The 58377-nt window shown below is 55.4% G+C and overlaps 4 protein-coding genes across 8 annotated transcripts; 1 reads left to right on the top strand and 3 right to left on the bottom strand.

Annotated features, from left to right (window-relative positions):
• Positions 1–635: 635 nt before the first annotated feature.
• On the bottom strand, positions 636–12161 carry SNRNP40 (small nuclear ribonucleoprotein U5 subunit 40). Its single transcript, XM_074162020.1, has 11 exons — positions 12138–12161; positions 11922–12041; positions 11487–11616; positions 10847–10940; positions 10054–10219; positions 9435–9557; positions 8349–8469; positions 6922–7004; positions 6436–6497; positions 3154–3257; positions 636–1261 (listed from the first exon to the last, which is right to left on the bottom strand). The coding sequence occupies exons 1-11, from the start codon at positions 12159–12161 to the stop codon at positions 1212–1214; spliced, it is 1077 nt and encodes a 358-aa protein (XP_074018121.1). The 3' UTR covers positions 636–1211.
• A 295-nt stretch (positions 12162–12456) lies between these two features.
• Positions 12457–32228, top strand: ZCCHC17 (zinc finger CCHC-type containing 17). 4 transcript variants are annotated; one of them, XM_074162213.1, is made up of 8 exons: positions 12457–12684; positions 12838–12989; positions 13509–13566; positions 14997–15097; positions 16684–16775; positions 17870–17970; positions 19954–20105; positions 31393–32216. In XM_074162213.1, exons 2-8 carry the CDS (start codon positions 12948–12950, stop codon positions 31570–31572), a joined length of 726 nt encoding a protein of 241 aa, XP_074018314.1. In that variant the 5' UTR covers positions 12457–12684; positions 12838–12947; the 3' UTR covers positions 31573–32216. The 4 variants fall into 4 exon arrangements, with proteins under 4 accessions (XP_074018314.1, XP_074018313.1, XP_074018316.1 ...); XM_074162212.1 differs by having other exon boundaries at positions 12464–12662; positions 31393–32228; XM_074162215.1 differs by lacking the exon at positions 31393–32216 and adding an exon at positions 29843–29953 and having other exon boundaries at positions 12464–12662.
• Positions 32229–33165: 937 nt separating this feature from the next.
• FABP3 (fatty acid binding protein 3) lies at positions 33166–36859 on the bottom strand. 2 transcript variants are annotated; one of them, XM_074162211.1, is made up of 4 exons: positions 36637–36859; positions 35752–35924; positions 33590–33691; positions 33166–33477 (listed from the first exon to the last, which is right to left on the bottom strand). In XM_074162211.1, the coding sequence occupies exons 1-4, from the start codon at positions 36707–36709 to the stop codon at positions 33424–33426; spliced, it is 402 nt and encodes a 133-aa protein (XP_074018312.1). In that variant the 5' UTR covers positions 36710–36859; the 3' UTR covers positions 33166–33423. The 2 variants fall into 2 exon arrangements, with proteins under 2 accessions (XP_074018312.1, XP_074018311.1); XM_074162210.1 differs by having other exon boundaries at positions 33175–33477; positions 35752–35950; positions 36633–36709.
• A 4270-nt stretch (positions 36860–41129) lies between these two features.
• LOC141474292 (cAMP-dependent protein kinase inhibitor alpha-like) lies at positions 41130–41444 on the bottom strand. The gene is made up of 2 exons (XM_074162123.1): positions 41300–41444; positions 41130–41212 (listed from the first exon to the last, which is right to left on the bottom strand). Exons 1-2 carry the CDS (start codon positions 41442–41444, stop codon positions 41130–41132), a joined length of 228 nt encoding a protein of 75 aa, XP_074018224.1.
• Between the last annotated feature and the right edge of the window lie 16933 nt (positions 41445–58377).

Raw genomic sequence — 58377 nt, 5'->3', positions numbered from 1 at the left:
GGGCAGAAAGGCAGCGAGAGGTGAGAAACGCCCGATACAACCTGAGCCAAGGCAGCAAATCGAGGGGGGAAAAAAAAAAGGATGAAATAGCTGAGGTGGACACGTTCAGAAGAGAGATGCAGCACGTACTGTTGATAGCAAGTTAATTAACGTCAGACAACGAGCTGTGGTGTGGGGAAGGCCCCTGGAGTGTTCTCACAAAGACCAACAGAGGCTCAGCCCCGAGTCAAAGGGCTCGAGGGCGGTTTCAGCCTTGACTTAAAAAAAGTCAGGGCAGAGCATCCCCTTCTGGCCCAAACCCCAGGTCGCAGAGGCAGCAACCCAGGGGGGGCAGGGCTGTAGGGCAAGGTCTGGTAGCAGCAGCCCCCAAAATTCCCCCCCCCCCCAAAGCTGAGACACCCTCTTGTTGGCCCAGCAGTCGGCCATCAGTCTATAGGTACGGATCTAACCCGCTCCAGGACCTGCCACCACCTCCTGCCACCCTGCAGGGGACAGGCAGCCCCGCCGGCCCCCCCCTCTGCCGAGCACTGGATACACCGCTCCCCTCACAGAAACCTCGCTCCCTTTGCATTTATTTATAGCAGGAGGCTGGATTTTACTCAAAACATGAAAACAGGATTCAGCGGCAGCCCAATAATTATTTCAAGTGTGGTCATTTTTATTGCCATGAATAAAAAATAAAGCTGCTCTTCTGAAGTGAGCGTCTACAGTTTCCCCGGGTTCTATACGAGTGAGGGCCTTGATTTAGGATTGTACAATAGAAAAGTAAACCAGAACAATAAATCCCATCCACACAGTTCTTGTAAAAAGCTATCTATTTCAGTTTTGACCGTATAAAAAAAAAACACAAATCCAACAACAAGAGAAACTCGACAGGGAATATACAAGCTATGTGTGGAATTTAAACAAATTTTACCAATTTCAAGTGATCTGGGTAAGGGTTTAATAGTCGGCAGTACAGCCAAAATTCAAATCTTTCCAATGCCAAATTTTCCTTCCTCCCCAAAGAAGAGGGGCAGGGGGGGCGGCGGAAAAAAGCTGTAGAGCGAGACGGCGCAGCCGTTGCAGCCTGCGAGAGGGCGGCTCGGCTTGTCAAGCTGCTTCAACGCTTTCCCACTGCGGGGCTGGCACCGGTGAAAAGAAAGTCAGTACGACTTCTGTAAACCAAGGATTTTTGCCAGGGCACGAATCCCACCGTCTCCTCGTCGGCTTCACTGGATCTCCCCCATGTACAGTCTTTTGTCACTGGATGCGGAGAGTACTGCGGGAGAGAGGGGGAACAGGGAGGGGTATGAAAATGAACAGTTTGAGACCTCCACTAACGACCCAGCGTTTGAATTGAACCGCTCATTTCGCTTGCTGTAAGTGATCTAGAAAGCCAAATTTCATTTTGCTCCCCCCCCCCCCAAAAAAAAAACACTTCACGGAACGACTGCTCTGACACTTAATTGCGCGCTGTGCGTCGTGGCTGCCATTCTCCCGTCCCAAGGCGGGCATAATGGCGTGCTGCCTGCCAGGGCTCAGCACGTCAACGGTAGAGAGAGGCGTATAAACAGGCTGTTAACGCTCTCAAGCATCCTGAAGCGTTATTTTCATGGCAAGGAGCGTTCAGATGGCTGCCGCCGGGACTGCACGCCGCTAGAGGGCACAGGCTGGCCAGGAAAACCTCGCTGGGATCGTATTATTTTATCAGAACAGGCAAAATGCAGCTGGCACCCACCTACAACGAGCCAGTGAGCCACCGTCGCTCAGAAAAGGCTCTTGAGGGGATTTAAGACACAAGTGCCACAAGAATGACCCAGAAGCGCTGCTCTTGACACTGCCAATGGTGTCATTTGAGTCCAGGGGAGATTCGGGGGATTTCTAAGTGAACTCGCAGCCTGGTGTCTGTCACCTCACTGCGTTTGGGCTCCCCAAGCACCCTCCCGAGCAGATGAGCATCGCGGAGCGGGTGCAGCCATTTACAAGATTAACGTTGCCAGAAATCAATTGCATAACTCGCGTGCAACGCCTGGATGGGTTTTTAATTTTTATTTTAAGCCAAGTGATTGATTCACAAAGAGGAGCTCAGCAGAACACAATTGCAACCGATCCGCTCCAAGCCAGGGAGGAGACCAGAGACCGTTCTGCTCGCCCAGCACAGGCTCCGGTCTGAAGATAGGGCCATGAATAACCAAGGAACAAACCCATAACTCTGTGCCCTGCAGCAGAGACTGTCACCCGCGGCACAACCCAGCTCTTGGCTTCACTTTGGGGTTGACTCTGTCAATTTTTGGCTGGAGCGAGGCAGCGACCGGGCTGATGGTGCACGTGTTTCCATAGAAACAAAGAGCACCCCACGGTGCTGCCTGGGCCACACACTGCGCCAAGAAACCAACAGGAAATCTGTTCTCGGCTGATGCACGGTGGTTACAATCATTCTGAAAAAGCCACCACGAGCATCGTCTCACCCAGCGCTGATACGCTGGATGCCATATGCCGGACACCAATGGGGACAAAACCTGCTGCACAACGAGCTGCCTTTCCTTCCTATTTTGGGTAAGTGAGGAGATCCCAGGCTGGGGACACTCCCAGGTGGGCACTGTCCCCCTCTGATCCCCAAATCATAGAATCATAGAGTGGTTCGGGTTGGAAGGGACCTTAAAGACTATCCAGTGCCACCCCCTGCCCTGGGCAGGGACATCTCCCAACAGACCAGGTTGCTCCAAGCCCCCTCCAACCTGGCCTTGAACCCCTACTGGGATGGGTATTATCCCTGGTGTCCAAACCAAGGCACCCCAAAACCTTTTTGCATGGCCCTGGGGACATCTGGACAAGCCCTCGGCAGCAGCAGCAAAGCCACGGCTCGCAGCCACCCACAGGTGACCACTAGCCCGGACCTATAGCCACCCTGCTGCTATCCGGGTGTCCCCCCAGGTCTCCACCTGGGCAGGACACAGCAGAGCCCCCACACTCAGCCCAGCACCCCAGGGCACCCCTAGCCCAACTCCCCTCTGTGGCAGAGCAGCAGGCAGGAGTCTGCTGCCCCTAAATTTGTCTCTGATACTCGGAGCTCTGGGCCACAGGGAATTTTGGGGCTGTTTCCCAGAGGATCAGCCGTTCGGCCAGCCCTGAAACTATTGCCCTGGCTGACTTGAGGTGGGGGGGACTTACTGATGGGTTCCTCGGGATGGAAAGCCAGTTCGTTCACCGACCCAGCGTGGCCTGGCAGCTTGTACAAAATCCTCCTGGATGTGGTGTCCCACACGTAGACAAACCTACAAGAGAGTCATTATGAGCACGGGCGTTTGAGAAGGGAAAGCAGCTGCCCCGCCCCCCCCCCCGCCCAATGGCCGATTCCTGCAGCGGTTCAACACCCGGGCCGAAACAGATGCTGCTTTTAGTGAGGATAAACAAGGAGCTTCTCAGGAGCAAAATGCTGCACTGCCCGATCCAGAAGAGCAGTCTGAGCAGGTAGGACCAACATGTCAAAAGCCCCACAGCACAGCAGCCCCACTTCACCTCTCATGAAATGGGATTTGGAGATGGATTTAAAAGCCTGCGGCCGTGGAGACCCTCAATACAGCAGCAACACAGCGGGCTAAGGGAGAAAATTAGTGTTGGGAGTGGGGTTCTCACCCACACAAATACCTGCCTGCAAGCCCGGTGGCCACCCTTGTTTTGGGCTGGCAGACAGTGAGGAGGAGCCCAGGTGCTCGCCCAGCCCCTGTGACAGTGTAATCCCTCACAGCCAACAGCTTTATATATGGATTTCTTCCTGCTGTGCCACTGAAGTCATAATCCACCTCCCAGCATTAATTAGAGGGCCGATCAGATTGCACTGAGCCCTTTGATGAACCTCTGCAGGCCTCACCGCGGGCTCTCACCGCTGCCGGGTCCTGCCTGGGCACCGCACCTCGGCTGAAGGGCCAGAAGCCACCGGCAACCTTCAGGCAGGAGGTCAGAAAGAAACTGCCGGCACCAGGCACGGACCAGCTTTCAGATTACTCTTATAAATGGTCACAGAGAGTGGGGGAAACGCTGCCTCGCTATAAATCACCCAAGATCACTGCTCATCCCCCATGGGCGTCGATCACTACCTGCATGGAGGGGTGGCTGCACACAAGCTCCACCAGGAAGCAGAACGATGCTTTGACCTGGGTTATGGCGAGCACCCGAACGACTGGGTGGGATTTTTTTTAATATATCAAAAAATGAGAAGACCCCTGAGCAATATCCTATAACCCAGGCAAGGCGATGCTGCCCCCCACCTGCGCAGGAACGCTGCATCCCTCCCTTCCAAACGCACGAAATGGCACGTTGCAAGGTTCACAGCTCTGCAAAACCAATTGGTGGCTCGGTTCTGGACTACGCTCACTCTGCCTTCAGTCTTTAGGAGGTGACTGGCAGCTAAAATGAAATCTGCCGGGGCAGAAAAAGGAAGCAGCAGGGCAGGAATGGGCTGGGTTTGGCGTGAAGGGCAGCTCTGCTGCCCACATGCCCCAGGGGCATCGCTATGGCTATTTACAGGGGACTGCAGAGGGTGAGGGCACGGGGGACAGCCCATAAAACACACGTAAAATCAATTTACTGCACTCCAGCCCTCCAAAGGAAGGTTGCTGCAAATGCCACTGTGCATCCCCATGTTCTCGCCCACACAAACTCAAACATGCTGGGGGTCCAGCAGCCCCACACACAGCCCAAGCGCTGAACACCAAGGCTGGACCGTCTCAGGTTTACGCAACGCTACCAACAATGGGGTCCTCAGCTTCTCCTCTTCCTTTCCGTTTGCCAGGGCTTTGCAGACTGGACGAAGAACAACATTTGCTTCTACAATTAGCCTGTATTTCAGTTGAAATAGAACTGAGCTTCTTTTCCCCCCAAAAAAGCACTGAATTATTTATACCGCTTGCTCACAATCCAGGACACTGGATACCAACCCGGGGCAGACCCGCTTTGTTAGGACCGTTCATTTTCAGGCTGGTGCTATCCTTCGGCTTATTTTCTTTAAACACATAAGTGGGAAAAATTCAAACCTGCAACTTAAGTCATGAATGTTACTTAAAGCAGTATTTCTTCAAGCACAACTGCTTATCTAGCAGGCAAGAACTGTATCGAATGCTTTCTCAAAGGACTCTGCTGTTCTGTTTTTAATTTGGTATTTCAAAGCAGGTGAGCACTTGAAGTAGTTGATTTTACTATAACCTGAAAGGCTTGACAGCAAAAAAAATACTCGGGTAATTGCTCCTCCAACATATACACACACTCCACATAATGCAGAGAGTAATCATTGGGGAACTGTTTTGTACTCAGACAAATGAAACATTTGTTTAATCAAAAAAAATTAAATAATAATTTAAACGCTCAAAAGCTTTGAGCGGCTTTGTCTAACCTGCCCCGGGGTCTGGCTGCGTGCCCTTCCCCACCAGTGTCACACCAAAGCTGCTGTCAGAGCACAGAGCTGTATCAGCACCTGCAGAACCAACCTAATGGCCTGGCCAAGACGGGCCTGAAACTGGCCCGAGACTTCCAGCCACACTTCGCCACCGAGGGGACCAGCCACAGCCTTGGCGTTCCCCCAGTGCCGGTACCGCCCTGTAGGACTGGAAAGGAGAGTCACGTCTCAGACACTGGCTGGGACAGCTGGCCCCACTATATCTGGACAGCGAGAGCTAAAGTTCTCCCTATCCTCTATCAGAAACTCATTAATTTGCTGATTACTACTGCTGCACGCCCTGGACTCTGGCCTGCAGGAATTCCTGTCTCGATGTCACTGAGAGTGCGTCTGGATTTGCTCCAGCGGAGGTCGGTATCTTTCACGGTGACCTTCAGGGTCTGGCACAGACCCTCTGCTGGCTTCCTCCCTCTGCTCGTTCTACTCCTCAGTTGTCTTAGTTTATAGAATATCTCATTTAGAAGTCCAATATGTGCTAATTTAGTCAGCTCTTCACTTCTTCTTACTCATTAATTACAGTAAGACTCAAGAATGATCCTCGGTACACCACTGGTGTCTCCTACAAGCCACCACACAGCAATTTAAGTGGTATTTGTGGTCTTTACCAGTATAACCCCCCACCACACACACACCCCCAGATCCCCTGCTTCTCGAGGACTCTCACCAGCATCTGCTGATGTGACTGCAGGGACCGAGCCCACGGCAGCCACTCTCTTGTCATCTGCTGGTCCTAGTGTGGGAGCCGGTGGTTGAACATAAGCTATAATGCATATCTATAGACAGCCTTTGACAATAATAATATGATTTTACAAGTATATGGTGCTCCTCCACTGACACATCGTAAAGGCAGAGAGCGAAGGGGTTTATTTGGGTCTTTACACCTCCCCGCACAACTCTGGAGTCTTCGTCTTCATTTTAGACGTGATCAAGCTCATTTCAGGAGTAAACAGTCCCCAAACCATTTGGGATTGATTGAACAGAGAAATGCAGTGAGAACTCACCTGTCGGCCGATCCCCCCGCGATTTTACTCCCATCTGGGGACCAAGAGCACCTCAGAAGATTCTAAAATAAAAGAAAGTGCACAGATCCATTTCCAAGGAAAGATTGAGTTTTTCCCTTCCACTTGAATTAAAATCACCATGAGACTTTAAATATCATGAGCACCGCTTTAATGATCTCCCTTCAGAAGTGGAGATGGTAATTACAGATTTTATTTCATTGCTGGAAACATCCAGTGCCTTGTTATTGTACACAAAGTAGATAGTAAATGTAGAAAATACTTAATTTACAGCTAATTATAGCTGAACCGAGCAAAGAAATCTTGTTACTGCGGCTTTAATTGGAATCCCACTTTGTGCATTAATCTTTCTTTGAATTCTTATTAAAGCCTTTCTGGTTTAAACTTGAACTTAAAAAACAATTTACAGAAAAGTTAATAGCAGCAGCATTTTACAAACAATCATGTTTTAGTCTGCAGCACGCTCACCTTTTCAAAATTATGGACGTTCCCCTGGAAAATCTTTACACATCTCTCTTTAGGGGCAAACGGTCGCACATCCCAGATGCGAACTGCAAGAGAGAGCTCACAGTAATTAGCTGGAGACGGCAGAGGCAGGGGGGGCAAGGTCAGCTTCTGGCAACGTTTCCTTTCCTGAGACATGCTGCTAACGAGCAAAGACCCGGTCATGCTCCTTCTTCTCTTTATGCTTAGCTTTCCTCAGAAGCAGAAGGAAACCAGCAGCTTTCCCCTGCAGAAAGCTTTGATGTCAAAGGTCAAATGCAGAAATTTATAATTACACCAAGACCACTGCCAACAGGAGGGGAAAAATCCCAAACAACTGTTACACAAACGAGCCACCATCTCCTTACACGAGCATTTGCTTTATTCTAACACACTCCCTGATCACGCTCCCAATCAGACCAGCTTTGCCAAGCACCCCCAGGCGGGAGACGGGCGGTTTGGAAACCGGGCTGTCACTCCCCACCCGCAGGGAAACGGCCCAACCGCCCCGACGAGAGCCAGGCCGCGACGGCACTCAACTGTGCACGTAATGCGTGCCATCGCTCCTGTCCTCGCTGCCCTTCGGGAGACGTGACAAACCCTTCCAATGCAGCTGCTCCCTCCCTGCAAAGGACGTGACTGTCACCGGCATAACAAGAATTCAAGCTTTATCTCTGGAGCCAACGTCCCTTCAGCCGATCCCCACGTCTGGCTCTTGTTTTCCTACGTCAAACAATTTGGGCTGTTCCTTCCTAAACATCACGCCAAGGTGGCGTGAGAGAGTGGCTCCCCGCAGCATTGGGTAGGACGTACCCATCCTGGGCTGCACAGGGAAGAGTGTGGCCAGTAGGTCGAGGGAGGTCATTCTCCCCCTCTCCTCTGTGCTGGTGAGGCCACAACTGGAATACTGCATCCAGTTCTGGGCTCCCCAATTCAAGAGGGATAGGGTACTGCTGGAGAGAGTCCAGCATCGGGCAACAAAGATGATGGAGGGATTGGAGCATCTCCCTTATAAGGAAAGGCTCAAAGAGCTGGGACTCTTTAGCCTGGAGAAGAGAAGGCTGAGGGGAGACCTTATTAATGCCTACAAGTATCTAAAGGGTGGGTTGAAGGAGGATGGAGCCAGACCCTTTTCAGTGGTTCCCAGTAACAGGACGAGGGGCAACGGGCACAAGCTGGAACACGGGAAGTTCCATTCAAATATGAGGAAAAACTTCTTTTGGGTGAGGGTGCCAGAGCCCTGGAACAGGTTGCCCAGGGAGGGTGTGGAGTCCCCTTCCCTGGAGATCTTCAAGCCCCTCCTGGATGCCGTCCGGAGTGATGTGCTCTGGGCAACCCTGCTTTAGCAGGGGAGTTGGACTAGATGATCTCTAGAGGTCCCTTCCAGCTCTGACAATTCCATGATTCCGTACCTGTGTTGTCCATCGCGTTGGAGAGCAGGTAGGAGCCTTCCGAGCTGAGGCTGAGGCCCGTCACTGAGTCCGCGTGGCCTCGCATGGTGTAAGTGAGCTTGTTCTGGCGCAGGTCCCACACCTTTCAGACACAACAGTGTGGTTTAACAAAAAGGCAGCCAAGACTGTTGGAACTGCTGCTTCCAACGCGATCAGTCATCTGATGACAGTGGCTTTCAATTTCTGTTGGTGGGGTCTGAACAGCTAAAATACAAGTCTAGAATTTTATTTACTTTGTAGGAAAAATGGAATTAGCCTCTTAGAAGATTTCTTACCACAGGCATCCAACCACCAAGGAGCGAAATATCAGCAGCCTCACGGATGCAGGAATCCCTCTCTACCCATCTATAGCTCCCCCGGCTCCCAAATTCCACTGACTGACAGCACAGGGCCAAAATCCCCAAATTTCACACTGTTCTCTCCCGAAGAGGGGCAGTGGGAACAGATCTCATGTGAGCGCTACGCTTAGCGATGGCTCTCTGGCAAGCACGTGCTCCCCACGCCTGAGAGTAATGCTGGAGCCCGAGGTTAAAGGACAGTAAGAGAGACTGAATCATACGGCTCTCAGGAGAATCTCAGTTACCAGCTGAATGAAACGCTGAGCTCGCTCTCAAATAAGAACTTTCCACACTAGCAGGTGACAAAATAAGTTGCAAACTGGAGCAGAGGGCAGAGAACGTGGATGTGTCGCCACATTCTCTTTAGTTTACCTCATATATGGCTCTAGAGCCTGCGCGAGAGGCACAGGCTGCCAGGAGAGGCAGCATTCCATATAGGCTCCAGCGGGTGACAGCAGCGCTGGGATGCCTGGCCAGGAATGCCAGGGCTGCCCAGGCTGTCACATGGCAAACAGCCCTGGACCACCTCCCACAGAGTTTATTGGCCCTGTATCAACAGCGAGGTCGGGCACGGCCGGTCCGCGTGGCTCTTGTGACTGTAAAATTAACAAACGGGCTTCCACATTTGTCCTTGACCAACGTGAGGTGTGACGGGATGGAAAAGGTGCGCAGAGTCGGAAAGGCACGCGGGGACATACGGGCATCCTACCTTAATGTCGTTGTCGATGCCTCCGGAGATGATCTGATCACTGGTGTCATTGAAAGTCACAGCCAAGACCTGGTACGTGTTCTGGAAGGTCTGGACGGCAGCTTTTTTCCTGATATCCCACAGCTGAAAGGACACGGCAGTTGTAAAAGTTGCACAAAGATACGCAACGATAAAGCTACAGGAGGCTGCACAGATGTTTGGCAGAGACTCAGAACACGCTCCTGAAATCCCCTCTTTTAGATCTCAGGAGATCTCTATAAAAAACATAATAAAAGCCTGGTGTGGTCGGAGGATGGGAGTGAGAGGGAGGGAAGAAGGGGCTGGTATGTGAGATTTCATTAACGGCTTGCCTTTCTCATGCTTTCTTAATGCAGTTCAGTGGGAAAAATACAACTGAGCAGTCGAATCTTCTTCATTCCCCCAAAGAATTACAGAAAAATAGAAGCAGTCAAATTTTATTTAAAATTTTTGATTTCTGAAATCAAAGTTATTAGATAATGAAATTAGAAGAGCAATGAAAGGCTGAATTTAGCCCACTTAAATGGGAAGACTCAAAAAATTCTTTCAAAGATCCCATCTTACTTTCGTCCCAGACTATCTCCTTACACAACATACTGACCTTCACGGTCCCATCATCGCTACCGGTACAGACCAGCTGGGGCCCTCGCCTCGCTGGGTAACAGGAGTTAACGAAGGAGGTATGGCCCTTCAGCCTCTTCACTCTCTCTCCAGTCTCACTATCCCACACGGCCACGGTTTTGTCTGTGGACGCGGAGAAGAGCATGCTGCGGAGAAGAAGCGCCGTGAGGTTCTGCATTTCCAAAACATTTCTCCCCTCCCACCTGTTTTACTCTCAAGTTCTGGGATCAAAGCTGGAAATATTCAGCAGGAACACGCCACGGAGAAGGACCTCCCCCATATACCAAGACAAAGGCAGCGTTTCAGAGCGGGCTGACTGGCAGTGGGGCAGCTGCTCTGGAGGCACTCCCATTAACACCCATTTCTAGCTACATATAAATTGGTTTTCTGCCTCCTCAAACACTATCTGGGATGAACCCAGGAAAGAAAGCTCAGTGGCAATAGCTCAAGGGCAATAGTAGAATTGCCTTTTAAATTAAGAAATATCTCATTTGCTTTCTTTCGCTCCCCAGCGTCTCCCAGATGACTGAGACTAACTTTCCACTGTTCCTCAACATTGAAATCAAGGGCGCTGGTGGGTCATGGGTGAGTCCAGATCCTTTTTCTTAATCTCAAGTAGGCACCAATCCTTACCCGTGAAAGCCACACTACAAGCATTCGCTGCACGTGGACTGAGCACGGGCACCGAGGTGCTCTGAGGGACTCGGGCCAGCACAAAGCACCTTCCTCAGAAAGAGCTGGGTCCGAAGCCGAAAGCCTCACACAGCCCTTACCTGCCATCGGTGTTATAGTGCAGCTCCATAACCGCCCCGCTGTGTCCCTTCAGGGTGGCATAGTTATCGCAGTCCCCGTAGACGTTCCACAGCACTGGGGGAAAGGAAGGGAGAGGTAAGTCCAGGAAACACAGAAACACCTCCCTGCTGTGGATGAGGCAACGCTCTGGGAATTCAATAAAACGAACTATGTCCCATCGCCACTGTCACCTCCAGTCTGGGATGACGTGTAACAATAAAGAAGTATCATGTGAGTCCCAGAAGGACAGACAGCTTTTACGCTTTCAGATCAAGCTAAATTTTTAATGAAAAGTAATGATCTTCACTTCAGCAAGTCAAAACATTACAAATTATATTTCTGCAGATTGCTGCAGTCCAACACAGACCGATGGTAACCTGCGTGAGGGATCTGGGAACACAGGGCTATGACCAGCAAGGTGCATTACCAGTCCCGTCTGAGGACCAGCAGGACAGTGACCTGCCAGAGGAGCTGGAAGAAGATTCTTCCTCCCCAATTTGTGAAGTGCCTCATGCTCAGGACCCAGCAAGGTGCGGGCCGAGACAAAACCCCATCACTGCACAATGGCCTGAAACTGTACGAGCCCCAGCCCTGGCTGGGCCAGTGGTGCCTGGTACTCACGGATGAGCCTGTCAAAGCCAGCAGAGGCGAGGGTGTTGCCGTTGGGGTGGAACTTGCAACAGTACACCTCTCCCTCGTGCCCCGAGAGTAGCATGATGGGGGCCTGCAGGGAGGAGCAGCGCGGTGGGCCCTGCGGGAGGCAACAAGAGCTGGGTGAGTGGATGCCATGGAGGGGAACAAAGGGCACAGCCAGCGTGACCCGCCCCCCCCCCCCCCCATCTCACAGGCCTTTTCCCCTCACCCTTTTACCCCCCTGGGGCTTCTTCCCCCCTCTAATCCCCTCATGGGCCTTCCCTCTGCCCCAAGCCCCGGCACCCCCTCACAGGCCTTCTCCCCTCACCCCACCGGCCTTCCCGCTCCCGCCACCTCCTCACGGGACTTCCGCCTCCACTCCAAACCACCCCATCCCTTCACGGGCCCTCCCCCGCGCCATACCGCCTGCAGCAGGGTCCCGGGGGGGGGCTGCCCCCCGCCGCCACCGCCGGCGCCCGGCGCCCCAGGCAGCTCATGGCGGGGCCGTTTGGCCGCTACGGGGACGAGCGGGAGGTCGGGGGCGGGGGCGGCCCCCGGGGCGGGGGCGGGCGCGGGGCCGGGGCCAGGGCCGGGGGCCGGACCGGGGCCGCCGCCGGGGCCGGGGCCGCCGCCGGGGACCTTCCGCTTGTGCTGCTCGATCATCGCCGCCGGCCGCGCGCGCCCGCCCGCTCCGCCCCGCCCTCCCGCTCCGCCATTGGCCAGCGGTCCCACCTCCCGCCGCGCTGACTGGTGGAGCGCGGCCGGATGGCCCGCCTTTCGCCGTCGTATTTCCGGCGCGCGAGTGACGCACGCTAGGCGCCGGGTGCCGGCGCGCTTTGTGCACATGGATTGGCTCACGGCGTCTGGAGGGCGGGCTTCGTCTAGCACGAATAGCACCGATTGGCTAGAGTCTGCCACTTGCCATCATTGAGCTTGGCGATTGGTGGAGTAAAGAGGTGCTGCAAGGTGAAGGGGGTGTGTAGAGGGAGCAAAATGGCGGCGGCCGGAGGGGGCGAGTGATGGCGGCAGTTGAGGACCCTCGTGCTGGGCGCTGACGGGCCCCGGCTTCCCCATGACCACTGGGCCGGGGCCTTCTGGCCTCGCTTCCCCGTGTCAGGCCTGCACCGGGCACCGCGGCTTCCGGCCCCGCCGCCCCCTGAGCCGGTGAGAGTCGCTGGATCCCGCGGTGAGAGGGCAGGGAGCGTCGGGGCGTCTGTGACCCGCGCTGGGGGGTCGGTGCCGGGCTGTAACCTAGGTCCAGATTAACTCCTCGCAGTTGGCTGCTCATCGGCGCAGCCGCAGACGGTTTCCTGTGTTAATTTGGGTCTTTCTTTCCAAGGTATTGCTCTGCTCTCGGGTGGCCGGTGTGCGGTAGTCTGGGGTGAATTCCGCTGGCGTCGGCTGGACCGTGGGAACATCTCTCGCCGGGAGCCGGCGGGGGCTGCGGGGATGGAGCCGCTGCCCGAGCTCTATGCCATCTTCCAGGGAGAGGTGTGTGAGGCTGCTGCCCGTGGCCTGCCCCGGGAGGCGTCACAGCCTGTGGTGTGCTGCTTTGCTTCTTTATTTTGTTGTTTTAGGCTCGGCTTAGTTCAGTGGCAGTTTGTGTAACTGACAGTCCTGTTCCACGTATATACACTCATATATACCTGTATCTATGTGTTTCTGTACATACATATGAATATAAGTTGCTTATCTGACTAGCGTAGGAGCAATTGGCTGACCACCCCAGAGATATTAAGCAATGCACTGTCTGACCTGCCTTGAAGTTTAAAACTGAATGAAAGCACAACTGCATAGTCTTTTTGTAGTTCCACCCCATCCCTGGAGAGGTTCAAGGCCAGGTTGGAGGGGGCTTGGAGCAACCTCCTCTGGTGGGAGGTGTCCCTGCCCAGGGCAGGGAGTTGGAATGAGGTGACCTTCAAGGTCCCTTCCAACCCAAACCATTCTATGGTTCCAACCTGTGTTTTGTGAAGGGCTTTGCCTCACGTGTTGTATTGATTTTCTTCACAGGTTGCCACAGTGACGGAATATGGGGCATTTATAAAAATTCCAGGCTGCAGGAAGCAAGGTTTGTTTCTCTCATTTTGTTCAGACGTTGCTTCATGTTGACACGCTCAAGCCAAGCAGTCATCCTCAGATTTAAGGGCTTGCTAGCTTCTAGAAAAAGCTCAGAAAAAGATATTTTTTTTTCCTGAATTATGAATAAATTGAGGTTCTCAGAAAATATTTAGAATATGATGGTATGCTTGCAGGAATACTAAAAAGACTGAGAGGGCTGCAGGATATTTTAGAGAATCATTTTAAGGTATTGGAAGAACTACAGAAACTTTCTACAGTTAGATAATTTGTCCAACCTACTGCTTTTGTGACTGATACAAGTGAAGCTCAAATAAAAAAACCAGAAAAGCTGACTCAAAGCTCTGTCTACATTTGTGGGAAACCTGCAGCTGAACAAACTCATTTTACAGAAGCAGCAGCACAGGGTGGCTGTTCTGCCAGATGCTGGTAGCCCCACAAATAACCCCTTTTCCGCTCTCCTCTTGAAGTTCCTCGTCACTCTAGTGCCAGGTCTAATAAAAATTTGTGGACAGAGGTGTGGCTGCTGGAGGGAAGTCACTTTGAGACGCAAACGGGCCCTGAAATATGAGCTTGAACAACAAGGTGTGATTCCGTGTTTATCCTCCCTTGTGTAGCCCCGTCACCCAGGTGTCACTCATGCAAATTAAAAATACAGTCTTGGGGCTGTGTCACCTTGTGATTACAGGAGATCAGGGCAGCCTTGACGTTTCATGCTTTCGACTTTGCCAACAAGGTATTGTGCTGCTGATGCGTGAAATGGGCTCTTCATTCTCTAGTGCTTGGGGTGGCCTCACAGCACAGGCAGGAAGGGAGAGGTGTTAGTGCCTGCTACGGTTTTTCCATATGGGTGTCTTATATTTTGGGTAAAAAGATACTGCTTTGGGGGCCCGCTTCTCTGAATTAATTTGGAGCAGATCGTGATATGTTTGATTGATGTAACTAGTTGATTCTCACCAGCATAATGTACTGGAGGAAAGAAACGGTTAGTTTTGCTAAAGGCAACTCCTGAATGTGTTCCCTGTCCCCCAGAGCAGTGGTCTCCAAACGTTTTTGATTGTGCATGGGCAATTAAAATCAGTTAACCCTATCAGTTAAAAAATTTTTTGAGCACACACTCCTCAATGTGTGTATATTTATTTATAAATTTATATAATATATACTACTGTCCTAATGTTGTGTACCATATAAACACACTCAAAAATAGAAATTAAAGAAGATGACTAAAGATGAAATAAACACTATTAATTTTTTCAAACCTTTTATTTATTAATAGTACAAAAATAATCTCTTTCCACTATCCACCCCAAAGGATGGTCTCGCATCCCCACTTTGGGGACTGCTGTCCTAAGGGCAAAACTGACATTCAGTGGAGATTTATCTTTACATTTTCCCTTTCTTCTCTTCCAAACCCATGACCAGGCCTTGTCCATAGGACTCACATGTCCTCCTGCCGCGTGGACAAACCCTCTGAGATAGTAGATGTTGGAGACAAAGTATGGGTGAAGCTTATTGGAAAAGAGGTAATGTTAATTCTTCTTTTAGTGCTGTGTAGATAAAATATACTGCAAAACCCCTGAGAGCTGCTGCGCACAGAGGCTGTGTGTTCCTGCCGCTTTGTTGGGGTTTGGTGGGGGAATTCTCTTTACCCCCAGATGTGACTTTGGGCTCATGGCTTCTGTGACTTGCAACAAGGCAGTTCAGAAAAAGGGAATTACTAAAAGCTTTTAGCTTCAAAGCAAAACACTTCCCTTTCTTCCCCTGCGCATCCCTCACGGGGATCACCTTCACTGTGGGATTTGGTGGCTAAATGAGCGATGTGAGAGGATCCCGAGATAAGAGCTGATATAAACACAGTTCACTAACTGTTTTGAGAGACAGGTGTGTTCTTAGAAGCTGAGAATTATGTTTACTTGTTTTCAAGAAAGTACCAGTGGCAGTGAATTGAATAGAAAATACAGAGGCTTTTTGTTTCTTTGTTTTGATGTAAGAGCATGATGGATTTCCCTCCCCCGCTCCAAACGACATTGCCTTTTCTTCTGCAGAAAGAGCATATCGTCTGTACGTAAAGATCACTTGGAACAAAAACTAAAGACTCTTGCTTTGGTGAAGCCATGGAAACAAAGCAAGCTGACTGCATTTTGTTGGGATCAAGGTAGAAGCGTTCACAGGATTTGGCTGTAAATGCTTTGCATTTTTTTTGGAAGAAGATAATGGAGTTAGTTTACAAAACAAGGATTCATTTTGTGTGAGATAAGGGAAATGGATTGAGAAACTTTATCTTATTTACAAAGTGCAGAAAAACTGTATGAAAGACTTTACAGCTTCTTTTTAGCCATCTGTGATGTGTTTTTTTTTAAATTTTGGGGGTTTTTTATATAAATTTTTATTAAGCCACTGTTTTCTTTGTCTGGAACACAGTTGTTGGGTTCCTGGCTTCCTTGCTGTAGAGGCAAGGGGCAGAAGACTTTTGGAGAGGTGGACAGCGGAATACTTCATAAAGAGACAAAATAGAAACATCTTCAATAGCAGTATGGGTGAAAATGCAGAAAGTTGCAAGAAAGGCTTTAAAAAAGCTCCCAAACATTCAACATTTGCTCTTGTTTCTAACGTGATAATGTGGCAATCAAGGACTTAGGGGCTTACTCTTTTCTGAATCCTACTAATAGAGGTACTTAAAGAGTCTCCTAAGGTGATCAAAATGGGGAAAAAAGGATTTAAAGTTTCATTTCTCAGGGTGCAAGTTGGCCAAAGTACTGGTCCAGGGGAACTGCCATGGGGGTGGATGATTTGAGAATTACAGCAAAGCTTCCAAACGTGCACTTGGGTTTGGTCATACCGAAAGCAGGATATTAGCCTGAATCGACCTATAGTTTGATCTTGTCTTGTTATTGAGAGAACTGCTCAATGGAAGCTCTTTTATTAGCTAGGATACTCTAAAATGTAAATGCAGCTGTGAAATAATAGAAGAAAAGCACCTTCATGTAGTGTTTTTTGTAGTGCTGCTCTTTGCTGGCCGACAATTTCTTTCTCTGTAGGTCTCCAGATACGGTGAATTGATGAACATCATAGTCATTTATTCTTCTCATTCCATCTCTTTCTCTTTCAGATGAAAGATGACAAACTGAAGCTTTCCCTCTCCATGAAGGTCGTTAACCAAGGCACAGGAAAAGATCTGGATCCCAACAACGTTTCTCTTGAGTAGGTAAATCTCCCGAGCGGAGTATAACAGAGCAGACAGGTTGATACTGCCCGCTTTGCCCTGCCCTGCATTCCTAGCTTTCCTGCCATGCTTTTCCAGGTGCCCCCTCCTTTGGAGGGTGAGGGAGGCTCAGAAAGCCCCCCCAGTGATGCTCTGGCTGGTTGGAGGGCCGATTGAAGGCACTGCTGTGGTTACACTCCCCAGAGGCAGGCAGGAGCCGGTGGGGGGGCTGCAGGGAGCTCCAGCCCTTCACACCGCGGCGTGATTCTCATTCCTGTGTTGCGATGGCCCAGTGCTTGTGCTGGGAGAACTCTTCAGGATCTTAAAGGAACCTATAGGAGAGCTGGGGAGGTTCAGGGAGGGGAGCTGTAGGATGAGGGGTAACCGTTTTAAATTGAAAAAGGGGAGATTTAGATTAGATTCTAGAAAGAAATTCTTTGCTGTGAGGGTGGTGAGAGCCTGGCCCAGGTTGCCCCGAGAAGCTGTGGCTGCCCCACCCCTGGAGGGGTTCAAGGCCAGGTTGGATGGGGCTTGGAGCAACCTGGTGTGGTGGGAGGTGTCCCTGCCCAGGGCAGGGGCATTGGAACTCAACGATCTTTAAGGTCCCTTCCAACTCTAACCATTCTATGATTCATTCCAGCTGGGATTTGTCTCACTCCCACATGCTATAAAATCAAATCTTAACTGCTTGGATGTTTCAGAACTTCCTCGTCTGCCTTTTTGTTTGGTGATATCTCTTGCAGGTCAAATAAAATTGCTTTGTTTTCATCCTGGGGAAGTGTATGTATGTGTGTGTAATCGCACACAAAATGCAGACATTAGTATAAAGGACATAAGTGTAGCTCTCTGCATCTGTCTGCTTTGTGTAGAGAGTGCTCGGTTAATTTCAAAAGTAGAAATGACAGCTAATACGCTGTTAACGATGTGGTTTATCCTAATGAGCAGTCGGTTACCTCCGTTCATTGTTTTAGCTGATTAAGTGGTGTTTTTAGAGCAACATTTGAAAAAAACTTGCATTTAGGTTGTGCCTATATAAATATACAGGGTTAAAGATGCGAGTGGATTGAAAATGGAGCTGTCCTTCTCTTTCCAGTCAGGATGAGAGGAAAAGGCGCATGTTCAGAGACTACACTAGTCAGAAGATCACGCTGGAAGCTGTTTTGAACACTGTGTGCAAGAAATGTGGCTGCAAAGGTACGTTCAGGCAGCGGTGTCCTGTTCTTCTGATGCAGCCTTCTTCTAACCAGGTGCTGACCTGTAGTACTGTGGCTGTGCGTAAGGACTGAATTTTGCTTCCACGTGTCTCTTTTAGAGGAGAACTACATTTTCTGTCACTTGTTACAAAAAGAAAAGGCTTAGCCGATCTCCTTTTATAAAGGTTTGTTTCTTAAAATCCCATCCCTTTGAGCTTCCTGTGAAGAACCTTCCTGCTGAGCACAGTCCAGGTTCCCCTCCTGCAGTATTGGTGTTAATGAGTCTTGTAGCTGAGGTCTTGTTCCAGTTTTGCATTTTAAGATATAAAAAGACTTGAGATGCCCAGAACATACCAAATGAATTTGTATTTGTGCCTTGATGTTCTCACTAGTGATGAGTCCGTTCCCTGTACTCTCAGTGTCAGGAAAGCTGCATAAAGGAAGCAGCTCTTTCTGGGCTATTTCCAGGCTCACTTTCTCTCCTTGGACACACCACGTAGAATAACCTCCAAAAATAAAGAATATTCACCATAAACAACGTAATGTTCAGCTCCTGTGGGAAGGTGCATGTTCAACTTGACCTTGCAGTAAACGCGCCTATAATAGGAAACACAGTAGGAATAAGTATGTGCCTTCACCAGATCTTTTCATTCTGAAGAGCGATCAGTGGAAAATTACTTTATGGAACGCGGTGTTGGATTGTGAGCAGCGTCTTACAGCTGAAAACAAGCGTTTGTGTGTTGGGTTTTTTTAACCTGGGGAAAAGTTTGTGTTTTGCCCAGTCCAGCAATAGGAAGTTGGCTTATGCGATGCCTTCTCAGTAGGTTTTTGCAAGTTGCTGAGGCATAAAGTAGTTTTTCTGTACATGGAGTTTTTCCTGCACCGTATTTGTCTTATGTTACTTAGCCATAGAGTGAACAGTTACGCTGGAGTTCATGCTATTCGGGAGAAGGTTGGAAAACAAATCCTATGAAGAGCGGTTGAAGGAGCTGGGACTGTTTAGTTTGAGGAAGAGGAGGCTGAGGGGAGACCTCATCACTCTCTACGACTACTTGAGAGGACACTGTAGAGAGGTTGGTGCTGGTCTCTTCGCACAGGAATTAATGACAGAACGAGAGGGAACGGCTTCAAGCTCCAGCAGGGTAGGTTTAGACTGAACATTAGGAAAGAATTTTTCACAGAACGAGTGGTCGGGCATTGGAATAGGCTGCCCAGGGAGGGGGTTGAGTCACCATCCCTGGATGTGTTTAAGATCCGTTTAGATGTGGTGTTGGGGGATATGATATAGGGGAGAACTTTTTAGAGTAGGGTAGATGGTTGGACTCGATGATCCCAAGGGTCTCTTCCAACCTGGACGATTCTATGATTCTATAAGGTTGATAACGGCTATGGTTCTCTGTAGTGATAGATAACTGTCTTTAAAATACCATTTTAAACAACCCCAAGAGCTTTAAGCTGGATTCTGCATATTTCCAGTCTGCTTTTTACTGATGATGTCTACTCGGATAGATCTGCTTGCCTGATAGAGCTGCCGTTCCCACTATAACTGTTAGAAGGACAACTTTGATGTCTCCAGAGTAGAAGATGTAGAACCAGAGCGAGCTGATTTCCTTTATGTTTGTGGGTTTGGTCTCATTTACCAGATGCCTGTCAAACCAACTTACTCCCTTTCCATACACTTTTCCATGCTGTTTAAGCCCTTGTGCAGACACGTTTCTACCACTTGCCCTTGTTCAGACAGAGTGTTTTAGTTTTAATCTGACTAATCTTTCCAGAACGCCCTGGGTTGCGTCTGCTCCTGTTTAATCAGGGCACGTTAAACGAGCTGAAATGAAAGGTCAAAAAAAATATACAGTGTAGATTCTCTTATTGTAACTAATAAAACGATCATTGGGGCACTTTAGGTGTCTGAAATACAGTTGCTTAAATAAAATAAAAAAAGGGGGTGGTGATGTGGGTTGTTCCTTCGAACACTGTTTTACAGGTCATTTTGCCAAGGAGTGTTTCATGCAGCCTGGAGGGACCAAATACAGCCTCATTCCAGAGGAGGAGGAGGAAGAGGAGGTGGCAGCAGCAGGATGTGAAAGGGATAAAAAGACCAGCCTGGCTGAGGATTCTTCAAAAAAAAGGAAAAAGGTAGGAGGTGCCCCACTGCTGGCCTGGAAAAGTGAGCCAGATATAGTTACGTCTGTGATTCACTGCAGCGCTGTGGTTGTGAGTAGCCGGTTCTGGGCTGAGGAAGTGGTTCGGTTTTGTGCAGGGTCTGTAGCAAAACCAGGAATCTCCTCTGCAGGCTTTTTAGGTAACTCTTATCCTTTCTCCCTGTATTCCTGCTAAACTGTCTTTAAGATGGTTTTGTGCTATAATGCACAGTCTCAAAAGATATTCCTTACAGTGAGAAAAGGGTGGGTTGGTTGGTTGGTTTGTATTTTTTTTTTTTTTTTTTTGCCTCCTAGGCTTTCTGAGGCTCTATAGAAATTGCTTCAGTTTCCTGAATTACTGTGGTTCTTGCCAATAACCTCTTTCCCCTCCCTTTTTGCTGTTCTTGCCCCAACACCTTTCTTTGATCTGAACTCAGTGCCCCGCTGCCTTGCTAAAGTGGATGTCCTGACCCAGCCGGTGCCATGTGAACTGGGCTTATCTGCACGTGGCGGGGGAAAATCACTGTTGTATTTGCACAGGGACTGTACTTCACTTCCAGGCTCTAAAGCAATTTTTCTCTATGTGAAAATGTCAAGAGATAAGAGATCTTTTATGTCCCGTGTTTGAACGCTGGCTTCAGAGCAGGCTTCTGTAAAATGTGGGGGAGACCTGAATCCAAAATGGGAGCGTTTGGTGGCCAGTCTGATAATACAGCAACGAGTATTCCAGTTCTGAACTTCAGTAAATAAACTGTTTCATCAGCCCCTTCTCAACTGGAGTCCAACTTTGGTTACACTTCCGAAGCCTTTTTTGTGGGTTTTTTTTTTTGTTTGTTTGTTTTTCCCTCCTTTCTTTTTATTTTTCTTTCCAGCTCTGTAGCCTGTCTGTATCCCCAGAGAGGGGCAACAGGCAGGAGAGGTGGTGGATTTCCTTTTTCAGGAGAGGGAGAAGGATATTGTAGGCAGTTGCACAGTGAGAACCAGCTTCCCAGAGCTTGGTTCCCCAGGCTCACTGTGGAGTTGCATCAGTGCTAGCACTGGTAGGAGGGACTGCGGGCGCCGGGATCAGGGAATGGAGGGGTGTGTTTTGATGGCAGCACTCGGAGCAGTCTGGAGCGACACTGGTAGCTGAAGTCTCGCTTCCAGTCAGGTTTTTCAGTGGTGATCTGATTTATGGCACTTTGATGCGCTGTTATTTGAGTAGGAGAGGAGTAGCTGGGGGGGTGTGGGGGATTGTAGGAGGCAACTGTAGAAGAGCCAGGTGTGTCCTGACTTTCCCTGTGTCAGTTTCTGCCACATGGCACAATTGTTTCTCCCCTCCAGCCAGTACAAAATTAAATCAGTGTTAATTCCACGTCTAATCTGCAGCTTTCCTTGCCCAGTAACACTCTGGCTTTCTATCCAGTTGTGAGAACGGGATCTCTTTAGGCTGTAGATCCTGTTGCCTGGTTCCATCCTGAGATGTGCTTTGCTTCCCCACTACATGGGCTCTCACTCCAGAATGCCTTGGGTGCATCTGCTGGGTGTTGTTACGCTGCGGTAGAAAATACACATACTCTTCTTTCTGTTCTGATCTTGGAACCACGTGATTGAACCTGGGCTTGCTGCGACCCTGACCTTTCCGTGCTCCAGACTTTGGGCTTCTCTCTGGCCACGGAGCAGCGTAAGAGGCCATCGGTAACTCACACTGAGGCTTCTCCTCCCTCCAGCAGTGAGGATGGTTTGGAAAAGGCTCCTGTAGCTGTAGTTTAAATGCTGTGGGGGAAAAATTACACTAAGAGGTGCACAAATGGCTCGTTATCGTATCAGTGCCCATCGATGGGGTGGGGAGTCCCCGTGGAGTCTTGCCCTGCTGAGGCTACAGGATATGTGGGTCACTGGCCTGAGTTTGTTACTCATTTTTTTTTGGGTCTGTGGATTAACAGCCTTCCTTAAAATTGTGCTTGTTCCTTTGATCTTCCTCCCTTCTCAAGGAGGAGATCAAAAGTTTTCAGATGTTTTCCAGTGCTGGAAAATGAAACTTTGAGCCTTTTCAGAGGCAGGATGTGGGATCCTCGCAATGAATAGCTCCCTTGTTGTCTTGAGTGCCTGCTGTGATCTTGTCTGGGAGCCACCATGTGCTTCCCTGCTTGCCTGGAGCCCCGGGGGGATTTACACAAAGTAGAAATAGCTCAATCTACCTACTTAGAATTGCCTTGTTGACCCCATCCCATCTGATTTTTGTAACATAAATGTAGAGCTTATATTTTTAAATGAGTGTATAGGAACCACTATCCAACAAGCATCCGTTTAGTGCCATAGCAATGGTATTGACATTTTTGGTTGTTCATGATCAACATTTTCTTTTTCCTTGGTCTGATACTTCTCTGGGTGCTCTTCACTCTTCCCAGAGACTCCTCTCCTTACAGAGGTACACCAGGGTCCTTACGCCTTTTTTTCTCAGCTTTCCTTCCCCATGGTTCCCCACTTCACTCCTGCCCGAGCCCCACAGCATTTACAGGAGTTGGAGACAGCTGGAGGCTTCAGGTCTCTGCTCAGGTCCATGCTTCTGGTGTGACCAAGGCCACAAGTTTTTCTGGTGACAGATCCCCTGTTAGTGCACGAGAGCTCTGTCCTGCCTCCCATCATCCTGGAGAAAATCAGTGGCTGCGGGGAGACATGGGGATGCTGCCACTGTGGGAGTACCGGGGAGCGCCTGAGAGGTCGCTGGCAGCTCCATGGGGATGCATCCCCTTCACTTCTGCTCCATGGGTCATGGGGTGAAGTAGATCCCATGGGAACATGGCAGCGTGTGGGTGCTGAGCCAGTGTGGGAGGCAGACGTGCTGGGAGGAAACGGACCCTGCGGATTTTTCTCTCCTGTCTGTCTTTCAAGAAGAGATCTGTTGTTTCCACACCAGGAGTGACCCCTTTAATTTCAACTCTACAAAAGCATCACATCTTCTGTGACTTCCTTCTTAAGTTCCTTATCCCTGGGGTAGTTTTGCGATGGCCGTTGGAATCGCATAGAAAATGTGATGGCTTTTTTGGCAGACTTTGCTGCTTTCTCCTCCCATGAGAGATTTCCAGGCTGTCTCCTTGCAGAGATTGTCTCTTCATGTAAGAACCGCACCTTCTTAATTGTTTGTTCAGTGACCTGTAGTTCATCAGGCCTTAATCCCTCCTCACTTGTAGCTGGTACTTGTTTTACTAGTTCTTAAATGGCATTAGTTGAGTGCACAGCTCTTCACACGCTATGCTGTTCCCTTATTGTCCTTACCTGTACTTTTCTCAACTTTGCTATATCTATTTAATGACCGTAGACTGGATTCTGCTCATCAGATTAATTCTGACTGATCCTCAAACAAGGGATGCACTAATACCTTTAGATTTATGTGATGATTCTTGTTTGGCATTGAATTGGACTTCACTTTTTCCTTTTTTTTTTTTTTTTTTTTTTTTCTTTTTAAAAATTAAGAAACCCTGGAAGGGATACTGGCACCTCTGTGGATATGTAGAAAGACACATGTCTGGAAATCCATTCTAATTTTTCCCAAGGACGACCGTAAAGTCTCCAAATGAGACCATAACTCCACAAAAGGATCTGGCAAAAAATATTTAAACTTCTTGGAGAGTTCTGGACACTCCCTTCTTATCTCAAAATCAAATATCTTTAGAAGGAATGAACTGTTGTAACATTCTTAAAGCATAGCCCTGAGGAACTTTCCCTCCAAAGGGCAGGAGGGAGCCTTGGGTGCTAACGTGGTCCCCTCTTAGTGTCAGCTTTTTGAAGATAAAGTAGGAGAACCTGCACTATCAGGTTCAAACCCAGCCTGTCACCCTTCTGCCTGCCAGCTCCCAGCATGGGTTTTGTAGATGAGGGATTATGAAGGAAGTTTGTTCTGTTTTGGCAGAATTGTGATCGTTACGTAACTTGGACAGGACGTGCAAGGAACCGTAACGTGCAGGTCTTCCTATTTGTTGATTCTCAGCATCTTTGCGCTCACAGCCTGCTTGGGCAAAACCCACTCGAAATGTTGACACAAATGCAGTGTTTGCAGTTCTGGGGGAGTGCCTGGGTGAGCCTGGGAACTGCGCTGAGCTCCATCCCTCACCAGCCCTTGCTTCTGGAGGCCAGTTTGGACCTCTGGGTGTGGCAGGGCTTTGCTGCTGTTGCTGGAGGCAGAAATCTGTCCTTTCCCTTGGCACTGTCCTCTCCATACATAGGCCACTGGTAACCAGCGGAGTGTCTGTCTCCCAGTACTGGGGTGCTGGAGTTTGAATAAATCTGTGGCTGATAGAAGGATGCTGCTTGTACAGAAGGATTTCACAGTGTTGGCCCAAATCTGGGTTCTTTCCCCACTGTGCAAACCAGTAACACAGAGCAGAGCTATTTCCAAGTTTATTCCATTTGCGGAAATGGGGTGCTTGTTGGGACACAACTTAGTTTCAAAAATTTCCCTTTTTATACACTGATTATTACATATTCTAACTATTAATACATATTCATCGTTATGGGTCACACCAATCCCATGCAGCGCTACAGCCCTGGGGCAGAGTGTCTGGCAGAAAAGGACCTGGAGGTGTTGGTCGACTGTCGGCTGAACACGAGCCAGCAGTGTGCCCAGGTGGCCAAGAAGGTCACCAGCATCCTGGCCTGGATCAGGAACAGCGTGGTGAGTAGGACTCGAGAGGTGATCGTCCCCCTGGACTGGGCACTGGTGAGGCCCCACCTCGAGGGCTGGGTCCAGTTTTGGGCCCCTCACCACAAAAAAGACATTGAGGGGCTGGAGCGGGTCCAGAGAAGGGCAATGGAGCTGGTGAGGGGTCTGGAGAACAAGTCTTGTGAGGAGCGGCTGAGGGAGCTGGGGGTGTTCAGCCTGGAGAAAAGGAGGCTGAGGGGAGACCTTCTCAAGCTCTACAACTCCCTGAAAGGAGGGTGTAGCCAGGGGGGTCGATCTCTTCTGCCAAGTCACAGGCGATGGGACAAGAGGAAATGGCCTCAAGTTGCACCAGGGGAGGTTCAGATTGGAGATTAGGAAAAATTTTGACACAGAAAGGGTTTTTAAGCCTTGGAATGGGCTGCCCAGGGCAGTGGTTGAGTCCCCATCCCTGGAGGTGTTTAAAAGATGGGTTGACATAGAGCTTAGAGACATGGTTTAGTGATGGGTTTTTTTCAGTGTTAGGTTGATGGTTGGACTAGATGATCTGAAAGGTCCCTTCCAACCCAGACAATTCTATGATTCTCTGTAACGATTGGTCAAGGTTTCTTCATTTACTATGTAAATTAGGGTGCAGAGTCTGTTGTCGTCTTCCACTGTTCTTTTTGGGTCAATGAGTTGGTGGTTGCGATCTCCCCTGCCGAAATTCCCTTTTACCTCCTTCTCCTCTAATCTTGGCAGTTCCAGGTGGTTTTCTGACCAGGCCTCCAGCTCATCATTCTCTTAACAGAAATATCCTACTTACTAACCGAGCTACATTTTCTAGTAGTTAGTTGCTTAATTCAATCTTGGATTAATTCTGTCTAGTTACTTTTTCTCTCTAATTAATGAAACATGGTTGGGGCTGTATAGAGGACTTTTAGCAGCAATGGCAGGTTCCCTTGGTTGCTTTGATTACGTGTTACATTTCGTTTTTTGAGTTAATACCAATTTTACTACAGCAGCAGCAGCACTGCCTCCTGCTACGGAAAATGTTCGGCTCTTCCATCGCTGGCCTCTCCCCGCAGCATTTGCAGTGCGGGGTGTGCTTACATTGTAGTGTTTGCAGCACTGCACTGAAAGTACTTTTTCTCTGTTGGTCTCAGCAGTTTGGCTTTTAGAAGCCCCCAAAAAGAGGAGACTGAGATTTGGTTCATTTTCTTTTCTTTTCTTTTTTTTTTTTCCAGCTAGCACAATGCCCACGTGTGTATTTTTCTTTCCCCTGTAATCCTGAAGGGGCTGGTGTGACATCCTGTCCTGGCTTCAGCCTTCACGTGCTGAGAAAGTTTCCCAAGCTCCGGAATGAGACTCTGTTAGTTGTTAAGCTCTTGTCAAACTTTCTCACCATGTGCACGGGCTGGAAAAGCTTGAGAAAATTCTCCTTGCTGCATCCCTTTCTCTAGAAGATTTAACTCTTCACCTCCCTTTTCTTCCAAAACCCGTTAGGATTTGCTTCTGCCCTTAGTCTGTGGGTGGGGGACTTTGGGTCTGGTGGCGTCTCACGGAAAAATGTAGGCACTGAAATTTTGGGTGACATCAGTGATGATAGTGCTGTTGTGAAGCTACAGAAAACTGATACCCCCCAAGGTCTGCCAAATGTGAACTCGATCCTCTGCTCTCTTCCCCCCAGAGGGCTCTGCTTGATGCTCAGCTCCGAGCCACATGTTTTCTGTGCTCTTCCACCTCCATAGAAGAGTTGTTCTGTTTCACATTAAATGAGCTATTAGCTCCCTTCCTTTGCTGTCCCTAATTGATAGCCTCTATCTGGTGCTGCGACACATAATCCATGCTAAATTGATGTCTTTAGCTGGGCCACTCTTAGGGGAGAATATGTTGTTTTTAAATGAAATGTAGATGGACTCGCCTTGTCTTCCTGTAAGCCAGTTATTAATCTTCACGTGGACACTGCTCCTGTCTGGATGTGGCTGAAGCTAATGGAGGAAAGGCCTCTTGGGGAGGGGACGGGAACCCAGCCATCTCTGTGCTCCCCGCGTTCGGATGCTTCTTTCTCCCCAAGCAATTTTAAGACAATTTGCCCTTCAGGGGAAGGTTGTGGGTGGCACTGGCTACCAGTGACCCTGTGGCCTCACTGGTAATGCATACCTTAATGCAGGGCTTGGCTCTAAGGTGCTGGTCTGCCCTGGTGTGAGCTGCCTCAGCACCTCTGAGCCTCCAGCAGATGATGCAGAGCTGGGATGTAAAGGTCGGTTACTGCAAGGGATTGTTTTTTAACCCCTCTTTGCCTCATTTTTCATGCTGTGCTTAGCTCCTCCTGGCTTTTATTTTGAGCACATCACAGAATGATATGGGGTTGGAAGGGACCTCTGGAGACCATCTCCTCCAACCCCCTGCCAGAGCAGGTCCACCCAGAGCAGGTCCCACAGGAACGTGTCCAGGCAGGGTTTGAATGTCTCCAGAGAAGGAGACTCCACCACCTCTCTGGGCAGCCTCTTCCAGGGCTCTGCCACCCTCACAGGAAAGAAGTTCCTCCTCATGTTTAGATGGAACTTCCTGTGTTCCAGTTTGTGCCTGTCACCTCTTGTCCTGTCCCTGGGCACCACTGAAAAAAGACTGGTCCCATCCTCCTGACACCCACCCTTTAAGTATTTATAGTCATTGATCAGATCCCCCCCCCTCAGTCTTCTCTTCTCCAGACTAAAAAGACCCAAGTCCCTCAGCCTTTCCTCATCAGGGAGATGTTCTCGTCCCCGCATCATCTTCGTAGCCTCTGCTGGACCCTCTCTGGCAGTTCCCTGTTCTTCTTGAACCGGGGAGCCCAGAACTGGACAGAGTGCTCCAGCTGTGGCCCCACCAGGGCAGAGCAGAGGGGGAGGATGACCTCCCTGGACCTGCTGGCCCCCCTCTTTGTGCTGCCCCCCAGGATGCCATTGGCCTTCTTGGCCACAATGGCACATTGCTGGCTCACGGTCATCTTATTGTCCACCAGGACTCCCAGGTCTTTTTCCTCAGAGCTGCTCTCCAGCAGGTTGGTCCCAAACCTGTACTGGTGCAGGGGGTTATTCCTCCCCAGGGGCAGCACCCTACACTATGGGGAGTGCTGGTTTCTCAGCTTGGAGCCCTCTGAGTGAACATGCAAATGGGACAGTGTCTCAGGCTTCCTTCTTTGAAGCGAGTTTTCTTTCCATGGATTTTTTCCATCCGGGGATGTTCTCTTCCCCAGGGTGGGGTGGGTGTGTTACAGGGCTAAGGCAGCACCTGCGGGTGCCCAAGGGAGGAGGGAGTATCTCACGCTGGACCCACAAAACCAGTGTCAGCCCTGCGTTCAGACCTTTAGCCCCCAGGGCTGCGCCTGGTTGTGGTGGAACAGGTGGAAATACTTGCCCACACCCATCATTCTGGTTTTGTACGGGTATCTGGTGTACCTGTGGCTGATTGCCCCTGTTCACCTCATCATGCCTTGGCTTAGCTCCTGGGGTGGCTGTGGGTGTCTGCAGCAGCTGGCCAAGGAAGGGTGGCCTCCCTGAGGACTCGTCCTGCCTCATAGCCCTGTGACTGGCACCACCGTGCCCTTGGGCTCGCTGCCGTTTTTGGCTTCTCCTGAAACGAGTGTGTGGTACTAACAGCCCTGCCAAGGTGGGGGTGACTTACAGCAAACCCCTCCCAGTAAAACTCCGTGAGCCCAAGGGTGGCCTCGAGGTCATTCGGAACACTCTTGGCAAAGAAAAGAAGCGGAGTTGTTGGCTTGGGGGCTCTGGGCTTCTCCCATTACACTCCCTTCCACAGCGGAATGTAAAACACGGTTATGTGTTATGTTTGGGGCTGTCATTTGGCCGCAGCCTGTCTCCCATTGTGCTGTGCCACCTCAGCTGTGGGACATGTCTCTGCAAACCCAGGATGGCACCAGTCTCGAGGAGATGCACCCGGTAAAGATAAAGTATGTATAGGGAGAAGGGAGCTGGGCTGCGGCTGGGGGATAACCCCCCCTCCTATTGCAGCCGGTGGTAGTTCGTGTGTGACTGACACCTGGATGCGAGTTAAATCATGGAAGAGAGTAAGATGCTGGTTTGCAGCAAGTTTGGGAAAGATTGTGCCCGGTCTTAGGGGTGCACCAGCTCCAGAGCAGTGAGCACCTGGGAAGGCGCACCTTGTTTTAAGCACAAATGCTTAAAAAATGGCTTAATGAAAGCAGCAAGCTTTGCTCGCTGGGTTGCATTCCTCACTGATGTCTGTCGCACGGGCTTGGGTGGCCTCCCTGGGCCGTCTCCACTTCGTGAAACCTTCCTTTGCTTCTTTCCTGGTGTCCTCCTCATGGCCTTGAATAGAATGAAAATTGACAGTAGCCATTTGCACAGGAAGGTCTCTCATTGATGCGGCCGTGGGAGAAACTGGTGAATCCTTGTTGGAGGCTGGTGTTGCTGGACTCAGAAAACTAGAGCTTTATACTAAGTATATGCAAAATAGTAAATTATTTTTTTAGAGGCCCACTCACTTGCATGTTGCTTTCCTTTACTTCCCAGAACCACAGGCTAGGGAAAAGAATACATTTTTTGCAGGACAGTCATTTCTTTTTCAAAGCGTCTTCCTACAAAATATACCTAGAACCCCACATCTTCCACCTTCTTCTGGGAGTTGGTGTGTGCGATAGTCCTGTGGGTATTCGGGCAATGAGGAAGGTGAGTTGAGCTGGGATCAGATTGGAATGTTTGCTTATTTGTGCACAAAAACCAACCGCGCCACCTGATCCTTTCTGAGCCACTTGTGTTCCTGATACTGGGACTGCTGGGGTTGGTGCTGGCTGCCCAGTCTGCCTCCAGTCCTGGCCCAGTCTGCCTCCAGTGCTGGCCTCTCCTAGACAGAGGGCAGTGATTTCCCCAGCCGTGGGGCTCCTTGGGCTCGGGGGGGGCACGCCTGGCTCAAACATCAACGTTCCTCCTCCTGGAAGAGGGGTGAAGCGATGGGCAGAGGGGGGTGAGCAGCTGGGCTGTGTGTGCTGCCAGCGCATGCAGCTCAGATCCTCTCCCCCAGTAGTGCTTTCTAATTAAATATGCATAAGTTGCAATGATGCAGCATTAAATAGCCTTTCTCTGCTGCAGGATGCGCTGCCCGATGTCATCGCGGTGGAAGGTGTGCTGCAGCACTGATCTCAGCGTAATCTCTGCCTGGTCATTACTGTTACATGCCTCAAAATAGAGCATTTCAATGTCTTTTGGAGTTCTTTATGAGCTTTATTCAGAATCACAGAATGGTATGGGGTTGGAAGGGACCTCTGGAGACCATCCAGTCCAACCCCCTGCCAGAGCAGGGTCACCCAGAGCAGGTTCCACAGGAACGTGTCCAGGCGGGGTTTGAATGTCTCCAGAGAAGGAGACTCCACCACCTCCCTGGGCAGCCTCTTCCAGGGCTCTGCCACCCTCACAGGAAAGAAGTTCCTCCTCGTGTTCAGACGGAACTTCCTGTGTTCCAGTTTGTGCCTGTCACCTCTTGTCCTGTCACTGGGCACCACTGAAAAAAGACTGGTCCCATCCTCCTGACATCCACCCTTTAAGTATTTATAGTCATTGATCAGATCCCCCCCCCCCCCAGTCTTCTCTTCTCCAGACTAAAAAGACCCAAGTCCCTCAGCCTTTCCTCATCAGGGAGATGTTCTAGTCCCCTCATCATCTTCATAACCTTCCACTGTACCCTCTCCGGCAGTTCCCTGTGCTTCTTGAACTGGGGAGCCCAGAACTGGACAGAGTGCTCCAGCTGTGGCCTCACCAGGGCAGAGTGGAGGGGGAGGATGACCTGCTGGTTATTCCTCCCCAGGTGCAGCACCCTACAGCACCAGGTGCTACACCCTACATTCCAGCACCGGCTGTTCTGATTCTGCATCTAAACGTCAGGTCTTGAGCTCTGCAGAGCTACTGTTTCAGGGCTTTGCAGAAACACAGCCTGGGGGGGCTCGGCGCTGCCCCTGGACTCTCCCTGTGGGGGGGAGAGGGTGCAGGGGCAGAGGGTGGGCCGCTGCGAGGGCAGGAGGGTGCGCAGTGTGTTTTGAGGTTGTGCAAAGAGCCGGTGCTTGCAAAAGGGCCATTTCCTCATCCCGCTCCCCTCCGGGGACGCCTACGAGAAACCTTGGCACCGCCTGGGCTTGGGCTTTCTTGCAAGCAGAAGGGCGGGAAGGCGTTAGTGCTCATCAGGGCTCATTTCCCGGCACTCTGGGGGCTGACGATGGGGTGGGGAAGCAGGGACGGCACTCGCGTCCAGCTGGGTATTTTCGAAACCCATTTTGGTGGCAAAAAGGCTTCATTCTGCCAATCTCTATTAATAAAGAATAGCCTTAAATAATGGAGCATGCTCTGACCGTGGAGGGACGGCAGGGGCTCTCTTCTTGTGATTTGACTAAACAGTTTCCAGGCTTGGATTGAGGTTTTGCTGCCCCTCTGCTCCCACAGCTGCCCTCCCTGCCCGTGGGCCCAAGGCGATGGGTCAATCCTGGGCGCTGGAGCAGAAGCCGCGTGCGCCTTCCGTGTCGGAACAGGCTCTCCCCTGTCACAGCTCATAAAATGCTCATTGCAGAAAGCGTCTCACTGCCCTGTTTGAGCACACAAGTGACAGTTTTCCCACGTGTGAGGTTTTATATTTATTTTCTTTCATTTGCTAGGAGAAGAAGAAGAAAAAGAAGCACAAGAATAAGCAGTCCTCGGAGTCAGACTCGGAGAGCTCGGACTCAGACAGCGACGGGGCTCAGCCGGCTGGCAAGAGGAGCAAGCGCTCGGGAAAGCCCAGCAAGGCTCAGAAGAAGAAGAAGAAAAAGAAGCATAAGAAGAAGCCCCGGGACTGAAGGGCACCGCGAGTCCCTGCTCCGCCCCACGAGGAGCGAGCACTGCATCAGCACGTCCCCCTTGCTCCGGGGACAAGATTCCCTCTCTCCGAGTAACGCTCGGCGTGTGCTGTTACAGGTGTTGACTTTGAGACGAGCTGTCCCCCATTATCTTCAGCGCGGGGTGACATTTTCTCCCACCAGTAAGCTCTCCTGCCAAAATTGGCTAATTACACCCCTTTGTCGGCACCTCTCCCGTCTCGTAGCCTCCTGTTTCGCTGGGGAAGCTGCCAGGGGTGGCTCTTTGGCCAGTGTGACCGGCTACCCCCCCCCAGCCTGCATGACATCAGCCCCTGGCCCGTGGCCTGTAGAAGGTGGAGCCCTGCTGCCGTGCTCTCCCTGCCTGTCCCTGCTCTGTGCTTGGGGACAGGGGTGGCTGTTGCTGGGCCCCGCGATGGGGCTGCATCCTGCCGGCCGGTGACGGGGCAGAGCCTTGGCTTCGCTCCCCAGACTGCCCCCCCCCCAGCCTTGCTCCTTGTGTCTGCAAACACTGGGGGTGGAAGAGTAAGAAGCAAATGGGGAGAGCGGAGATATTTTAAGTAAACACGAACTGTGGTGTGTTTGCAGCCTTGGGAAGTGATGGAAAATAAATCTCTCCAATCTCCAGTTGTACTTTGAACCTGGTCTTTTCTTTTGCACGTTCTATGCTTCATCTTGGGCCGTGAAAAGATCGAGCTGGTTCATGGGAGGGGATGTGACCTGTGTTAAAGGTGGGTTTTTTTGAAGTCCTGGCTGCTTTCAGAGGCTCCCTGGGGGCGGGAAGGGGGTGTGTGATGAGGTGATCCCTAGGAGAAGCCTGGTGCCTTCTGGTAAGGAGCAACTGGAGCATAAATCTTGTAAGTGGAGCTGAAGGTCAGGGGGGATGGATGTCAGAGGGCCGGGCCCGGGGTGGCTCTGGACTGCGGTGACGGAGGAAGTCTGTGGGGAGCAGCGTGTCCCTGCCTGGGCAGATGTGCCACGTGGGGGGAGCTGAGTCACTGCTGGTGCCTCTGTGGGGAAGTGAGTGGGGCTGGTGACTGCCTGCTGGTGACTCGGGGTTGCCAGTGGCATCTTGCCCCTTCTCCCTCCGCTTGGCCCTTTCCAGTGCTTCTCGCCCCAGTCCCCTGTGGCCGAGTCCCCCCTTTTGGACCAGTTCCCTTCCTGGCCCCAGACACTAAGTGGTTGTGACCTTGGTTCCTGGCTCACCGGCTGCCTGACGTGCTCCATCAGCTGGTGCTTTGGCAGGGAGCGCTGGTCTGTACTGGGTGGGGGAAGGATCCTCTTGCTGGGATGGAGCGTGGGTGGGTCCGGGAGGACTGATGGCAGAGCTGCCGTGGGAGCAAACTAATGTTCCCCCCGGAAAACACATTTCTAACCATAGCGAACTCTCTTATTTCCACAGCTTGGAGAACCAGCTGAGATGGGCTACTGGGATCACTGGTCATTTAACCGCATCACTGCTGGGGTGTCTGGGCTGGATATAACCCCCACGCTGCTCCCCACAGCCTGGCTAGGAGCTGCGGGGCTCATTGGGGTAAGCACATTCCAAAAAAGCCTTTTTTCAAGTAAACCAATGACAGAGTTGTAACAACGCGACCTTTATTATTTTTCCATGTGCGTTTTCCCATTATTTAATAAAAAAAAAAAAACCATACCCCAAACCACGAAGCCACCACCCAAGCCCCAGACGGCCTGGGGAGGCGACGGGGGCAGCCCTGGCCGGCGCAGGGGGCTCCAAGCCAGCCCTGCCTGGCACGGGGCGAGGATGGGGGCGATTCGGGGGGGGGGCGAATGTGGCACCGGGTGACGGGTTGGGGAGCTGGGGATGGCGTCTTATGTCGCCTTCTCGTAGGTGCGGGTGGAGACGACGTTGCCCATGGTGAGGGTCTGGTGGCAGAAACGGCAGTGGGGGGGTTAGTCGTGCAGAGACCGTGCGGCTCCCAGTTTGCCCCATCCTGGGCTGAACCTCCCCAGTTTAAAACCATTTCTATTTCCTTACCAGAATTAATTTCCCGTCCTTCAGCTCCCGCACCAGCGATGTCTCCTTCCCGTCCCACTTCTGCACGTGGATGAGTTTGCCCCCATCCAGCGTCACCACGGACTGTGGGGAGAGAGCAAGACCCGCCGTTACCCTCCTCCCCCGGGGTTTGTGGGCTCTGGGGGGCTGTGTCCCTCGGAGGGGACAATACCGGCTGTCCTTGTGCTCGCCCTGGAGTCCTGTGGGGCTCAGGGTCTGGCTGCCACCGGTGAGATGCCCACCTGGCAGCATCCCACTTGACTTTGTCAGCCCGGTTCAGCAGAGGCCAGATCCTGCTCTGGCCACCCCCCAGTAATCCTGCCGTGGCCACCATCACGGTGACCTTGCCCTCCCTGACCCAGGGCCAGTGCAGGGAGCCCTGCCCGGGGCCGCATCCTGCTCTGGGGCTACCAGGACCTGGTCTGGCTGCTCCCAAACGCGGCTCCGGAGCCGGAGGGGATCAAAGAGGTGGGGCAGGTATCGGTGCATGAAACCAGAGGGCCCAGCGAGGGTTTTCGGGGGGGCTGAGGGGGAAAACACGCCTCTGCTCGCCGGGGCCGCTGTTTGCACAGCAGCTGCTGTTGGCTCAGCCCCGAAACCCTGGCCGGTGCCAAGGTTGGTGTGACAACAGGCTGGGCACAGCAGGGGACAGGTACAGCCTGCCCTGTGTCCTCCACCCAGCTCCTCCAGAGCTGGGTGCTGCCCCTTGGGTCTTCCCAAGGCTTAGGGTTCCCATGGCTTGGGACCTCCCGTGGCCCCCATCGGTTCGGTCTCCCCACAGCTTGGGTGCCCCCATAGCTTAGGTGCCCCCCCATGGTTCAGGGTCCCACTCCCCAGAGCCCAGATCTCCTCACAGCTGGGGTGTTCCCACCCCTTGGGTGCCCCACATGGCTTGGGGACCCCCACAGAGCTCAGGTCACTCCACAGCTGGGGTGTCCCCACCACTCAGGTGCTCCACATGGCTTGGGTGTCCCACAGCCAGGGTCTCTGCACACCTTGGGTCTCCCCAAAACTCGGCTCCCCGCACAGCTCAGGTGTCCCACAGCCCTGGACCCCACACATCCTGGGTGCCCCACGGTTTGGATACCCCATGTACCCCATAGCATGCAGTCCGTGGCTCGGGCAGCCATCCTGGCCCCGCTGCCCTGTTGTGTGCCCTCTGGCCACCATCCGAGGGGTGGCTGAAGGGCATGTCCCCAGGCAGGAGCTGGCAGCAGGTCACACGTCTCCTCTGGACATAGTTTCCAGCAGCCAGGAGGTCGGGGTGGTGGCAGCGCCGCGAGCAGGGACGTGCTGCCCTGCCTCTGCCCGGCACTGCTGCCTTGCTCGCACCCGTCCCGCCTTGTGCCCAGCCCTTTCCCTTGCTCCTTCGGGGCCAGGAAGGGGTTTTGTGTCCAGCGAGCTCTGAGGTCCCCTCCCCAAGGTCCCCCCTGGGGACATGGGGCTGCCGGCTGCTCCATGCATGGTGTATTTAATGGTGCATGGTAGCTGGGAAACTGGGAAAAAGCAGGGGCTGGAGCAGTGCTGCGAGGGAATGTGTCTCTGTAGAATGGGAGAAGCCGTGAAAGAAGCTCCGACTCCTCTAAAAGCCTTTTTTCCTTGCTCTTATGGGGAGAAACAGCCCAGGTGGGGAGGTGTTGCCTCCCCGCCCCCCGGGAGGCATCATCCCCAGGGGTGGCATTGGCCAGGCAGGGTTGCCCGGCGGCTCTGTCCCTGCAGAGCTGCCTGCTTTGTAGGGCAAGCAAAGGGGGGCTCAAACGTGGGGACCCCTGTCCCTCTCCCCACCCGGAGTGGGGACAACACTTGCCGCCACCCCGCCACGTCCCTTCGTCTCCTCTTGAGCAAGGCCCCGGGTGGGCAGTTGGTGTTTGCAAGCCTGGTTCTTGCACAACCTTCCCGGCAGCAGTGGGGCCCCGTCCTGCTCCCCGGGGGGGAAACCCCGCTGCAAAACGGGGTGACGAGGCAGGGGGTGGCTGGGTGAGACCAGGCTTGAGCACCAGCCCCCGCGGGCAAAGCGGTTTTACCCTTCTGAAGGCAAAAAGGATGGAGCCCCAGAGCCAAGAGCTGATGGGTGGATCCAGCAGAGCCCCCAAACCCTTTCTGGGGGGTCCCATGGTGGGGGGGAGTAGGCGATGGGGGCTCACCTTGACGTGCCTGTCATCCGCCGTGGTCTCGTCGAACTCCTCACCCAGCTTGAAGCTGATCTCCGTGTTCTTGAAGGTGCTTTGGGTCTTCACCGTGACCTTGTCGCCTTCCACCTCGATGATGGTGGTGGGTTTGGTGAGGCCGGCCATCTGCCGGGTGGCAAAGCCCACACCTGCGGGGTGCGAGGTTTGGGGGGGGCTGAGGGTGCGTGGAGGGGCAGGATGCAGCCATCAGCCCTGCCGGCGTCCCCCCAGAGCCCTTCCTCCCTCCTGGTGTTGGGGGGTGAACCCAAAAATTGCTCCCCACTTGCAGTCCCAGGGTCCCCCGTGTGTGCCCACCACGCCCGGGGGGGCCTCCGGGACAGGAGCAAAGAGGGGGTGGCTGAGAACGCTGCCGTTGCTTGGGGACAGATGCCACACCAGCACCCACCAGCTCTGGGGCTGGGCGGGGGGACACCGGTGTCACCCCCCCCTCCAGCCTGCTCTTGGGTGGGGGACCCGCGCTGCCCCAGAGCTGCACAGGGGTGGGTGATGGAGGGCTCGCGGGGGGGGGGCAGGGATGGAGGCTGGAGGGGTCCCAGGCGTCTCCCTCCCTGCACCCCAGTGGCTGCATCCCCTCCCTCTGCCGAGGGGGGACCCCGGGGGGGGGCAGGGAAGGACGACACCCCCTTACCCAGCCCAAGCCCCCAGCAGAAAGCCCCAGAGACCCCCAAAATCCACCCCGCCCAGCCAGTGGTGCCCCCCCTCCCCCCTCCGCCTGCATCCCCCCTGCAGGCAGAGCCCCGTGTGCTCGGGGGGGCTCAGCCAGGCAAATGAGGGGGGTAGAAAAAAAAGGGGGGTGATGTCCTGCCTCCATCCCGCCCCCCCGCAGACCCCCCTACTCACCCAACGCCTTCATGTACTCATCGAAATTGGCCGTATCCACCAGCTTCCAGGTGCCCACGAAGGCGTCCACCATGGTGAGGGGTTGCGGGGGGGGGACAGATGGCGACACACGTGTCTGGGGGGGCCCGGGGGTCTCCGGCTGGCTGTGAGTGTGGCACTGCAGCGCCCAGCTCGCAGCTGCCTGCCGCTCTCGCAGCCGCCTTAAATAATGTCCTCATCACATGATTGGAAAGAGCACAACCGCGCTCCAGAAATACTCCTCGGCAGCGCTGCCAGCGGCCACCTCGGCCCCCGGCCACCCTGTCACCCCTCACCGGCCACCACCCTCTGCCCGGCCCCCCTGGTGGCGAAGGGTCAGTTTGGGTTGAGGCAAAGGTGTGGACAGCAGAGTGGGTCGGTTGTGTTGTGAGTTGTGTACGGTCTCTGCGCCGGCGGCACGGGGTGGGCAAAGGGGGAGGGATATGGGGAAACTGAGGCAGGGCAGAGCTGGACATGGGAAGTGTGTGCCCACCCCATGGCAGCCCCAGGGTGGGGGGGGCTGTGGGTGGTGGGGCATGGTCTGGACATGGGGACACCAGCAGTGGCAGTGTCCTTCAGGGTAACGTGTCCTGGGGACAGGGAAGCTGAGCTGGGGAAACTGAGGCACAGGGAGCAGCCAGGGTGGGGGGGGTCAGGCATCCAGGGGGGTGTGGGGACACGTGTGACCCTGTCCCTGCCCTATGGGTGTGGGGGGACAAAAGTGTGCCCCCAGTGATGTTCTGTGTGTGGGACACTGGGGACAAGGACAGCCATGGGGCCATGTGACCCGCAGTACGTCCCCCCACACCCCTCCCCTCGCTTCGGTGGCAGTGGGGTCAGGGCCAATGTGTCCCCTGGTCCCTTCCCAGCATGTCGGGGGTCACCTGTGGCCATGGGATTCAGTGTCCCCTGTCCCCAGGCTCCCCGGGGACATGCCACTGCCCGCCCCTGTCCCTGCGCAGAGGAGGGTCCCAGCTGGGAGCAATCGGGTGTCCCCAAGCCCTGTGGCCGCAGTGTTCCCTCTCCCTCCCTCCCATCTTGGGGACATCTGGGTCAAAGCAACCAGGTCCGGGAGGGACACGGGGACACTTTCTCCCTCTGCCTGGCCCCAAGGTGTCATCGCAGACACCCAAAAATAGCCGGGAGCTCGTGTTCAGCTTCCTCCTGCCGGCACCGCTCCGAGAGGGACCCCCTCGCTTGCGTCCCCAGGGGGACGGACACCAGACCCCGCGGGGTGGCTGTCCCCCAGCTCCAGCTGGGACACCCCGCAGGGCACAGCTTCCCAGGGAAAGGGGGAGGATTTATTCCCCAGACAGGTCCCCAGGGAGGCAGAGCCCCCCACTCATACCCACCTGCATGGCCCTGGGGGGGACGAAGAGGGCAGGGGCTGTCCCCTGTCCCCTCAGCCCTGGTCCCCACACGTGCTCCCAGGTTCCCCCTGAGAGTGGGACCATGAGATGTGGACGTTCACACGTATGACTGCCCATGCACGGAGACACCCACCCACCCAGAGAAGCTCCCATGCATGTGGACACCCATGGTCACACACGGAGGCCCACCACGCACACGGCTGCTCGTGCACATGGACACCCACTCACATGGGTGAGCACCCACGCACGTGGACACCCACCTACAGGAGCACCCATGCACAGAAGAAGACGACACGTGTCCACATGCATGTGGACACCCACGCTCACAGAGACCCACCACACACATGGGTGCCTGTGCACACAGACACCTACACACATGACAACATACGCATGTGGCTGCCCATGCACATGGACACCTACATGCAGGAGCACCCATGCACATGGATACCCCCCCACAGGGACACCCCCCTGCCCCATGGAAATTCACCCATAGGAGCACCCATGCAGGTGGACACCCACATTCATGGAGACCCACCACACGCATGGGTGCCCATGCACACAAGCACCCATGAACATAGACACCCATGAATATAAACGTGCGTGCACATGGATGTCTATGCATGTGGACACCCACCCACAGGAGCACCCACCCACAGGGACAGTCCTGCTGACAGACACCCACCATGCACAGAGCCACCCATGCTGACAGAGACTCAACACGCACATAGATGCCCATGGACATGGACACACACGCACAGGGCTTCCCATGTACATGGACACCCACCCACATGGACACCCACCCACAGGAGCACCCATGCACACAGACACCCACGCACATGGACAGCCCCCCTCCCCCTCCTGAAAGCCACCCCCAGGAGCACCCATGCACGTGGACACCCACCAACCCATAGGAGCACCCATGCACATGGACACCCATGCACACAGACACCCGCCCACAGGACCACCCACCCACATGGACAGTCCTGCTGACAGAGACCCACCCCTCACACGAGCACCCATGCATGCAGCCACATGGAAATGTATGCACAGGGCTGCACCATGCACATGGACACCCACCCACATGGACACCCACCCACAGGAGCACCCATGCACATGGGCACCCACACTCACAAAGACCCACCGCACAGATGGGTGCCCATGAACATGAGCATGGACACACATGCACATGGGCACCCATGCACAGAGACACCCACCCACAGGAGCACCCACCCACATGGACAGTCCTGCTGCCAGAGACCCACCATGCACATGGATGTCCACCCACGGGAGCACCCATGCACATGAACACCCACACTCACAAAGACCCACCGCACAGATGGGTGCCCACGAACATGAGCATGGACACACATGCACACGGACACACATGCACACATGCACACAGCTGCCCACGCACATGGACACCCACCCACAGGGACAGTCCTGCTGACAGAGACCCACCACGCACATGAGTTCCCGTGTACATGAGCACTTGTGTGCAGACACCCACACACGTGAACACACATGAGCATGGACACTCACCCACAGGATCACACAAGAACAAGCCACCTGCCACCCAAGCCACACACCCATACATGCACACTGACACCCATGTGCACAACACCCGCACATGCGGGTGCTCCATACACGCACACACCCATGCACATAGGTGTCCATGCACACGCACACGCGTGGATGCCCACGCACACGGATGTCCATGCGCACATGATGCTACGTCCTGGCCGGGGCTGGCCTCCACACCAAGGGCTTGGGCAGCTGATGTCCTTGCCCAAGAGCCCGGGGGTGGCCAGGGCCACCCTGGGGTGCCGGCTAGGGGTGCTGCTGGACATGGTGGCCCTGCGTGTGGCCCCGTGCAGCTCTCCCGGACCCGGTCACCACCCCGGCGGTGGCCAGAGCGGGCCTGGGCTTGGAGATTTGTTTGCTGGTCCCACAGCGACAGCTATAGGCGACCATCTGTGATGGAGCTGGGTCCAGCACAACGTCCAACCACTTGCCCGTCCCCAGCCTCCGGCCGGCAAACCCCAGCCTGGGCAACCAGCCCCCGGCCTGGGCGGGATCCGGGCAACCCCAGTCCTTCCCAGCCTCGCCTCCCCCAGCCCCCCCGGTGCCCGACAGGAGGGTCCCTGTCCCAGGGTCCCCGTCCCAGCGCGGTCAGAGCCTGGAAAAGCCCGTCTCCGTTCCGTGCACGTCCCCGAAGCGCTGCGGGACCCGGGCGGGGGGGATCCCCGGGCTGCGGGAGGGGATCAGGCGCGGGCACCCATGGGTGGCCCCAGCACGGGGGGCTGGGGTGATGCCCAAAGCAGCATCCCCCCACTCACCCCCGCTCCGGAATGACCCGCGTCCGTCCATCCGTGTCCCCCCCCCCACCGCCCCCAGAGGCAGAGCTACCTCCTCCCGCGGGGACCCGGGGCCAGCGGAGGGGGTGACGCGGGATAAGGACACGAGACCACCCCCACCCACGGGGCAGGGACCACCCTGGGGTGCTCCAGTCCATGGTGGGACCCCTCAGCACGGTGCTGGCTGCTGGAGGGAGGGATTTGCTTAAGGGCTGAGGGGGGGGGGTGGTGTTGGGGTTGTGTAGTGGTACCCCCCCGCCCCTTCTCGAAGGCGGCTCCTGGATCCCTCGGGAAGGAAGGGCAGGAGACGGAGGTGGTACCCAAAACATCACAGTGAACATCACACTCAGCCAGAAACACCCGCGGGCGGCTCCTGCCACGAGGAGAAAGCCCCCCCCCCCCCCCCCCCCCCCCCCGCGAACCCCCTGCGCTCGGCTCTGCCAAATGCCCCAGAAGAAAAATATTCCTCCCCCCCCCCAACACACACCCGGGGGAGGCAAAAAAAAATAATTCCCCCCCCCTCCCGGGTCCTCGCCCAGGGCGCGGGTGGGAGTCGCCCCTTCGTCACGGCAGGTCCCCGCCATGCGGTGCTCCCCCCACGGCGGGGGGGGATGACGCCCGGTGGTCTCGCCGCGGTGGCACCGAGGAAAACCCAGCGGACTCCGGCCGTGCCAGGAAAGCCGGGCTGATGCTCCGCAGCCTCCTCTTTCCTCCGCTGGTCAGCAATGTCCCCCCCCCGCCGGGCACGGGGTTAGGACGTGTCCTTCAGCTCGGGGCTGGGGGGCTGCGGAGGGGGCACCTCCGCCGAGGGCGACTGCATCTCCTGGGCGCTTCCTGCCGGGAGAGAGCAGGGGATGAGGAATCTTCTCTCCTGCCCGCCCCGCCCCCCCCGCGTCATTGTCCACCTTCCCCATCACCCACCTGCGTTCAGGGACATCTCGGCCAGCTTGAGGGGCAGGTCGGAGGGGCTGACGCCGGCCGGCGAGCCCAGGATGTCGGGCAGGGCATTGCGCCGGCCCGTTCTCCCGGAGGATGCGAAGTCCAGCACGGGTTCCACCTCGGTCATGCTAACCCTGGAGAGACACGGTCCCCTCCCTGTCAGCCCCTGTGAGCACGGAGGGTGAAGGGGACCCGGCTCTGGTCCAGGCAGGATGCTCTGGTTGAGGCGGGGGGGGGCAGCACCCCCTGCCTGCAGCTGCCCCCGGAGCAGGGCTGAGCCCTCTGCCCACCCGGACTGGGCTCTCCAGGATTGAAGGCAGGTGCCACCCTGCCCATGGGACTTCCCTGTCTCCAGGGTTCTCAGAATCACAGAATGGTTTGGGTTGGAAGGGAACTTAAAGCCCATCCATTCCCACCCCCTGCCATGGGCAGGGACACCTCCCACCAGACCAGGCTGCTCCAAGCCCCCTCCAACCTGGCCTTGAACCCCTCCAGGGATGGGGCAGCCACAGCTTCTCGGGGCAACCTGCGCCAGGCTCTCACCACCCTCACAGCAAAGAAGATCTTCCCCACATCTCAGCTCCATCTCCCCTCTTTCAGTGTCAAACCCTTCCCCCTCCTCCTAGGGCTCCCCTCCCTGATCCAGAGTCCCTCCCCAGCTTTCCTGGAGCCCTTTAGGGACTGGAAGGGGCTCTAAGGTCTCCCCGGAGCCTTCTCTTCTCCGGGCTGAACCCCCCCAGCTCTCTCAGCCTGTCCTCACAGCAGAGGGGCTCCAGCCCTCCCAGCATCTCCGTGGCCTCCTCTGGCCCTGCTCCAACAGCTCCATGTCCTTCTGCTGTTGGTGGCCCCAGAGCTGGAGGCAGCATTGGGAGGGGTGTCTCCCCAGAGTTGAGCAGAGGGGCAGAATCCCCCCCCTCACCCTGCTGGCCACGCTGCTGGGGATGCAGCCCAGGATGTGGGGGGGTTTCTGGGCTCCAGTGCACGTTGCCGGGGCGTGTGGAGCTTCTCACCCACCAACACCCCCAAGTCCTTCTCCTCAGGGCTGCTCTCAATCCAGCACCTTTGGGTGCTGTGATCCCCACTGGTCACAGCATCATGGAGGAAGGGGGTTCCTCAGGGGTCCCACCAGCACCCCCCATGCCAAGCAGCCTTACCGGGCACCCTCCAGCCTGGCCTGGTGCTGCGTCTCCCCTGTGCCCAGGGTCCTGCTCCGCTCCCTGGGCTGGTGGTTCCCCCTCCCAACGTCTCCCAGCCACCGAGGAACCCCACAGGAGACGGGGGCTCTGGGCTGGGTCCCCTCTGGCTCCGACCTGGGGGGAGGCAGAGCAGGGAGTCAGAGACGGCTCCTGGGGCTTGTGCCAATGGGATGTGAAGGAGGGAGTGAGGGGCAAGCCCAGGAGTGGGAGAGTCTGTGTCCCCGTGCAGGGCACCCACAGCACCTGGGGGGGCTAGACAGATCCAGGCTGTGAAGGTCAGGGACACCACCCCCTCACCCCCATCCATGGTGGCCATGCAGGAGGAGGGATGGATGGAGAGCAGGGATGGGGACACGAAGGTGGAACAGCAAGGGAGGCTGAGCGGGCACAGTGGGGCCAGCTGCAGTGCCAGGGGACAAGGACACATCGTCCCCAACTTGGGGACCTCACCATGTCCCTCTTGCTGAGCCAGGACAGGCGGTGGGGATGCTGGGGTCCCCTGGGTGGGCAGGGGGCTCTTGCAGGATGTCCCCAGCACCGTGCAGGTCCCGCTGGAGTGGAGCTACCCCCGGTGCGCGCCACTGTGGGCCCTTACTGGGATGTTTGCTCAGCGCTGGTAGATATTTTGGACGTTTGCAGAAGGGTTTTTTTGCAGCTGCGGGGCGGGGGGGTGGCACAGGACTTTGCAGGGACGGGGTGGCTTCTACCCTCCCCAAGCCCCCTTCACCCGTTCATGGGGTACAGGGACCCCCCCAAGCCATCACCCAAGCAGCCCCGTCCCCTCCAGGCCGGATGCTGGTGGCGATGTTGGGACTGGTGTCCCCAAGCTGGTGGCAGAGGGAGCTTGTCCTGCTGGGGGGGGCATGAACTCACCAGTGTCCCCCTGGGAATCGCTCTCTGGTGGAGGACAAGCCAAGGTCCCCAAATCCTTGGGCGCAGGTGCCGTGCTGAGCAGGACGAGTGACCCTGGCTGTGTGCGAGAAGGAGAAATGAATGATTAACCTGGAGGTAATTAGTCACTGGGCAGCTGCCGCGCAGGGCAGGACCCAGGTCCTTTTCAGTTGGGGAAACTGAGGCACGGAGCGAGGCCCAGGTGTGTGACAAGGACAGGGTTGGTGGCTCTGCTGTGCCATGGCAGACCCAGTGGAGGCACGATGCTCCCTTTGTGGGTGTGTGTGCACAAGTGCACACCTACGGCATCTGGAGCTGCATGCATTGGCACACATGTGTGCACTGGCACATGTGTGTGCACGTTTGCGTGCACCCCCCCCGGCTGGACTGTGGTGTGTGAGTGCACGTGTACGTGCAGCGGGAGCGGAGCCCCAAGGCGTACGTGTGTGGTGCCCCCTGCTGCACACATGCATGCATGATGTCCCATGGCACACATATGTGCATATGTGGTGCATTGTAGCACATGTGTGTGAATGCATGGCATCCCCTGGCACATGAGTATTCATGCATGGTGTCCCATCGCACGTGTGTGTGCATGCATACTGTCCCACGGCACACGTGTGCATGCATGGCACTCCTGGCATGTGAGTGTGCATGTGTGGCACCTTCACACACACGTGCTTGCAGGCATGCTGCATTGTAGCATGTGTGTGTGTGCACGGCACCCTCTGGCACATGTGTGTGCGCACCATGTGCCCTGTATGCACGCCAGCACACGTGTGCACCCCTACATCAGACAAGGGCTCCTGCCAGCTCCCGTTAGTGCCGGAGCTGTGTCACCTCCTGGTGACAGAGTTTCTCACCACACGTTCAAGTTCAGATCCCTGGTCTGGCACCGAGTGCCCCACAGCGATGCCCGCTCACCCCACGGAAGCCCTCGGCCCCACAACCCCTGCTCCGGGCACCAGGACATGGGCAGGTGATGTGTGGCATCTGTGAGGGCACCAGAGCACCCACCGTGTCACCCAGGGAACCCCTTGGGAACAGGGGCTGGGGTGAGCTGGGGTTCACACGCCTGGCACGCATGATGGTGTGGGCCAGTGAGCGTGCACAAGCAGGCACATGCCCACATGTGTGTTCACTCATGTTCACACGCATGTGCATAAAGTCACGCATTCACACATGCAACCACACATGCAGATGCATAGAGGCATCCATGCACGTGGGCAGACATACAGGCACAGATGCATATAGACATGAATGCACACGGGTATACACACGTGCACACACACGCAGACTGGTTCTTTGCACACCCCAGCCGGAAAGAGCCCCGCGGGGCTGCATCAGAGCTGCATCCCCCCGCAGCCCCAGGCCCCCCTGCTGGCTCAGGCGCCGGAGAAGCAGGCAAGCACCAACCTTCAGGATCAGGCTGGATCCTGTCCGTCTCCTTCCCACATCTCCAGGGATGCTGAGGATGGGGTGGCGGGGATGCAGGTATGCGTTACCCCCCACCCCGCCTCGTACGCTCACCCAGTGCCCTGAAAAGCCATGCAGAGGGATCAGAACTTCCATGCTGGCACAGACAGAAAAACTGCTGGGACCCTCGAGGGGAGTGAACCCCCCGGGGGGTTGTCACAGGGAATCCTGAGCACTCCTGGGATGCAGCATCGCTGTCCCGGGGAGCCCAGCAGGCTGTTCCCTGTCCCCCTGGGCTCCAATGTAGCAATGCCCACCCTGTGCCGAGCGCTGCTGTGTTCTCCCAGCCCCAGGGTTTAAATCCAGCCCCGGGGTGGGCAAATAATGTTGCATAAACCCCGTCCCCCCACCCAGAGAGCAGGGATTTCCCTTTCTAAGCGGGGACCGGTTCTGGGAGGCTTAGCATGGTCTCAACTTAAAAAAGCTCCTGGAGTCACATGGAAGGTCCTCAGGGCCACCGGCTCCTGTTTTAATGCCCCTAATGGGATATCAGAAGGTAGGGCAGAAATAAACCTTAATCCTTCCTGGAGATGGGCCGGGGTGGAAGGTCCTGGGAAGAGGTGGAGGGAGGACATGGCACAGGGACATGTCACCATCATAGAATGGTTTGGGTTGGAAGGGACCTCAAAGATCATCAAGTTCTAACGCCCCTGCCATGGACGGGGACAGTTGTGTCATGTCCCTTTGGTCAAGTCCCTTGGGAATCGAGCCAGCCTCCACTGTGGCAAAAGCTGCCTCTTGCACAGAGGCCACCAGGAGACAGGAAAATGTCCTGCAATGCTGTACCCAGGCTGGGATGCTCCCAGGTCTTGGGCATCTTCATGCAATGCAATGTCCTCCCAACACAAGAGCTCCATCCCCGTGGTGCCGCTGAGCCCTGACGCCCTCTTGAGAACCGTGGGCACACGCTGAGCTGCTCGGTATGGGCTGGGGTGCTCAGTAACACAATTTGGCCATGGTGGTGATCATTAAAGCAGAAGAGGGGAAGGTGATGGTCTGGCTGAAGGCCAGTGGGTGAGATGCAAAGTGGTCACAAGATGAAAGAGAAGAGAAGACAGATTTTGCCGTCCCACCCCACGCCCAGTGTCCAAGCTGCCTGGTCACCTTGTGCATGATCAGACCTTCCCATCAGCAACCGAGCTCCTTGCAGGATGATCTGCTGCAGGAAACATCTCCCGAGTCCTGTTTTGGGTGCTGCCCCACATCTCAGCTTTAGTGTTTGAGCCCGGAGCAGCCTGGGGAGCTCCTGTACCCGCACACAGCGGGATGAAGGGCTCCTGCCCCAGCCCCTGCTCCCTGCCTGCCTGCTCTTTGCTCCCAACCTTCTCATCCAACCCCAAAAAAGCCAAAATCCATGGCTTGAAGGAGGTGCTACAGCTGGACACCCCTACCGAGACCCGGAGCATCAGCCTTGGGAGGGAGAGTGATTTCAGGTGAGAAGCATCCAACCCCTTCTTCCTCTTCCCCATCTTCCTCCTCCTCTCCCAGCCTTGGGGCAAGGAAGGATGGACCCAATCCAGGGACAGACCTGGGTTGGAAACAGCCACCCCCCTTCCCTGCGTCCCTGCGCAGGCAGGGATGGGCCAGGGACATGCTATGGCCACCCCGTGCCAGACCTGGGCTTTGCCATCAATGGGAGGAAACCAGCCAAAGGCATCAGGAGGAGCTTGGTCCTGTCCCACTGGGGTTTGGGTGGGACAGGCAGCAGGGTTTGGTGGCGGATGTCGTCCCTCTGTTGTGGTAGGTTTGACCTAATCTCACATTTCCCTGGGTATAAAAGCCCCAGAGGAAGGAAGGAAGATGCTGAACAGGCTGAGAAAGGTGTGAACCACCCCGGGGATGGAGCAGCCGAAGAAAGCAAGGGTTCAGTTGGGGTTAGACACCTCCATGGGCAGCAGGTCCACGAATCCTCCCCAGTGATGGAGACAGGAATGTCCCCTCGAACAGAGCACGGGAAAGGACCAGACCAAGCTCACAGGCTCACCCAAAACAGCGTCGGTGAGATGCTGGAGCCAGCACCTGGACCATGGGGACCACGGGACATCTCCTCATCCCCACCACAGTCACACAACACTGCCCAGCTTTGCCAAACACACTCCTCCTCCCAGGGCACACGAAACAGAAAAGCTCCAGGATGTTTAGGACCAGGGAGATGTTCCAGCGATGGCTGTAAAGATTTGTTAAGGATTCATTTAACCATAGATGTAAGGATTTGCTTTTTCAGCTGCAGAGGGGTTGATGGGTTGTTAGCTGATTTGGGTGTGTGGGTTTGGACCATTTAATGTTCTTGGCTTTCTTTATGGGGGGTGTGTGTTTGTGTGTTTGCTTCATGTTTGCTTAATTCAATGTATTATGGGGTCTATGCTGTGCTCTGCCAATGAAAAGCTGGGAAATGCTACAGCCCAGCACAAGCCCTCTGAAAATCCACAATGTTGACGTTATTAAGAGACGATGAATGTGATGAAAAATGGGAAGGATTTACCAAAGTGTAACTGTAACGTTGAATTAAACGAGTGTTGCAAGCCGGGAAGGAAAGAGCTGCCCCAGATCAGAAAGGGATGAGGGCATCATCCAGGAAAATCAACGAGGAAATGGGAGGAAAATCCAATGAGGCTGATTTAACCAGAGACCGACAGCCACCAGACAGACCAAGCAGCCCCTGGAGCCTGGAACAGCAGATGGCAATAATTAAACACAGGATAAAATCTGGAGAGCCGAGAGATCTCCCACGGAGGCAGCAGGTTTGGTCCCGGCGGTTTCATTTCGAGGGATGTGGCTGCCAGTGCCGGAGCCCAGGAGATGCTGAGCAGGCACCCACTGCCACGGAGAAATGGGCTTTGTCAGCTGTCAGCAGCCCATAAACAGCTCCCAGGATCCAGCCGAGAGGGAAGGATGGGAATAAATATTGTCCCAAACTCATTGTCTCCAGGGCAGGGGGAGAAAATGAGAAAGGAAAAAGCCCCAGGGATGTTGGCTGGTGCAGGAATATTTAACGTGGAGATGCAGAGCGAGGTGGAGAACAGGTTTTACTTCAAACCCAGCACACGGGGAAGTGCCAGCCCAAGTGCCTGGAGATGCTGATCCCTGTGGGAAGTGGTGCTGGGAGGGAAGCAGTGGCCAGAGCCTGCCCCTGGGGGAATGCAGGCACCCCGCTGCCTGCCCTTGGCAACGAAACCTCTCCAACCACGGACTGGCACATTTGTCCCTAAATCACCCAGTTTCCAGGCATGCTGGAAAGGTGCCTGGGCCAGCTCGGATCCTGCCTGGCACCTTTTGAGTGACAGTGACACAGCACAGAGTGAAGCAGCGCAGGGACCCAAGTGAAGCTGTGCCTGGATGCTCGGATCATCATTGAGGTTCACGCTATTTTTTCCTCCATTTTCCCCTGGCTCCTCCTTGCTGCGTGGCCTCAGCTCCTTCCCAAAGCTTTGAGGAATTGTTCCAGAAGGTTTTCAGAGAGGAGGTGTCGCTGGCAGCTCTCCAAATCTCTGGCCCAGCCCGAGAAGGTCCAGCCCATCCTGGTACCCGTGGCGTTGGCCCCTCCATGTGAGGCACTTTCCATCAAACACCGTTGCCCAAAAGGCTTCCAGCACATGGGCTCCCACCACCTCCCCTCTCCGCTGAGCAGCGGATCTTCCTCCTTAAACTAATGTACTTACAGCAGTAATTCTCGTTACCCTCTAAGCCCCTTCCCGTGGTGTCCTGCTTTGTGCTTTGACCTTCCTCCCCTCTCTTGCTCTTGCTCACCCATCATCGCAGCCTGACCTGCTTTCCCTCCTCTCCACAGTTCCTGTTTGTGCTTGGATTGCCTCATCCCTCTGTTTGGGGCACGTTGAAGTGTCTTTTCCTCCCCTTCATCATCCTTACGTCCCTCTCATCATCCTGATGTCCCTCTTCTCCCTTTCCTCTGCTCCCTCCCTGGTCCCCGTCAGTGCCTTGCAGGGGGGCAGGACCAGGTCTGGGCTCAGTCCCATCCCTGCTCATACCCCAATCCTGAATTATTCCACCTAAACCTCTCCCTGGGTTACAAAGATGCTTTTAAAGATCATCCTTCACTGGTTCCTTTTTGCTTGCTTTAGAGCTGACTTGGTTTTTTTTCCGTTTTTTTCTCCAGCTGTAGGACACAGGAATTTCTTTTTCATGCTAAACCCTGGGATGTGCCCCAGCTAATGCCAGCCTACGCTGAACAAAAACTCCTCCCTTCACTGGCTCACAGCAGGGATTGTCCAGGCTTGGTGGATATTGGTACCTAAATTCCCATTCAAGGCAAAGAGTGAGAATGAAGGACTCTGAAACAGGACACTGATAATCTTCATTCCCCACAGTTCCTGGATGTCAAGGGGGAGATGAGCACCAGAGGTGGGGTTTGCTGCTGACATCCATAGGATGGAGTCGCTGGAAGAAACGAAGGGCGCGTTATTGCTCCATCAGTCCTGGTCTCATCCCGTTCGGGGGTGACAGCAGAGTTCAGCTCTGTTTAATACCCTCCCAAAAGCCAGGAAAAAAATATAGTAATAAAATCCAACCTGAGTCTCTCCAGACAGGATTTCAGGCTATTTGTATAAACTGTCACTTTGGCTTATAGTGCTGCAAACACAAATCAGAGCAAGTCCTGCTTGAGGGGAAGAGCGAAACCAGCTCATGCACTCGCTGACATCCAAACTCAAAGTTTCCTTGAGCATCCGCAGGGCGAACCTGAACGCTGCCAGCGCAGACCTGGGCGCCTCCAGACCTCGAGGTGCTCATCACACCATGGCTTGGCTTCCCCAAAGGGCAGCAACTGCAGAGAAAATCTCCTTTTGATCCCACAGACCTGGACTGAGTGGGGAAAAAGTGCTCTGGAGGACTCGGTAGTTTAATCCCAACACAGCCCCGCTGAGCACAGCATCTCTGATGAGTCCATACATTGAGAAAATTGAGGCATCTTTTCCCATGGGAGCAGCACAAGGGGCATCCCAGGCAGATGCCAAAAGCACTGGGGAAACCTGAATGTGTGATGGCCTCTGGATTGTCTTAATTTCATTCTTGGACAAGCCCAAATTGCTCTTGTTAAAGAGCAAAGCGCTAAAAGCTCAGTGGGCAGAGGCAGGAGGACGTGGGTTGATAGGGCAGCATCACTGCGGCCTTTGCCGGGGACTTACCCTCCACCCAAAAGCTCCCAAATCCTGGCACAGGAGGGAGGGGGATGGACAACCTCAGCTGTGCTGGCCATGGGTGTACATCAGGGCCCACTCACCCAGAGAGGGAATAACCATGTCCTGGGTCCTCTTCTCCATCCTCCTGAAGCCCAGGGCACATCGCTGCTTCCCATCCCGCCCGATCTCCCCTGGGTTCCCAATTCCCTCCTGGGAAACTTAGGACAATTTTTCCTTCACTTTGTGCTAATAAAAAGCACCTCCAGCTTTTACCATCATACAGAGCAGGGCTCCTGCTCCCCGGCAGCTGGGACGCGCGAGGTCCCTCTGCAAAGATGCAGGCAGGACTCCGGGAAAGCCACTGCTGCCAGGGATGGAGCTGCTTTGCAATATGGCATCCCCAAGGAAGGAACAGGCATCTCCCTCGCCGGGGTCTGACACACGGGCTGGGCAAAGCACCGGGACAGGAGCAGCATTAGGACAGCAAAATAATCCCATCTCTGTGCCGCAGCCACCGCCAGCCCTGCCAGCCTGCCCCCTCATTGGCATCGGGAAAGTGAAAAGCACCCCAAAAATCACCAGTGATATTCAGGTCATGGCTATTTACTGTGGGAACATGGCAAATCCTTCGGGCCGGCAGCACTGGCAGCTCCTGGCTTCCTGGTGACAGCAGGGAGGTGACATCTACATGACCCAGCTCGGCACCACCACGCAGGAGTATGCATCCAGCACGAGCACAGCAGCGAGCGAGACCCTCACCTGCATGTTGGTGTGGGTGCAGACTGGGATCACCCATAAACCAGGAGCTTCCCCTGCTCCCACTCATCTGCCGTCCCATGCACCAGCAGCCTGGACCATGGGCTTGTGCTCCCCTGCCCAAACTCCCAGACAGGAGATGCTCTCCTGTATCCCAAGGAGGGATCCCACCACATCCCAGGAGGTTTGGAGGCATCCTAGGGAAGGATGCAGGGAGGGATGGAAGCATCCCAAGGAGTGATGCAGGGAGGGATGGAGGCATCCCAGGGAAGGATGCAGGGAGGGATCCCACCATGTCCCAGGGAGAGATGAAGGCTGCTCCAGCCACTCCCAGGCCAGCCCAGTGTTTGCCAGCCTGCGGGCTGTGACCTCTTCCAGGGCTCACGAGCCATCTTGCCTACACCCACCTATCAGTTAATTACCTTTAATTGCTGGTGTGGTGGGAGGAGAAGAGGAATTTCCCCTGAGGGGTTTGGCTGCCCACTGGGGACCCTGCAAGGGTGCTGGGTGCCGTGTGGGAGGGCTGAGCCCATCTAGTGCTCCTCACGACGTGGCTCTGCTCAGTCCCATCGTCTACATTTGGGTCCTTGTCGAGTCCAAGGGGGAAAATACAACAGCCCCTTTCACATGGGGACGATGGAAACCCACCCGCAGCCCTCACGGAGAGGGACCCGGCAGCACGGGCAAATCAGCGCTTGCTCCCGTAGTCAGGGGAGGCAAACAGGAGCTTCTCCACCTCCCGTCTCAGTCGCAAAGTGGGTGATCTAATGGGAGGCAATTACGATGATTGAGCCCTGGGTAATACAGCTCCCAATGTAACCTTTAGTTAGCTGCTCCAACGACAGCACAAACTATAATTTTGCATAATAAACGTGTCACCCACATCTGAATCGGTTTCATTCTTTAGCAGTTTCAGGTTCTCTCCTCCCCAAATGTTTTTTCGTCAGCTGCTCCAGCCTGAGCATCCTGGGTGGGAGCCGACGGACCCAGTCTGAGGCACAGGGGACGGGGACATCCTCGATTCTTCTGGCTGCGGGTGCGGAGCGCGTGGGTGGCACAGGGATTTGTGCCAGGGGAAACCCAAGGAGCTGTGAGGATGCTGCAACATGGGCTGTGGGCTGCCAGGGGCAGGGGCTGGGAGACCTGCGGGAGCACAGGGTGCCAGCTGGGTGCCACCAAGGACATGCTGGGCTGTGCTGCGCCGGGAGCGCTGTGGGCCGGGTGACACGAGGCACCAGGCATTTCTGAAATGCCCTGGGCTCGGCTGTGCACTGTGGGGTGCCTGTTCTCCCGGCTCAAGGTCCCTTTTCTCCAACTGCTGCTGGTCGGCACCAGGAGATGACCGTGGTCCAGCTCCCAGTGTTGGGGGGTGTTTGTGTGCTCCCCACGGCCCTGTCCTGCTGCAAACAGGTCGGGGTGGGTGATGCTCCTTGTTGCCCACCCCGGGGCATTGTGTCTACAGACCGACGCTGGGGGATACTGGTCCCACCACAAAGGTTGGACCGGTCACACCAAGGAGAGCCCAGCTCAGCCCACAGGTGCTCCTGCATCCAGCTGGGTACGGTGGAGAAGGCAGTGGGGTGCCCTGGGGAAGCGATGTTTGATTCAGAGGAGGGTCCCCAGCTTTGCCCAAGCAGCAGGCCATGTGCAGGCACTCGCATAATTAATTTTGGGAAGCAGAGCCAGCTGACGACTTCCCAGGCCACGTGCTGCAGCTGGTACCTCCGGCTCCCCAGGGAGCATCGCCATGTGCTCCTCCCCAGGTCCCTGGCAGATTTTCTCCTTCCCACGGCAACTCATCCAAGAAGGGAGGTGGAAATCTTCCAGGGTGTCCTGCTCCCCTGGCAGCGTCCCCTCGGGAGGGACAGATGGGCTTCCCCTGTGGTGAGGCCTTGCATAGAGGCCGTCCAGATGTTTTCCCCCTGCAAGGATGCTGGGAGCATCATCGGGATTCCCTGATGCAGTGGCTGTCACAGCACCTTCCCAACTCAATGACACCTGCCTGGCCCCCAGGGAAGGGACCGAAAGCCAAGGTGGGAAGAGATCTGTGCAGGCAGCCCAGGATCAGAAGCATGGCTTGAAATCCCCAGCCCTGATGGAGCAGAGCCGGATCCATCGCCCCTTGGCTGAGCCAGGCGCTGGAACCACCAGCCCGAGGAGCCAAGGTCAGAGCAGGGCTGGGGTCCCTGTCCCCATCTTTCATGAAGCCGTGTCCCCACAGGGGATGAGAACACCCTGTCCTGTGAGGGGATGTGGGGCCAGGTCAGGAACGGGTGCCAGAGCTGCACAGGCTGAACTGGAAGCCGAACCCCAAGGCTTCCCCCAAGAGGGGCTGCAACCACAGCCACCAACTTCCCCCGGCTCCGAGCCACCTCCTCCATCTCTGCCCTCCAGCCCACCGCTTGCCATCTGCCTTTGGGGACACTGGCACGGTCCCCAGGCGGGTGTTGGCACAGCCCTCCACGAGCCACCAAAGCCCCCAGGAGCCCCCAGCGTGGCTGGCAGGGGCAGGGCGGGGAGTGGCAGCACTTCTAAGGCTGCAAAAACCCAAATCTCCAATTTAGAGCCTTGTGAAGTCTCTTGCTCCAGCCCGGCACGGTCCCCCGGGGGGGGGACACAGATTGAGCACAGCCTCCCGGCAGCCCAGCTTTGGATGAAAAGCTGTGGCTCCCCCAGTTTAAAAATGGGAGGAGACCCTGGCTCTGCCACCACCTCTCCTCCTCGAAAAACTCCTGCTTTCTGGGGGGAGATGCTGCTGAGCAGATAAAGGGTGGAGACAGTGGTAGGGCCACCCCCCCTCGAAAGAGGAGTACAGGCAGCCCCCTGTGACAGCAAGGGTGGAGGTGTCCCTCAATTGACAGCCCCAAGGTCATGAGCTGTGAGTATTCAGGGTGAACACAGGTCACCCTGCCTCTGCCACCCCTCCGGTGGCACTGCCACCCAGCCAGGGGACAGGAGCCAGCTCCGGGGACCAAAGGGACCCGATCCAAGCATCTGCAGGGGCAGACTGCCAAAATAAAGCCCTGAAGGCAGGGAGGAGGGGTTCTCCCTGGGGAAGCCCTTTCCTGCGGAGAGGATGCCGCCCCAGGAGGAGGCACAAGAGGAGCGTGGTTCCCACTCGGAGCGGTGCTCAGCCCTGCGCTGGTTCTCGCTGCCTGGGACCCCCCCCCGTCACCGGTTCCCCAGGCCTGAAATCATCCAGGAAGCTCTCATGCAGGAAGCTGAGGGCTGGAGCTGGAGGGGTTGGTGGGATGGGGGTCAGGGTAGCTGAGATGAGGATGGGGCAGGATGGAGGGTGGAGGGGGCAGTGGTGATCCCAGGACCCGCCAGGGAGGAGGGGACAGGGGGTGTGGGGGCCAAGGGTGGGTGCCAGGGTGGGATGGAGGTGCCACCATGGGGGTTGACCTGAAATGCCCACCCCGAGATGGACAATCCTTGCTCAGCGCCCAACCGCGGCTCACTCCAGTCCCCCCCAGAGCCACCTCCCCCCCGTGGGATGGACACGGACCGCCCCCCCCCCCCCCCCTTAAGAGACACCCCACCACCCTGCTCAGCACCACAGCCTGCCGCAAAGTTTCATCCCCCCAGGACCCATCTGCCACCCGAGGCGACTGCCATCTCCTGAGCTCCTGCCTCCCCATCCTCCCTTTGCTCCGATGTGATGCCATGGAGGTGCCCAGGGCGGGCAACCACTTCCCAGGACCAGGACCCGGTCCCCATGGTCGGCACCCCGCAAGCAGAGGGCACCCACCGCCGTGGCCCAGGGCCTCGGTGCGACCACGTCACCGGCACCCGCCACTCATCAGCTGCTCACCTGGGCTCGGCGGGAGCCGGTGCCAACGCCGATACCGGTGCCGATACTGGTGTCGATGCCAGTGCTGATGCCGGTGTTGATGTTGCTACCGATGCCGATGTTGATGCCGGTACCGATGCTGGTGTTGATGCCGATGCTGATGCCGGTGCCAGTCTTGATGCCGATGTTGATGTCGGTGCTGATGCCGGTGCCAGTGTTGATGCTGGTGTTGCTACTGGTGTCGATGCTGCTGCCGGTGCCCGTGCCGGTGTCGGTGTACCGGTGCCGCTGCCGCTGCCAGCCGGGGGGGGGGCCGGAGGAGGGATGCTCCGCGCTGGGCAGGAGCCCCGGGGACGCCTCCTCCTCGCAGGCAGCCCTTGGGGCACCCGGGGCCGAGCCGCCCGCCGCCGCCCGCCCAACGCCGCCGCTCCCCCCGCCCGGCCCGGCCCCCCCCCCGCCGCCGCGCCGCCCCGCCCGCCGCCTCCCCCCGCCGCCGCCGGGGGCTGCCGGGGCCGCCCGCCCCCCCATCCCCGCTGCCCGCCCGCCTGGGACCTGCCCCCCCCCACCGTAACCCCCCCACACCCCCGGGCTTGGGGGCTGCTCGCAGGGGGGGGACGCCAGGGGGTCGTGTCCCCCTGTGTCCCTCCCCGCGCTGAGACGTTTGGGGGCGGGGGGAGGGGGGCTGTGACATCCCCGCCCCGAGGGCACATCTCCCCCCGTAAGGCTCCATATGGCGCCGGGAGGACCCACCAGCTCGGGTAGGGGGCTCGTAGCCCAGAGTGGCTAGCACCTCCGCTCAGGCCAGGAGCCCGGCCAGCCTGCTGGCCAAAAAGTGCAAAAACCCCAAATTTCTTCTGATTTAGGGTCCCTGGCTGCAGTCCCGGGGAAGGAGCCCCATGGCCCCCAGTGAGGGGCAGGGGGTGAGGAAGGCTCTGCTCGCCCGCAGGGACGGCTTGGCCCCAGCCCACCCACCTCCTTGCGCATTTATTTTGGCCGAAAACAATTGCCAGGCTCAAAATTAAAAATATGGGGCTGCAACCCTGTAGCGCATGGTGCCCGGGGGGTGGGGTGGGGGTGGTGGGGCTGAGAGACCCTGATTCCGGTGTGTAAATCCACCCGATCCTGTCACAGCCCCACGTTTTGCCCAACACAAGGACTGTCCCCGCGGCAGAAGGACGCTGGGCAGAGCAGATGCCACCATCCCGGCAGCCCGCGCTTGCGCTTGGCCTGACACCAGCACTGCCTCGAGGAGGGGGGGACACGGCCAACACCGAGTGTGTGCCGTGGGGGTTCCCCACCCGCAGCCCTGAGCTGGAGCGGAGAGGGAGGGAGGGGAGAGGCAGCGATGAAGAGAGCCCCCCCGAGCGTGCGTTAAAAGCAACCCACATTTGCACGCAGGAGCAATATCCCACCCCCCCGGGTGGGGGCTCTCTCCCGTGTGCGTGACAGGGACACAGCACAATTTTGATGAGCGGCTCCAAAATGTCCCCTTCTGGCTCTCGAGGTCCACAGATGATGTCCCCAGGCCTGGGGAAGTGGGGTGCATCCGGGCGAAGGCATCCCTGCTCCCCTGGCCCTGCTGTTCCCGGCAGGAGCGGAGCTGGGGGCACATTCCCATATTCCTGGCTCTGGCCACCCTCCTCTCCCTGCTGATGGTGAGGGGTGATGCTCGGCACCCAGACCAAGGTGTCCATCCTGTCCTTTCCCCAGGGGACCTCAGCACTGCTGGGGGCTCGTGGGCCGTGGGGAGAAGCTTGTGACCCCCCGCCAGGCCCAGCCGAGGTTGCTGAGCTGGGAAGGACGATGCTTTCCCGACCTCTGCAAGGCAAATGTGGCCATGCTGGGGCTGTAGAGGGACAAGAGCCACTGAAGTGGCCAGGCCTTGGCTGGTCTCAATGGGATGCTTGTCTCCAGTACCCCCCCATACCTCCAACAGCTGGAGGTAAAGGGGGGGCTGGAGCCACCCGGCCCTGCCAGCCAGCGGGAGGGACATTTATCCTGCCTGCTCGCTCACGCGTGGTGACGGGCGACTGGCAGCTCCCGCGTGGCCGGCGGGGAGGGGAGACTTCACCAGATGCTATTTTTAGCTCCTCACGCTCCGTTTTCTCCTTGACTGTCTCCCCTCGCCAGAGCAGTCTCGGGCCAAGCCTTGGCGATGTTTATCCCGCCTGGCACCTGATCGGATGTGACACTGGCTGTGGCAGGCAAGGGGGACGGCTGCCATCCCTCTGCTGCGGGAGACGTGTGGGAGCAAGGGAGGAGATGCTGGGAGGGAGGGAAGGGAAGGCCAGGGTGGTTGGGGAGGGTCTTGTTGGAGCACCCTGGGGTGGGTCTTGCTTCTCCCTCCTCCCAGGTACCCCCCAGGGATGCTCTGCCCCCATTTCCACCAAGGCTGAGCACTTCCCTCTGCCAGTGTGACCCTTTGGAGATGGATGGGCTAGGGGAGGTGGGTAAACTGAGGCACGCAGGAGGCTCCTGAGTCCCTCCGTGTTCAGCCAGAGCATTGCTGGCACCAAATAACCTCCCCGAACCAGCCTGCATCCAGGACATGGTAAGCATCAGGAGCCCAAACTCCCAGCTGAAGGTCATAAAACTCCTGTGTACAAGCCCCGGTGATATAAAAGCCTGGGAGCATGGCAACCGGGAAGGGAAAAATTATTCCCTTATCAGGCAGTTTTCGTGTTCGCACAGGGCAGTGCCGCGGCGCTCGGTGCTGTACCAACACGGGAGCAAAGGTTGCTCGGCTCTTCCTCTGCTCTTTCAGCACCTACTCTCAGGCTCTGCAGACGTTGGGATCCTCTTCTCAGAGTGCTCCCAGCAGGGTGAGCATCCCTGCTGGTGGAGGACCTAAAATACACTGTTTGTGCCCTCCCCAGCACTGGGAGAGCCCCTACTTGATCCATCAGGGAGGTGAAGCCAGAGAGGATGGGGTGAGACCGCTCCCTGCGCTGCCACCTGCTTTAAATCCTATTTTCTCCTAAAAAACAAGGGGTCCAGCACAGGGAGGAAATGGGCTTGGGAGAGTCTATTCTCCTCCTCCTGCTGCTGCCGAGCTGCTTTATTCCAGTTGCACAAGAAGGTCATTAAAAGCCACCGACCCTCCAGCTGCCGTGGGGCTGGGCCAGCCCCGCAGGGATGGGGGCAGTATCCCCCTGCCCGGGGGTGCAGGCAGGGGAGGAGCAGGGCTGTTTTCCACTCGCCCGCCCAGCGCTGCGGGCTCAGATCTGGGCTAAAAGTCACCTCCGAGGGAAAGCAGCGCTTTGCTGTTCCTCTTTTAGATGTATCTTCCTAATTTCCAGCCCAGTTTAGACCCTGATTTCTCACCGGGTACGTAGGTGATGTGGAGGAAAGGTTATTCCTGAGCTGAGCTCGCCCCTGGGCTGCGTCAGTCCCTCCATTAAGGTGCTATTTTGGGACGTGGGTCACAGGGTTTGGGGACCTGCAGGTTGTTCCCTGGCTGGGGACAGGGACTTTCCATGAGCCTGGGCAGGACACGGCTTTGGGGTCGTCCCTGTGTGGGGATTACCAGCCCTGGAGCAATGGAGGTGGCTCCTGCGGGATGGATCTGCAGAAAACATGGGATAAACCATCCTGCCCGGGACATCTCGGAGGCCAAAGGCAGCGAGAGCATCTCATTGCCTGAAGGATTTAAAACAAGAGGGAAAACGCCAGCAAACACCGCCCAGGGAGGCAGTTTGTCACCAGGCAGGGTGGAGTGTCACGGCGAGACGAAAGTCTGGGCATCTCTGCCTCGACGGGAGACGTTCAGATCACGGCAGAGAGAAATGCCCTTCCTGGGTGTCCTCTTTGCTC

The sequence above is a fragment of the Numenius arquata genome, chromosome 21 (genome assembly GCF_964106895.1).
Source record: "Numenius arquata chromosome 21, bNumArq3.hap1.1, whole genome shotgun sequence".
In the NCBI taxonomy this organism is placed as follows: Eukaryota; Metazoa; Chordata; class Aves; order Charadriiformes; family Scolopacidae; genus Numenius; species Numenius arquata.
Note: the sequence above shows the minus strand (reverse complement) of the source record. Positions and strands in the feature narration are given on the sequence as shown.

Coding starts and splice junctions, on each gene's coding strand:
- ZCCHC17 (XM_074162212.1), top strand. CDS start 12,948: ATGGAGCCGCTGCCCGAGCTCTATGCCATCTTCCAGGGAGAG. Junction 13,567..14,996: donor TCCAGGCTGCAGGAAGCAAG/GTTTGTTTCTCT, acceptor ACCCATGACCAG/GCCTTGTCCATAGGACTCAC. Junction 16,776..17,869: donor CCCAACAACGTTTCTCTTGA/GTAGGTAAATCT, acceptor TTCTCTTTCCAG/TCAGGATGAGAGGAAAAGGC.
- FABP3 (XM_074162210.1), bottom strand. CDS start 36,709: ATGGTGGACGCCTTCGTGGGCACCTGGAAGCTGGTGGATACGGCCAAT. Junction 35,951..36,632: donor TACATGAAGGCGTTGGGTGA/GTAGGGGGGTCT, acceptor ACGCACCCTCAG/CCCCCCCCAAACCTCGCACC. Junction 33,692..35,751: donor CGGATGACAGGCACGTCAAG/GTGAGCCCCCAT, acceptor CTCTCCCCACAG/TCCGTGGTGACGCTGGATGG.
- LOC141474292 (XM_074162123.1), bottom strand. CDS start 41,444: ATGACCGAGGTGGAACCCGTGCTGGACTTCGCATCCTCCGGGAGAACG. Junction 41,213..41,299: donor CGAGATGTCCCTGAACGCAG/GTGGGTGATGGG, acceptor CTCTCCCGGCAG/GAAGCGCCCAGGAGATGCAG.
- SNRNP40 (XM_074162020.1), bottom strand. CDS start 12,161: ATGATCGAGCAGCACAAGCGGAAG. Junction 12,042..12,137: donor TCGAGCAGCACAAGCGGAAG/GTCCCCGGCGGC, acceptor GGGGCCGCCCCC/GCCCCCGACCTCCCGCTCGT. Junction 10,941..11,486: donor TGGCTTTGACAGGCTCATCC/GTGAGTACCAGG, acceptor CCTTTCCCCCAG/TGCTGTGGAACGTCTACGGG.